The sequence below is a fragment of the Diabrotica virgifera genome, chromosome 7 (assembly GCF_917563875.1).
Source record: "Diabrotica virgifera virgifera chromosome 7, PGI_DIABVI_V3a".
Classification (NCBI taxonomy): Eukaryota; Metazoa; Arthropoda; class Insecta; order Coleoptera; family Chrysomelidae; genus Diabrotica; species Diabrotica virgifera.
The window spans coordinates 129,536,600-129,608,688 of NC_065449.1; the positions used below are offsets into that span (position 1 = coordinate 129,536,600).

At 36.2% G+C, this 72,089-nt stretch overlaps 3 protein-coding genes across 3 annotated transcripts; 2 read left to right on the forward strand and 1 right to left on the reverse strand.

The window, feature by feature from the left end:
• Positions 1-3,133: 3,133 nt before the first annotated feature.
• Positions 3,134-27,180, reverse strand: LOC126888133 (uncharacterized transporter slc-17.2-like). The gene is made up of 3 exons (XM_050656142.1): positions 26,900-27,180; positions 24,519-24,760; positions 3,134-3,238 (listed from the first exon to the last, which is right to left on the reverse strand). The coding sequence occupies exons 1-3, from the start codon at positions 27,132-27,134 to the stop codon at positions 3,149-3,151; spliced, it is 567 nt and encodes a 188-aa protein (XP_050512099.1). The 5' UTR covers positions 27,135-27,180; the 3' UTR covers positions 3,134-3,148.
• An 8,236-nt stretch (positions 27,181-35,416) lies between these two features.
• On the forward strand, positions 35,417-39,139 carry LOC126888603 (uncharacterized). Its single transcript, XM_050656959.1, has 4 exons — positions 35,417-35,554; positions 36,020-36,563; positions 37,332-38,182; positions 38,261-39,139. Exons 1-4 carry the CDS (start codon positions 35,417-35,419, stop codon positions 39,137-39,139), a joined length of 2,412 nt encoding a protein of 803 aa, XP_050512916.1.
• A 14,145-nt stretch (positions 39,140-53,284) lies between these two features.
• LOC126888604 (uncharacterized) lies at positions 53,285-54,547 on the forward strand. Its single transcript, XM_050656960.1, has one exon. The coding sequence runs from the start codon at positions 53,285-53,287 to the stop codon at positions 54,545-54,547; it is 1,263 nt and encodes a 420-aa protein (XP_050512917.1).
• The last annotated feature ends 17,542 nt before the right edge of the window (positions 54,548-72,089 follow it).

Genomic DNA, 72,089 nt, shown 5'->3' on the forward strand with positions numbered 1-72,089 from the left:
GAATTTACCTCCGCCCGCTCAAACAGACTTTGGCCTTACATAAACCAGAAGACGTATCAGATTGTTTTGTGTTTGATTTAATGTCATGCAAATCAGAAAATGAAATTTTAGATAGATATGTTGATTGTTTAGTTGAAACTTATGTAGACGAAATTACCACATTCTCCCCATATTTGTGGACAGAGGCAAATTCTTCTGTTATTCGTATCACGAACGCTTGCGAATCTTTTCATTCGCATTTTAATGTATCGTTTTATAATACGCATCCATCCATCTAATATAATCTTCTTAGAATAAATTAGAGAATTTCAGATATATATGTACGTATGTTAAAATTTAAAGTTTGCATATTGCAAAACCTATCAAAGATAATAGGCTATTGATTATATTCAAAATAAGATAGCTAAAAGGAACTACAACGTTAACGGGGTTTTATTATTTCATATAGTCAATGGACATCTATATATGAAAAAACCGCGGAGTGCTACCATTTAAAGTGGTGCGTTTTTGAGAAATGGGTGAATTAGTCTCTGGGCACAGGTTACATTAGGGTGAGTTCTATGCACTTTTGGTACAAACATATCTACATAAAAATTGTTCCTGGTTAAATTTCGTATCTAAATATCACTATTTAAAGTCAATGATACTTTTTTTACAAAAATATATTCAAAAGAAAAAGCACAAAATAACCCATAAGAAAGAAATTTTGTTTTTTGTCCCATAACTTTTGTCCACGAGGATATAAGTATAGACTTTGCTTTACAGAAAAAAATCTACATATTTTTTCTTTAAAATGTTGTTTAGTAGAGGTAATTAGGATTTATAGTTTTCGAGATATGATTTTTCAAATTTCGCCCCTCACAGCAATTTTGGGCAATTTTCCTTGTTATTTCGCAAATATTGTTCTGTAACTTTTTTCTACGTAACTTTAGGTATATGCAATGGTACACGTAATAGGAATAGAAATCAATTACCTTTAAGATGGTCTACTGTATAATGTTGTACGACTTTTTTTTAAAGAGATTATGGTTTTTAAATGTTTTATACTTTTAACGATTTTTTATAATATAATATAAAAATAAAATAATATTATTATATAATATTATATTATATATTATATATTATATATTATATTATAATACCTAATATAAAAAACATATCTATTATTTTTTACGATTATTTTTGAAATTTCTCATAACTTTTTTCTTCTAGATTTAGGTATATATTATATTATATAAAAAAAAGCTTATTTTGTTTACTTTAAAAAGGTGTATTACAAAAAATTCTAGGATTATTTTTGAATAAGATAATATTTTTCAAAATGTATTAAGTACTTGCAACGATTTTTGATTTTAGGTTTATTTTTTAAATTTCTCATTATACCTTTTTTTTTCTTGTACATGAATATACTATATATTGCTCAATAAAGATGGCTTACTTTCTGTTCTTTAAAATGGTGTATCATCTATATTTAAATAATGGAAGCCGAGTGATTCGTTGGTATTTTTTACCTGTATTATTTAAAATTATTTCATTTACAAAAATTACAAAAACATTAGTCTTAGAAAACATCACTTTAGTTAAAATTATTTAAACGTTGACATTTAAAAATTTTTTAGAATCAAAGTCCATCTCTTCGTTAGCATTAGATTCAATATCTTCCTCTGACACCTCAGTTATCTTAGAGTTCCCACAATTAGTACCCATGCACATGCACCCTTTGCAGAATATTGAACAACTAATTCCTATCTTCCTACAACCGCAGTTTTTTGTACATTCTTTGGTACATTTACATGCTATTTTTTCAAGCAAAGCTTGTGGTGCCGGAGCTTCAAGTCAAGTCAAGTCCGAGTCAAGTGGATCCAAAGTATTACCTATAAAAAATAAGATTCAATCATAACACACAATCACATAAAAAAATTACAATGAGAAATTTAAAAAATAATCCTAAAATCAAAAATCGTTGCAAGTACTTATTACATTTTGAAAAAGCATATCTTATTCAAAAATAATCCTAGAATTTTTTATAATACACCATTTTAAAGAAACCAAAATAAGCTTTCTTTTTATTATATAATATATACCTAAATGTAGAAAAAAAAGTTATAATGGAAAATTTAAAAAATAATCGTAAAAAATATAAAAACTCGTTAAAAGTATAAAATCTTGAAAAAGATAACCTCTTTAAAAGAAGTCGTACAACATTATACAGTAGAACATTTTAAAGGTAATTGATTTCTATTCCTCTTACGTGGACCATTGAATATGCCTAAAGTTACGTATAAAAAAGTTACAGAACAATATTTGCGAAATAACAAGGAAAATTGCCCAAAATTGCTGTGAGTGGCGAAATTTGAAAAATCATATTTCGAAAACTATAAATCCTAATGACCTCTACCAAACATCATTTTAAAGAGAAAATATGTAAGTTTTTTTTCTGTGAAGCAATGTCTATACCCGTGGACAAAAGTTATGGGACAAGAAACAAAATTTCTTTCTTTTGGGTTTCTTTGTGCTTTTTCTTTTGAATATATTTTTGTAAAAAAAAGTATCTTTGACTTTAAAAAGTTATATTTAGATAGGAAATTTAACCAGGAACAATTTTTATGTAGACGTGTTTGTACCAAAAGTGCATAGAACTCACCCTAATGTAACCTGTGCCCAGGGACTAATTCACCCATTTCTCAAAAACGCACCCCTTTAAATGGTAGCACTCCAGCGATTTTTTCATATATAGAGATTCATTGACCATATGAAATAATAAAACCCCGTTAACGTTGTAGTTCCTTTCTATAGTACATAATCAATAGCCTATAAAGAAGTTAAACTGAAATTAAAAAATAAATGTATTAAAGATATCAGTCTAATCGAAGGAAATGGATTTTGTAAAGTGTGTCTCTTAGTATAATAATAGTAAATATTAAATAATAATTTATACATTTTGAATATTATCTATATTAAAAACTATTACTATAATGTAAGGAATTTAATATCTTTTATTCGGATTTCGGATACTTTCATAAAAATCATTCTTAAATTACATCTACATTTTTATTTTATTACCTGAGTGAGTTGGTGAGGAAATACCTACCGGATTAATAGAAACCCTTAAATTTGGTGAGGAAAATACCTGTCGGATTATATGGTTTTACTGGTTGGTGAGGAATTTACCTCCGCCCTTTCTCATGCGGCTTACTCTCCTGACTTGGCCCCCTCCGATTATTAAGTGTTCCCAAATCTGAAGAAATGACTCGTAAATAAAAAAATCAGCTGAGATAATTGAAGAAAAAAATAACTATTTTTCAGAGCTTCCAGAATCGTATTATGCGCACGGCATCGACATAAAAAATTTATTTGTAAAACCGTTAAAATCGCTGTATTGAACATATTGAATAAAATTAAAGAATTTTCATGAAAACATGTTTTTCATGAAAATATGTCTACTTTTATAGGACGCACTTCAGCAGTTCATAAAAAAAGCTTACAGACTTTCTAATGCTGTTTGCTAAATAGCAAAAATAACAAAAATTTTATTACTCATGAAGAAGATCAAGCAGCTAAATTTAAAGTAAAATCATTAGATGGCATATAAATAGATATGGAATAGAAGTTGATATCCACTTCTGAACCCACCTCAGAAGAAGTGGACGAAATAGAGTAATTGGGAGTCCTTCAAAGGTCACCTGAGCACTCAGAACCTAGTACCAGTACATGCAGCTGCGATAATATTAAAGAGAAATCCGACAAAAGAATTGAGAGGGAACTCTGGACCAAATATCAAAAACCAGTGTAACCTAATACTTCCAGCTTCATATTAATAATGGAAAATCACCGAAAGACAAATATGTAATGTAAAGAATTAATATCTCAATATTCCGGTCTACTAAACAATAACGACTGGCAAAACATTAAAGTCTTTATTCAAGTCGTATATTCAAAAAATAAGACAAGTAGAGTAATAAATGGATAATTAAAAATTGCGAGAAACACTGCAAGAAAATTATTTAATAGACCCGAAGACAAAACAAAAATTAATGTGCTAAATAAAAGTATTGATTCGTTACTGCAGAACTAGAACTGTTATATGGAGCTATACTAGTCTGGATCGGTGTAAATTAAATGAGAAAGAAAATAATATAATAAACACACTTTAAGAGCAGATAGAGAAAATATATGGATTATCAGAAGGTTCAAACGGCAGAATTATCAACGATAAACAAGAAAAAGTCAACGAGATAATGATTCTGGACCAACTGTTTTATTATAATTAGGGGTACGGAATTTTCGTTTTTACGAAATAGATGCGAATTTCGGCGAAATTTTGAACATAAATGCGATAAATGTGAAATAAGGAGTTTTTGTTTATTTCCGCGAAATACCTGCAGGTGCCCAACTCGCCCGTAAATAAGTAGGTAGTTACGTAGTAAATAAGGTATGGAAAGATTTTACGGAAAGTTTTCTATTGTACATAATTTTTGAAAGGTTGTTTATTTTTCTAACACGTGTTGAAACAGAAGGAACTTTCATTGTTCATCATTAAATAGATAAAGATAAGATAAGGAATTGATATTTTTCAATGTTGATTCTTTGAGAAATATAAACAATCCGACTGTTGTTATCTGCATTTCGGTCTTTTGTATTGGTAAAAATCTAAGTAGGAATAAAAGTCGGCTAATTCTTATTTTCTAAACATATAAATTAGTCAAACAGGACAATCAGTGCTCATTCCGTCAATTTTTACTAAGAACATGGTCTATCAAAAAAGTTTTCATAGTAACATAAAGTTACTTAAAGTATCCCCTAGAATGGGACGCCCTAAAACAATTTTGAGTGATCGAGTCAAAGAATTTGCAACAGATGACCTATATCTGTGTGACACAAGACACAATTGCTACACAGTGCAGTTTTCCGTCTTTTGCTAAAGCAGCATTACAGAGCATTTGGAGTCCAACGAACAGCGTAGACGCAGAACGATTCTTCAGCATATATAATATTGTAGTGACAGATCGAAGAACAGCTCTTAAAGAGTCGAATGTCGAAATTACAACGATGTTAGCTTTTAATTAATGTTTTCTGTTGTTTTACTCGTAGTTAAAAATAAATGCGAAATTTTGTAATTATAAAAAAAGAAAATGCGAAATTCATGTTTTTTATTTGCGAAAATTCCGTACCCCTAATTATAATTAGTTATAAAATAGCTTAAATGGGGAAAAGCTGTAAGCTTAGACCAAAAACCAGTAGGGGGCATCCAATTAATTGAGGAAAAAAATTAAATGTATAACAATATTCACTTCATTTACTGAAAAGGCATTGCCCCGCAAGAATGGTTGAAATCACAATTAATAGCCCTACAAAAAGACAAGCGCTTAAAAGTGATAAGACCATTGAACAATAAGCTTGTAAGCTACCTTTTAAACACATTTTCAAAAATAATCCGTAACACAAGGATTGTTAGGAAATTCTTTTATAGACTTCAGGCAACAAATTCTACTGATCATGTTTAAAAAACGTACGGAATGTACTAAATAAAAAAATATATTTATCATTTAAAAATATATACCCTTATACTATAACATAATTTTAACGTTGAATATATAATGCTTTCCTGTGGAGTATACAAAGGATGGTCCTGCTTTTCCCGCACGCTGCCTTGTTTAGTCTTCTTTGTCGTTTAATTCGTTAAATTATATCCTCTTATGTCACGGCTTCAGGAAGCAGTGGATATATGCAGTGAACGGGAGGCCTATGTCGAACAGTGAACGAAGGGGGCCTTTTCGCGTTTATCATGTAGAGAAGTCACCTGTCAAAAACTGGACGTATGTAATCGTATTCAATTTGTTAAATACTGTCACATAATATGTCATACACCTCTGTGCGTTAATCCATTTTATTTCTACAATTTTAAGGTGCTATTACATGCCGCCATTTTGATTTGTCTACAGTCGCATTCTGCCCGTCAAATCCCATCGTTTGAGGCGCTGTACGTCACGATTGGATCAATTGTAGCGAAGCTGCATGACTAAGGCCCTTTTAACATGTTGCTGTATTTGATTTTTCTGTGCCATTTTATATTATTTGTCAAATACTATTATTTGAGGTGCTGTACATCACGATTGGACCAATAGGACCGTAGATACAAGACTAAGGCCCTTTTGACATGCTGCTGTATTTGATTTTTCTATGTCATTGTATTCTATTTGACAAATCCAGTTATTTGAGGTGCTGTACTCCACGATTGGACCAATAGGAGCGAAGATACGTAAATAAGGCCCTTTTGGCATGTTGCTGTATTTGATTATTCTGTGTCATTGTATTCTGTTCGTTAAACCCTATCATTTGAGGTGCTGTATGTCACGATTGGACCAATAGGACCGAAGATACATAACAAAGGCTCTTTTGACTTGTTGCTGTATTTGACTTGTTTGTGTCAAATTTGATTCTATTGGTCAAGTCCTATTATTTAAGATGCCGTACGTCACGATTGGACTAATAGGACCGAAGATACGCTCATAAGGTCCTTTTGACATGCTGTTGTATTTGATTTTTCTGTCATTGTATTCTGTTTGTCAAATCCTATCATTTGAGGTGCTATACATCACGATTGGACTAACAGGACCGAAGATACATAACTAAGGCCCTTTTGACATGCTGCTGTGTTTGATTTTTCTGTGTCATTGTCTTCTATGATGCCTAAGGCATGTCTATGATATGCCTTATTTTTAAACAAAACAAGTAATTGGACTTCGTAAGTCCTAGGTTTTCACCCAAAGTAATCGAAAGTAGAACTGGAAGACGATATTTGAATTTTACGTGTAACTTTGCGTGGATTGATAAACGAATTTACTAATTTTGAGTCATTTTTACTAAACTTTGACATTTGTCACCTCATTTGTAATTCTACCCGGTATAATGGCGGAGGAGTTATATTGGCGGTCGTACGGACCGACAGAAAGATTGCCTAGGTCAAATATCTCACCTTTAGTACCATCCTTGGATTATAAGCTTTCATTTGACACCTCATTTATCATTATAGCTGGTATAATGATGGAGGAGTTATATTCGCGGTCGACGGACAGACCGCCTAGGTCAAATATACTTTAGTACCATCCTTGGATTATCAGCTTTCAGTTGACACCTCATTTGTCATTCTACCCGGTATAATGACGGAGAAGTTATATTCGCGGTCGTACGGACCGACGGAAAGACATCCTAGGTCAAATATCTCACCTTTAGTACCACCCTTGGATCATAAGCTTTCATTTGACACCTCATTTATCATTCAAGCTGGTATATTGATGGAGGAGTTATATTCGCGGTCGTACGGACCGACGGAAAGACAGCCTAGGTCAAATATCTCACCTTTAGTACCATCCTTGGATTATAAGCTTTCATTTGACACCTCATTTGTCATTCTACCTGGTATAATGATGGAGGAGTTATATTCGCGGTCGGACAGACCGACGGACAGACCGCCAAGGTCAAATATCTCACCTTTAGTACCATCCTTGGATTATCAGCTTTCATTTGACACCTCATTTGTCATTATACCTTGTATAATGACGGAAGAGTTATATTCCCGGTCGTACGGACCGACGGAAAGACAGCCTGGGTCAAATATCTCACCTTTAGTACCATCCTTGGATTATCAGCTTTCATTTGACACCTCATTTGACACCTCATTTGTCATTCTACCTGGTATAATGACGGAGAAGTTATACTCGCGGTCGTACGGACCGACGGAAAGACAGCCTAGGTCAAATATCTCACCTTTAGTACCATCCTTGGATTATAAGCTTTTATTAGACACCTCATTTATCATTCAAGCTGGTATAATAATGGAGGAGTTATATTCGCGGTCGGAGGGACCGACGCACAGACCACCTAAGTCAAATATGTCACCTTTAGTACCATCCTTGGATTATAATCTTTCATTTTACACCTCATTTGTCATTCTACCTGGTATAATGACGGAGGAGTTATATTCGCGGTCGTACGGACCGACGGAAAGACAGCCTAGGTCAAATATCTCACCTTTAGTACCATCCTTGGATTATAAGCTTTCATTTGACACCTAATTTGTCATTCTACCTGGTACAATGATGGAGGAGTTATATTCGCGGTCGGACAGACCGACGGACAGACCGCCAAGGTCAAATATCTCACCTTTAGTACCATCCTTGGATTATCAGCTTTCAGTTGACACCTCATTTATCATTCTAGCTGGTATATTGACGGAGGAGTTGTGATTACAGACAGACGGACGGACAGACGAACGTGGATAATACAAAGTTTTCACATTTTTTCAAAATTGGGTGAAAACAACATGATGCCAGAATGATTTGTTGATGAAAATAATATATACATTCTCAAATTGCCTATTTTTCGGTGTGGATAATATTGTATTCAACAGTGATGCCAAATTTCTGAAACTGATTGCAAACCAGATCTATACATTTTGCAATCAGACAAAGGTGGGTGTACGGTTGCCATGGATTCTTGTACAGGATTCTTCCACGTACACCAAATTAAACACTGATCCAACGGTGAAAATACAAACCAAATACAACAATATTATTAAGAACCTGAAATCCATAGGTGAGATAGACGCTAATGCTGCAAAACAACTAATGATCTACAACTCGATGTTTCCAAAGTTATACTGTCTACCAAAAATTCACAAAAGCAATGTTCCTCTTCGCCCTATCATCAGCTCAATTAACTCCACTACATACAACATCTCGAAATACTTGGCAAACATTCTAACTGCCACTTTTGAATATCAAACTAATTATAATGTGAAAGATACATTTACGTTTGTAGAACTAATTAAGAATGTTACAATTCCTCAAACCTATGTACTTATATCCTTAGATGCGGTATCGCTTTTCACGAATATTCCTCTCAACTTGATTATTGAAATTTTAGAGCAAAATTGGCACTTAAAAGCATAGAAAATTTCAATACTAATGAGCTAAAAAATTGGGACTCCTACGTCGAACGTATGGATTTTTTCTTCACGGCCAATAATATTACCGATCCAGAGAAGCAAAGAGCCACATTTCTGAGTCTGTGTGGGGCAAATACTTATGAAATTATAAGGTCTTTGGTTGCACCAGCAAAAGTTAGTGATTCGAGCTACGAAGAGATCACTGCAGAGTTGAAAAAACATTTTGCGCCAAAAACGTCTGAAATTGTATGCAGATTCAAGTTTTATAGGCGAAATCAGCAAACTGGTGAAACAATTTCTGTGTATCTAAAAGAATTGCAAAAATTGGCAGAGCCATGTGGTTTCGGAACTGCCCTGGACACAATGCTACGAGATAGATTAGTCTGTGGGATTCTTGATGAGACCTTACAGCAAAAGTTGCTCGCCACAGAAAAGTTAAAACTTAAAGACGCGCAAGACATGTGCCTGACACACGAAGTGGCTGTTCAAAGTTTGCAGGTGTTACGGGAGAGTGAGTTGAACACAGAGGTGAACGCAGTAAGTTTTCGTAGAAATCAGCCAGGACAATCAAAACAAAAATCAGCTGATCGCGAACGGAAAAAGTGTTTTCGGTGCGAAAAGGAACATTCTCCTGAACATTGTGAACACATTAAATCAACCTGTACATTTTGCAGGAAAATTGGACACATTGAAATAGCTTGTTTTGGTAAGAAGAAAGACCAAAATCAAAGACGCAAAGTGCATCAGACTACCGAGGAATCGACATCAAATACTCAAAGTGTTTGTTATCAAAGTAGCGACTATAAATTTTCGTTATTTAACGTGACGTCTGATAGCATTACCGGTAAATATTTAGTAGACGTGCTACTCAATGACAAAAATGTGAAAATGGAGGTTGATTCGGGCGCAAGTTTCTCAGTGATTAGCAAATCGACCTACCATAAAATATTTAGTGAAAACCGACCTAAATTAAATCAATCCAGTGTTATTCTACGCGATTATCAAAATACAGTGATACCCATACTGGGTGAGTGTCTAGTGGATGTGAAAATAGGTCAACGATCAGCCAAGCTTCCCCTTATAGTCACGGAAGAAAACCGCGCCAGTCTTCTGGGTAGAAACTGGTTTGAGAGGTTAGGATTAACCATAGCAGGGGTAAGTCAGATTTATTCCATTATTAATTATCCAGAAGAATACCCAGATGTATTTAACACGGATTTGGGATCTTACCGGGGTCACCTAGTAAGTTTTTCGTTAGACAAAAATGTAAGGCCAATTATGCTAAAAGCACGTAAGGTTCCCTTTGCACTAAAAGACAAGATTGAAGCTGAATTGGACAAGCTTATAGCGCAGGGTGTTTTAGAGCCGATTACACACCCAAAATGGTGCACCCCAATTGTGACCGTTTGCAAAGAAAACGGAGAGGTTCGGATCTGCGGCGATTACAAATCTACATTGAACTTAGCGCTAAATCCAGAACCTTATTCAGTGCCAGCGGTACAGAACATTTTATCCACTCTCGCGGGCGGTAAAGTGTTTGCAAAACTGGACATGGCGCAAGCTTATCTGCAGTTAAGTGTCAACCGCGAAGCTGCGGAGGCACAGACAATTATTACGCATAAGGGAGCTTTTAAATGCAATCGTTTACAGTTCAGTATATCCGTGGCTCCACAAATTTTTCAAAAATTCATAGACACTAGATTAACGGGTATTTTGGGTGTAATACCGTATTACGATGACATTTTAATAGTAGGTACCTCAGAAATAGATTTAGACTCAAAAGTGCGCGCAGTATTATCGCGTTTCCAGGAAGACGGGGCTGCATTTACGTAAGGAAAAGTGTGTTTTTCGAACAAAGACAATAGAGTTTCTCGGGTTTCAAATTAGTGAAGACGGTTTACGTCCCACTAAAGACAAAATCGCGGCCATCACCAATGCGCCTGCTCCGACTAATAAAACCGAATTACAAGCTTTTCTTGGACTTTTAAATTTTTATCATGCTTTCCTAAAAGACAAGGCAACTATTGCAAATCCGGTACATGCACTGCTCCGAAAGGACGTTCCTTGACAGTGGCGTTTCAAAGAACAAAAAGCTTTGAATTATTAAAAGACATTTTGGCAAAAGAACCGGTGTTGGGACATTACAGTGAACGGAAGGATTTATTTTTGACGTGTGATGCTAGCCCTTACGGGGTAGGTTGTGTGCTTAGCCAGCGCGATGATGAGGGACGCGAATATCCAGTGGCGTACCATGGTCGTACTCTATCGTCTGCGGAACGAAACTTCGCCCAAATCGACAAAGAAGCACTGGCCATAATATCGGGAGTTAAAAAATTCCATGAATATGTATATGGGAGGAGAATAAGCATAAAAACGGACCATAAACCATTGCTGGGTATTTTTAATCCAAAAAAAGGTGTCCCAGAGATACTGTCACCCAGAATGTTTAGATGGGCCCTTATGTTATCTGCGTATGATTACGAATTATCCTACATACCTGGTGCAAAAATTCAGAATGCAGATGCTCTTAGCAGGTTGCCACAAAAGGTAAATGCGCCAGAACCGCCAAACTCAGATGACGTTTTGATGCTCGAGAACATCCCAGAAAAACTAATCTGTGCCAAAGACATCGCTAATGAAACTAAGAAAGACCCAGTGTTATCTAAAGTTTTGCAGTGGGCATGGAAAGGCTGGCCTGAGGAGAAAATTAAATTTTCAGACGAATATACTCCTTATCTACAACGTAAACACGAAATTAGCTGTTATCAAGACTGCCTGTTAAAGGGTACGAGGGTAATAGTTCCACTTGGAGGGAGGAAAACAATACTGAATTTGCTACACTCAGCACACCCTGGAATCGTAAAAATGAAGTCACTGGCACGCTCATATGTTTGGTGGCCAAATCTCGACAAGCAAATTGAACACCTAGTAAATACATGCAGCGAGTTCCAGGAGTCTAGAAATATGAAAAAAAAGGCTCCAATCCATCCGTGGGAGTGGGCCAGAGCTCCATGGACAAGGATACACCTCGATTTTGCCGGTCCATTTAAAGGGAAAATGTTTCTGATAATCATAGACTCATATTCAAAGTGGTTGGAGGTAAAAATCGTTCCAAATACCTCTAGTGCTGTGACTATAGACATTTTACGCGGTTTATTTGCCACTCATGGCATCCCAGATGTTGTCGTATCGGATAACGGAACTAGTTTTACGTCGGCTGAGTTCCAAGATTTTTTAAAGAAAAACCTTATTAGAGAAGCATTGGTTGCACCGTACCATCCAAGTAGTAATGGCCAAGCGGAGCGCATGGTACAAAATGTAAAAAATGCACTTAAGAAAATGACAGATAGCAATGAACAAACCAACATACAAGTAGCATTGCACAGATATCTCCTTACTCAGCACATTACAACCCATTGTGCGACAGGGAGATGCCCATCCGAAATATTAATGGGGCGGAAGTTAGGCTCACTTTTTGATCGTCTACAGCCTGATTTTAGGAAAGAGATGCTATCCAAACAAGAGATCAAATATCCTAAGGAAGCAGGGCCCAGAGTTTTTCACGAAAACGAGACTGTATTTGCAAGGTCATTTACTCCTGGTCAAAAGTGGCTTCCTTCCAAAATAATTGAAACCACCGGGCCATTAAGCTACAAAGTTCAAACACCTGATGGTAAAATTTTACGTCGTCATTCTGACCAAATAAGAACTCGTATATGTGACCAGGAAACCACAGACGAAGTTACACCGTCAACCTCGATGGAAACGGGAATACGCGAAACTCCGCAACAGCTTTTCCCGCATCCTAACGATTTGGTAGATCCAGAACCAGAACTTGGAGAGCAGGTCTCTGAAGTCAAGAAGCCACCCGCTCGAATAAGAAAACCTCCAAAGTATTTAAAGGACTATGATGAGTAAATTCATCTAGGAGGGAGGAGTGTAATGTATCCAGCTTTCGGACTATCAACTGCGTCGGGCGCGCGCAACGAAGAATTATTTACACGCATGCGCGAACTACTTTCATAGGAGCATGTCGTCCTCATGAATGGTTGTTTACATGCAATTAGTTATATTTACGTAATATGTACCTACGTTTAAATAAATGGGTAGTAATTCCAAATTACTGTTGTATTAATTAGATATTATGTCAACCCAGGCTTGTACTTTAAAGTATTCTAATAAACGGGTATCACCTAAATAACATCAGGTATGCAGATGACACCATAGTATTTGCGGACAACCTAGAAGACCTACAAGTCCTCATGAACAAAATCACGTATTACTGTCAACAAAATGGACTCAATATAAACGTAAAGAAGACAAAACTTATAATCATTAGCAAAAAAAAAAGTAACAGAAGGTCAGCTCTACATCAACCAAACCCCTGTAGAAAGAGTGAGGCACTATAATAAATGAGGAATGGACCAACAACCAAGAGATAAGAGCGCGCATCGGAAAGGCTAGATCAACCTTCAACCGCATGGGGGCCTTTTTCAAGAGCCACAACCTTTCTCTTGGTATAAAAGTAAGAATGCTGAGATGCTACGTCTTCTCTGTCCTTTGGCTATATCGGAGAATTTTTAAAATCCCATGGACTCATCGGGTCACAAATGAGGAGGTCCTTAGAAGAATGGGGAAGAACCGAGAAGTACTAACCACCATAAAATCTCGAAAGTTGGAATACTTTGGACACATTATGCGAAATGAATCCAGATATGCAATCCTACAAGCCATCCTGCAGGAAAAAATATTTGGAAAGCGAGGTCCAGAAAGACGAAGAACATCCTGGTTAAAGAACCTCAGAACCTGGTTCAACACAACATATGTGCAGCTTTTCCGCGTTGCTGCAGATAAAGTGAAGATTACCATGATGATCGCCAACATTCGTCACGGATAGGCATATCAAGAAGAAGAAGTTAAAATGATGATAAGCTGGTTCTCGTCTTATGTGGAGAACAAGAGACATCCACAAAGTAAATTTTTTGCATCCTGTTCTACACAATTACCTACCCATAAATACAAATAATTTTCAATTTATTTGCTCTACCATCTACTTCTCATTTTTTTTGTTGAAGTGTTTATTTAAACTTTCTTTTGTTTATGACTATACGGGGTGTCCAGAAACTCTCCTGGCAAACGAATACCAGAGATTCCTCAGATAATTTTAAGATAATTTAACCCAATTCACCTAGTCCAAAAATGCTTTCTAAGGGAGCTAGAGCTCTTTAAAGATGGCGCCTTGCAATAAGTTTTATTAAATACTTATTTAAACGTACCCGTTTTCGTTTTTCTAAATAGTTTTTTTGAAAATTTTTTTCAAATTCAAAAAACGAAAGATTTTCAAATCGATTTTGCTAGAAAACGGTGTATTATACTGACGTAAAACAACAGTGCCTTTTACTACTAGAATACCTCACAATTTCATAATCCAGTGTCAAATATACTTAAAAGTTAGACAAAAAGTTATGCGATAAAATAACCGTAGCCCTACCCGAAACGGACTCCTATGACCGATACTAACAATTCGCAATTGATGGAATCGATTTATCTCTGGAAGATAAATAGGAGTACTAGTATTCGTTTTTCTAACCAGAAGCGTTCTAGAGGTATTTCGAGCCACCGTCTTCAAAGAGCTCTAGCTCCCTTAGGCAAGGCGCCAATTGTGGTGGAATGTCCGTGGCATGTGGCGTGGTACTGACTAGAGATGGTCCGACCCGCTATTTTGATATAGCAGTTGCTTTTTCAGCATTATTCAACGTTTTCATGTTGATATAAGAAAAACAAAATCATATTTGTTTGTTTTGTTTCAAAAAGCAGTTTTGTTGGTATTTTAAGTGAACATATAAATAATAATTGTTGCTAAAAGAATACATCTAAGTACGGACATTTTTTGAAATGACAAAAAATATAACAAAATACATGGTGGTTATAATATTTATATGGTCGTAGTATTTATTTAAATTTACTGTTTTAACTGGGAATAAGCCACAATATTAGTTAGAAATTGTATTGGAAATATTTGAATTTGGGGGTGAAATTAAACTTATACTTCGGAAATTGTTCCAAATGAAATATATAGCAATGCTCTGCACACTTTTAATTGGTATCAAGTAAAATAGTACTGAAAAGTACGTGAGTAGTGTACGACATACAGTTTTCCAAAGTTTGTTTTCTCTTCAGGTGACAGCCATATCTTTGATTTTTTTTTAAATAGGAAAGTACATCATATGACACCTCATTTAAACGCCTTTGAAATACTGATTACAAAAATATATAATACTTTAATCCTTTTTGAGAGCGTAGGCGTAAAATTTCGGTACAATTATTTTTAAATGCATTCGTTTTTTTCGAATTCTCAGAAAACTAATAAGTATTTTTGAAAAATTTAAACGCAGAATACAAGACTACAGTATTACCGAGGATACAAAAGTCTCTCAGAACTTCTATAATGTTTATTTTAATAAGTTACAGGGGCGAAAAAAAAAAGAGAAAATTGAGTGTGATTTTTAATTTTAAATATATCATTCTAAAGAAACTTTTTGTTTATTCTAAGGGACTTTTATCCCTCGGTAATAATGTAATATTTCATTCTGTGTTTAAATTTTTCAAAAATACTTGTTAGTTTTCTCAGGATTCGAAAAGATGATTGCATTTAAAAAGAATTCAACCGAAATTTTGTGCCCACGCTCTCAAAAAAGATTTGATTCAATAAAATTGTGTTTTGACTAGGAAATTTTTGGGGTAGTTCTGCTTTCTTTCATTATATATAGATTTTGGGCTGCTGAATCCGAATATGAGGTTTGCGGACAAAATTTCTTGCCGGAACATTGAAAAAATCGCAAAAAAAGCGAAAATTTTTAGCTTTTTTCCGCTTTTTTGCTCAAATCTCGAAAACGATTAACTTTTAGTAAATGGTCTGTCAACAGAAATTAAAGTACTTAAAATTATCTACAAATATCACTAGGTATTTACTTTTTTTTCAGACGAACCGTTCGGTCTAAAGTGCAAGTTGAAAATTGCCAATTTTTAACGGTCTCGGCAAAACCCACTTTTTGCATTCCAAAACTTTATTTTTTATTAGAATGCTGTCATTTGATAAATTTCTCCTAATTTTCTGTACAAATAATAAATGTTAGTTCATAGGTATAGTATGTCTCTTGTGACAGCTTTCATGAGTCCATTCTGTCCTAAGAGACCGGGAATGTCTCTGCTTTTTCCTTAGAGCCACAAAGGATCAGGCACAGATGGAGTCACAGTTTCAGTTTGTGTGAACATTTCCTTCGGATCTGTTATCTTGATTTCTGATAAACCTTGAGGTTTTGTCCTTTTAAAATGAATTATTTGAACAGCTCCCTGACTTCCATAAACCTCAGGCGCGGTTTTCTTTTTTATCCGAGGAATGGATTGCTTAGGAGCTACTGCATGTTTTGGCATGTACGTTAAAATCAGCGTTATCGTACACCTGCTGTGTAAAGCACGGCATATCATCTTTCTGCGGATCGCCTGCGAATGCTGACACTTCCAGGCGAACAGCTTCTGTATATGTAGGATGAACAAAACCCCAAAGAGGAAACTACATCAACCTATTTTATGGAGCCGTACTTTTTGTAGAGAAAACGGCCAACCCTGCAAGGAATGGTGAGACTAACTATCTGGGCCTTACTGCCGCTACAAGACTTTGAGCAAGCGTGTTGCTTATCTGGAAGTGTCATCAATCGCAGGCGATCCGCAGAAAATTGACCAGCCGTGCTTTACACAACAGGTGTACGAAAACGCTGATTTTAACCCTTTCTATGCCAGGCCTTAATTTGCATGTTGGTCTCTCAATCCCAAAGGTTTTTTCATGCTTAGAGTCCCATTGCCTTATATATACGTCGAATATAAATAAACAAATAAATGACCAAAACATGTTTTTTAATGAGTTTTTTTAACCAACGTTTAAACGTTTTCTTTTCAAAAGTATACTCATCAGAGAGCAAAACCATCTTGAAAAAATATAACTAACTTAAAAAAATAATGTAATGTAAATTGACATTAAAAGTTTTCTTTTGTGTGGTACTCCTCAAAACATGACACTACGCAAAGGCCGACTCCGCATCTTGCACACATGTATCTGGATTCGCTTCTTTGTTTCTGGTCTTTTCTGTGGCTACAAACGCTTCACCTTCTAGCAGCTACCTATAAGCGTTGCCACCAGTACTACAATATAGCATATATCTAAAATATGTGAACAAATATATATGGCAATGGGTCCGCCTGACCCGTCTTAGGTGCCAACATTTTGAGCTTTGGGAACAATAATCTAACATTTTCGGACATATTTCTACGGCATTGGGACACCAATGAGTCTCAAATTTTATAAGCAACGCATATTTTCGGCTTTGGTAAATTGAGACCATAACGCCTTGAACGTATATATACGGCGGCTGGGAATACAGACCCACTTTTTCAAAAGCATATATGCAGCGTTGGGACAGAAAGGATTAACGTACATACAATCGACGGATACCACACTTTTTACGTCATGGATGGCATTTATTGTATTGCACCAAAACATGCAATAGGTTCTAACCAATCCATTCCTCGGCTAAAAACTAAACCCGCACCTGAGGTTTATGGAAGTCAGAGAGCTGTTCAACTAATACATTTTGAAAGGAAAAAACCTCAAGGCTTATCGCAAATCAAGATCCGAAGGGAATGTTCACACCAACTGAAACTGTGACTCCATTTGTGCCTGATCTTCTGTGGCTCTAAGGGAAAAGCAGAGTCATTCTCGGTATTTTAGGATGGAATGGATTCATGGAAGCTGTAAGAAGAGACATACCATATTCATATTATGAACTAACATTTATTATTTGTACAGAAAACTAAGAGAAATTTATCAAATGACAGCATTCTAATAAAAAATAAAGTTTTGGAATGTAAAAAGTGGGTTTTGCCAAGACCGTTAAAAATTGGCAATTTTCAACTTGCACTTTAGACCGAACGGTTCGTCTGAAATAAAAAGTAAATAGTGATGTTTGTAGATAATTTTAAGTACTTTAATTTCTGTTAACAGGCCATTTACTTAAAATTAATAGTTTTCGAGATTTGAGCAAAAAAGCGGAAAAAGCTGAAATTTTTCGATTTTTCGCGATTTTTTTAATGTTCCGGCAAGAAATTTTGTCCGCAAACCTCATATTCGGATTCAGCAGCCCAAAATCCATATATAATGAAAGAAATCAGAACTACCCCAAAACTTTCCCACTAGGGAGCTCGTAGAGTACAAATTCACTGAATCAATTATAGTATTATACATTATTGTAATCAGTATTTCAAAGGCTTTTAAATGAGGTATCATATGATGTACTCTCCCATTTAAAAAATCAAAGTCATGGCTGTCACCTGAAGAGGGATCGCGCAATAATTCTTGAATTCATTTTAAATTAAATATATCACATAATTTTTGCGGAAGTGGATTATACAACAAAACAAATTAATATTCAATGTAAATAAATAAAAACTTTAGAAATAGAAAACAAGAATCAAGTTATAATCTTAAGTTAAAGTAAAAAACAAAAACAGTAATAAATATAATAAAACAAATACTTATAATAAAGAATAAAAACAAATATGAAGTGCCAACACAGCAACAACTCATATACTTATATATTATCATAGACAGAGTGTCATTCAGAATGAAGTAACGACACCATCTTTTTTCTTTGGATCAGTGCTGTCTTACTCTTACGCATAGTAAAGCTGCGACAATAGTCCTCCCCTTCCGTGCCTATACTCACACTTATGCCCGTATTTATAAACGAGTCTCAAGACCTCGTCGAGTCTTGAGACCGACCTTGAATAAAAGTTGTATTTAGTTTACACACAAATTTTATTCAAGGTCGGTCTCGAGACCCGACGAGGTCTCGAGACTCGACTATAAATACGGGCCTTTCTCATCTTAGTTTCTCCATACAATTTGCTAAAAAGAGATACCGTAAACCATTCGAAGATATCTTTTCGTCAGGAAGCGCAGAGTGTGGCTCACTCTATGTTAATATATACCTCTATGCAACAACTATCAAATAAATGTTACCAATTTATGCTAAAATGTCACCTTCGTTCGATTACAGTTACAGTATGCTCCGAACAAATGTGCTTCATAAAAACTCTTTATAATCCATTTATACAAATTAAATGAAACATATTATTGTGTATTTCTTTAAGTTAACATTAATAGAAATCTTCAAATATTATTTCTACGCGTATATAATAAAATATGTCTAGTGGCTGTAATTCCCGTGTACTCGGCAAAATTTTTTGCCGATTCTAAAAAAGAACACACCTACCGCCTAAATATTTCGTGTTGGTATCATGTGACGTCAAGGGCTATGACGCGGATGATATACAACGGTAAGTATATTAGACGAAGTATAAGTGGGTGGGCACTGTATAGAAATTTGTAGAAAAGTGAAATAATTTTACAACCAATAAAGGACCCCGCAACACTCCTTATGGAAAAGTGGTCCCGATCAAATTTAACGAAAGTTTGGTCAATGATACTTCTCGATGTGTAGATTGTAGATTAAAAAAGTCTATGGGACCTGGGTCTGAATAACTACTATTCTCGAGCTACAGCCTTCTGAAGTTATTGGATTCGAGTGCTCGGTTTACGTTAAGTGGTTCACGATCAAGTGAACGAAAATATTTATTATTGGAAGAAGACAGACTCATTTTCTTCATGCATACTTGCGTCTTGTATACGAATTCGTGGTCAAAAATAGTTGCATCGTATTTTAGTCTTCAGAAAACCTCCGAAAAGTCCTCAGAAAACTAAAGAAGTGCGATATAAAATCTGCTCCTAGAGCGATATAACAATTATCATGTTTTCATGAATGCTTCATAGTTATGCAATACCAGCAAAGCTGCAGTTCCTTCTTATCTTTAGAATATTACTGAACAGTGGCGGATCTAGGGGGAATGGGGAAATTTCTCATGTAACACGGTCTAGGAGTAAATAAAAAGTTGTCGAAACATAAAAAATACATTAGCTGACATGAAACTTGTCCTGCATATCAAATATAAGACAAGTAGAGAGCATGCACTTGATCTCAATACGAAAAAACAAAGTTCCTGGTAGTCAGAAACCGCTAAATATTAATTACAACTGTCTATGGAAAAATCGGGTTTAAGTCATCTTTGACTATCTGTACGTTAAGATTTTGCTGATTTCGGTTAGATGCATGATACGTCGTGTTAACTAACAATCAGGATGCTTAACATTGGGTTGATATCTTGCAAAGCCTAAAAACTATAACAAACTAGTTATATGAGCGTAAGTACCCACAGTTCTCGCACCAGATTAACAGGTACAGTTACCCGCTAATCGGTTCTTCTGCAGGCTCATCTTCATCAACCGTGTAGGAAAGAATATTTGGTGTTTTTAGCTTGACGAAACCTAGAAAATATTCGAACCCTTATGAATCCTGGTTCATCCATATTCTCATCAATTTGAAACTCTTCGTCATTGTCTCTAATTATTTTATCTAGTATGTAAGACGGTGCCAGTTTAATTTGATATATCTTAATCGTAAGGTCTTTTAGGTATTCTAAGTCGAAAACAGGAAAGTTGGCAAATCATGATTAGGAAGTCTTCCCCATTGGCCATTTCTTCTAATCAGATTATCAGTCTCAACTCTAGCTTGTGCAACATTGGGAATTAATAACCTCTGTAATAATTGTTGAGCAACTTCAGCTGTAGCACCTTTCATTGTATTTTTTATTTATATTATCATATATTGTGTATTAAAAAGTTCATCATCACTGGCTCTAGAACCCCTGGTGGACCTCGGTCTGTTCAAGAATCAGCTTCCATTCATTCCTATCCTTTGCCATGGTTTTTCAATTTCGTACTCCCCTTCGACACCCTTAACTCGTCTTCCACCTTGTCCTTAAATCGTACTCTGGACCTACGTCTTTTTCTCATACCATCCGGTCTTTGGTTATAAATGTGTTTTGACGGCAGAATCTCGTACATTGTCTTTAAATGAAGCTTTTTTTTACAAATATAATCATTTAAGTGAAATACGTATAAATATAACAAAACTGATAAATTGAGGTAAAAATAAAATAAAAATCTGTGGCTAACGGACTCGCATCCCAGCCATTTTTTTCACACACACACACACACACACACACAACAATTTTTTCTTTAATTCTGGAGCATGTTATGGATGGAATTACCCATTCCCCCTAGATCCGCCACTGTTCAATAGTATTCTAAAGATAAAGCGGAACTACAGCTTTAATGGTATTGCATAAATGTGAAGCATTCATGAAAATATTATAATTCTTATATCGCTCTAGTAACACATTTTATATCGCACTTCTTTAGTTTTCTGAGGACTTTTCGGAGGCTTTCTGAAGACTAAAATACGATGCATCTATTTTTGACCACGAATTCATATACAATACGCAAGTATGCATGAAGAAAATGAAACTGTCTTATTCTAATAACAAATATTTTCGTTCGATTGACCGTGAATTAGCGCACTTAACGTAAACCGAGCACTCGAATCCAATAACTTCAGAAGGCTGTAGCTCGAGAATAGTAGTTATTCAGGCCCAGGTCCCATGGACTTTTTTAATCTACACATCGAGAAGTATCATTGATAAAACTTTCGTTATATAGAACTTAGGATATTATAGGTAAAAATTTATTCGCTGACTTGAAAAGTATTATATAAAAAGCGGTATTATTTTATTAAAAGATATTTCAACAAAAGGATAAATTTATTAAGGGAGTAGGCGCAAAATCTTGGTCCAATGTTTTAAATGCATTCATTTTTTTTGAATTCTGAGAAAACTAATAAGTATTTTGAAAAATTTAAACGCATAATGAAAGATTACATTATTACCGAGGTCCGAAAGTCCCTGAAAACTATAATATTTATAATTATAAGTTACAGGCGTGAAAAAAAGATAAAATTTATTGTGGTTTTTAATTTCAAGTAATTCATTCAAACTAAACTTTTTGTTTATTTTAAGAGACTTTCGGAACTCGGTAATAATGTATTCTTTCATTCTGCGTTTAAATTTTTCAAAAATATTTATTAGTTTTCTCAGGATTCGAAAAAAATGAATGCATTTAAATAGCATCGGACCAAGATTTTGCGCCTACCCCTTTAAAAAGTAAATACTTCCTATTGCAACTGTAAAACCGGAACTCCGAGGTCAAATTTCAAATATATCACATGTACTATTTCTGTGTCTATAATATGGCACTTCCAGTTAGAACTTTTTAACCGGAAATGATATAAAAACCAAAAGTATACATTTTTTCTCGTCTTGATAAGGCACGTCGAGTAATATATCGCTTATACTACTCCGGCGACTTTAAAACAGTACTTCCGGTTTCATATTCTAAAACCGGAAGTCCTAGATCAAATTTCTCGTTTTTAGTACCCATAGTAACCGTATAAATAATAAAAATATAAATATTACAACCACATATTTGTTCTCATCTCACTAACGCACGTCGAATAATATATCTTATACTATTTCAGTGACTTTTCAACGGTACTTCCTATTGCAACTCTAAAACCGGAACTCCGAGGTCAAATTTCAAATATATCACATGTACTATTTCTGTGTCTATAATATGGCACTTCCGGTTAGAACTTTTTAACCAGAAATGATATAAAAACCAAAAGTGTACATTTGTTCCCAACTTGCTAAGGCACGTCGAATAATATATCGCTTATACTACTCCGGCGACTTTAAAACAGTACTTCCTGTTTCATTGTTAAAACCGGAAATCCTAGGTCAAATTTTTCACCTTTGGTATCATCCTTGGATTATACGTTTTCATTCGACACCTCATTTGTCATTCTACCTGGTATAATGACGTAGGAGTTGAGTTTACGCACTGACGGACGGATAGACGGATGGGTATAATTCGACGTTCACATTTTTTCAAAACTGGGTGAAAACAAAACTTTCGAAAACCGTATGTCCTACACTACTCACGTACTTTTCAGTACTATTCTACTTAATGTCTATTAGGAAAGTGCAATAATGCATTGCTATATATTTCATTTGGAACGATTTCCGAAGTAAAGGTTTAATTTCACCTCCAAATCATAATCCTTTCCAATTGAATTTCTAACTAATATTGTGGCTTATTCCCAGTTAAAATAGTAAATTTAAATAAATACTATGACCATATAAATATTACAACCACCATGTATTTTGTTATATTTTTTTTGTCATTTAAAAAATGTCCGTACTTAGATGTATTATTTTAGCGACAATTATTATTTATATGTTCACATTAAATACCAACAAAAATGCTTTTTGAGACAAAACAAACAAATATGATTTTGCTTTTCTTATATCATCATGAAAACGTTGAATAATGCTGAAAAAGCAACTACTTCTATATTAAAATAGCTGGTCGGACCATCTCTTATAGTCAATACCACGCCACGGGCCACGGACATTCCACCTCAATGGGCGCCTTGCCTAAGGAAGCATTTTCGGACTACATAGTTGAATTGGGTTAAATTGTCTTAAAATTATCTGAGGAATCTCCGGCCTTCGTTTGTCAGGAGAGTTTCTGGACTCCCTGTATAATTGAGGGGGTCAAACGTAAAAAGGTTTAATTGCAGTTTTCATAGTTCTGAGATAATAAGCTTCAAAGTTGTTTGAGTTTTATAAATTCTAGAAGTCATTAAACTAAAATATGTCTAGTGTACAGTGTTTTATAAAATGATAAAAATATAAGGGTATATTAATTACTCTTACTATATATTTTTTTCAATTATTAAAAAAAATGTACTTGAATCGGTACATAGTGTTGATAAATGTTACTGGTAAAACGGTTCAAGTGCAGATTTTAACTATTACTAATCATTTTTATCCCAGCTGTTATCCACAGTGTAACTACAACTGGCACGTTGCATAATACTTTTGCATAAATTATCTTCAAAATTCAGTACAAATCTAATATTTATTTACTTGAAATTAATCCTGTATTAACATAAGGTTTTTACAGAATACTAAAAATAGTTTTGTGGTAAAATGATTCAAGTGCACTTAAACCCGTTTACTACGGCTTGTTTTTACAGAATAGTAAACATAGTTTTGTGGTAAAACGGTTCAAGTGCGCTTAAACCCGTTTACTACCAATGCAAAATGCAATTGTTTTCATAAAATTAAATGTAATGGAGATAGATGGCGACTGTAAGGCGAAATATGATTGAATCCTTTTACCACCAAGTTATAATGCCATTTAAGTACCTAAGCGAATTTATACTTCAAACATATTTTTAGAAAAGTGCACTTAAACCCTTTTACTTTTAACCTCCTCAATTATAAATTACTTCTTAAGTACTTGACTCCAGTTTTAAATTTTATTTCTCTGATTTTTATATTACTTTATTTGTTGTACGTTATACTTCCTATTACATTTCAACTGCCTGTCATGTAATTTTTCTTGTTTTTATTTTAAAACAAATCGAAATAATATTTCGACCCATATTATGGTAGAAAATATTTTACAAACATGTATTTATTATAAATATATACTTACATGTTTCTGAATAAATGCCCCTGTAATCGCAGGTACTAAGAATCCAGTGGTACCTCCTATACAACTAATAATTCCGAAAATAGAACCTGCAAAGTTGGGTGCTAGATCTTGAGGATTCTGTAAATTAGTTAACACAGCTGCTCCATTAATAGCCATGCTGAATGTTAGTAAAATTATTAACGGCACCCAATTGCAACCCATAAAAATGACACATATCATCAATATCCCAGGTATAATATGAGCTAAAAATAAAAGCAATGGTTTAGTGACGTCGGTAAAAAATTGTGTATTTTTTAAAATGGAATAACCCTTTTATGAGTAAATGGGTATGGTGTATACTAAGTTAAGAAGAGCTATGGTCTGTTTTTAAATCAAGAAGAGTAATTAAAATTTACCGTGCCGTAATGTTTGTTTGTAATTGGTCCAACCTCAGGCAAGTTTACTCCACTGTTATAAAATTTTGACACTATACAGGGTGTTTCATTAATAATTGTCCATATAGTAACTGGAGAAACCTTAACACAAAATACGAAAATTTAACCTAAAACACTTAAATAAAATGTGGTTCCTTACTCAGTTACAGGGTGTTTTATCTAAAAATTTAAAAACTATTTTTGCTCATAATTTTAAAACTATTCGACGTATCCTTTTCATACTTAGCAGAAAGTGCGACTACTATCCTACTAAATTATTATTAACAAACGTTTCTAGCTACTACCAGAGGCGTACGACAGGGGATAGTGAGTGGTTGACCCTTCTCAAATTCTACGCCACTGGAGTAATTACTATTTTAGTGCAATTTTTATATTCTCCAATACTTTCTACGTAAATAATATAGTCTTCATTGGTAACGATAGAGTCATTAGTTTTCGAGATATTTGAAGTTAAATATGAAACGGCACAGTTATTTTGATTAATTTATGATATTATTTATATGATTAAAATTTAAAAATTATTTGTACCCAGTACTTTAAAACTATTTGGCGTATCCTTATCATACTTGGCAGAAAGTGTAGGTACTGTACACCCTACTAAATTAAGATAAATAAACGTTTCTAGCTACTACCAGAGGCGTACGACAGGGAATAGTGGCTGGTTGACCTTTCCCAAATTCTACGCCACTGACGGAATTGCTATTTTAGTGTAATTTTTTGATTTTCCAATACTTTTTATGTAAATAATATTCTCTTCATTCGTCACGATAAAATGATTAGTTTTCGAGATATTTGAAATTAAAAATGAAGCGATACAATACATTAATCAAAATAACCGTATCGTTTAATTTTTTATTTCAAAGATCTCGAAAACTAATGACTTTATCGTTACGAATGAAGAGTATATTATTTTCATAGAAAGTATTGGAGACTCCAAAAATTGAACTAAAATAGCAATTTCGCCAGTGGCGTAAATTTGGAAAGGGTCAACCATTCACTTTCCCCCGACGTACGCCTCTGGTAATATCCAGAAACGTTTGTTTAACATAATTTAGTAGTTTGTACAGTACCTATACTTCCTGCCAAGTATGAAAAGGATACGTCGAATAGTTAAAAAATTCTGAGCAAAAATAGTTTTTAAATTTTTAGATAAAACACCCTGTAACTCAGTAAGGAACCACATTTTATTTAAGTGTTGTAGGTTAAATCTTCGTATTTTGTGCTAAGGTTTCTCCAGTTACTATATGGACAAATATTAATGAAACACCCAATGGCATTTATGAAATTTTGACACTACTGGCATTTCATAGGTTAATTAAGTTATATCGGCGATTTTTTGTGTTTTCTGCGTTATTTGTTTAATTTTTAGATTTTTAGTCTACTTTTATATAAAACAGTTGTTTTTAGAACTGTTTAGCGATTAGTATAATATAATATGTACCTATGGATTACCGTCGAAGGCCGATATGATCAACCAAAAAAGAAGATGTATTTGGTGATTTTTCTAGTGACTTTCTTGAGTGTGAATCTGTCTTTATACTCCTCCTGGTTTAAAAACAAACCATCGTATAAGCGAATTGGGATTAACTGATGAAATAGAGTTGTCAACGATACGGTAGAAATAAGAAGTATCCTAAGGCTACGGCTCCACGGGCGGGAAATTGACGCTAGCAGTAGCCGTAAAATGAACTTAAGGTTCCACGGATCGGAATAGGAATAGCCGAACTGAACCGACTACGCACAAGTCCTGTAGTCGGTACAGTTCGGCTATTCCTATTCCGTTCCGCGGAACCTTAAATTCGTTTTACGGCTACTGCTAGCGTCAATTTCTCGCCCGTGGAGCCGTAGCCTAACTAAAGAAGACTATCGCCTATTACGATCGGTAATGATAGTTTGTGGTGATGAAGATAATCTTATGGTTAATGATCATTCCAAAAATCAACTTACACGCTAGAATAAATGATTTTCTTATAGCTTTTGGAGACATTACTTTATTCTTCTTTAAGTAATCTCCAATCGACCCATACGCAGTACCAAAGATCATTCTCATTAGATGAGGTAAAGCTCCTAATGCTCCTGCCTCTTTAAGACTAAAACCAACAACTTCTGCCATGAATTTGGGTACGCTCTGCAGTTGTAAATAGAGTCCCCACAAATTTCCGAAATGTAAAATATTTAACATCCAAAAAGGAAAACTCAGGAAAATCTGTTTGTATGGAGGTGCATGCTAAAAATAAAAAAACACTTGTATATAAATAGGTAAACGTGTATATTTATATTTATATAAGTAATGAATTATGTGGTACATGCTGCACTGATCCAGCCAATCAGCCATCTTACACTTTTGGCTAAGAAACGCAAAAGCGTCCAATACTCCATAAATAGGAAAGGCAATAGATAGAGAGAAAGAGATGTGGTACATGCAGGCACAAACTATAAAATACAAATTGTAATATTTCTTTTTCCTCCCAAGTTTTCAACAGATTACTAGATTCTTAATAGACTAGGAGCCGGTATAGGTGAAATTTGCTAACCATTTTAGGCACGATAAGAGCCTATAACTTAAATAGTAGAACCTAAAAGAAAGCGTATGAACACTGTGCCGTCACTTTTAGTGGCACATGCGTCGACAGAGGTGCATCAAACTTTCTACTTATCGACGAGCTAAATAAATTAAAAGGCACATACCCTCCCTCACTACCAGAAGTAATTTTATTTCATTTTTTCAAGTTCTATGTGCTTCAAAAATAAAACTCAGCGTAATTTTAACCCACCACCCCCTTTCCCCTTCACCCAGTGCCGTGGTAGCGCCTGTGTGCAAAACATTTAATGGCGCCCAAAATAAACAATTATTTATTGTAACCAAAAAAAAAAAATAACTAAAAATTGTTCCACATGCAACATGGAAATAAATTAAGTCAAAATAATTAAATAAAAATAAATCTTTGGCGTAATACCATTTAAAAACATAAAAAACTAAAAATATAGGTAGATAAACATGAAATACTAATTTTATAAAAAATTAACTTTTCGCGCCTTCAGTTCGAAATAGTTATTTTCCTAACAAGTGCAGAAAGTCATACTTTTCCGTACGCAGTAAAACGCGTGCGGAAAAGTAAAACGCGTGCGGAAAAGTAACACGCGTGCGGAAAAGTGAAACTTTCTAAACTAAAACGCGTGCGCGAAAGTAGACATTTTTACACGCTCGTAGAAAAAATATTTTTATAAGAGATATGGTGAATATTAATTTAATACTGACTCTATAAAGATGGTAGATAATTATTGTCAACCGCTCTTGACTGATGGTCGATCTTAAATAATTTTTTATAAGTTTCAGTTTAGAAAAAGATCGATCAGCAGTGGCATCAGATATGGGCAGAGTGAGCAGAATGCGAAGAGCTATTGTTAAATTTGGGTAAACTGCAGCAAATTCGTTTAAAAATATAAATTTTGAAATTTTACAAACATCATTATTTAAATTCTTTTAACAATGGCAGACTCTGTATAATTTCTTCAAACAAATCGTCTCCCTCTATACCTAGATGATCATTAAATCTCATTTTTTTTACAAATTTCTACACATCAGTTTTAATTGTGAGTTTTGTGTACTGTCGTACAAATTATATAAAAATTTCAAAGAATCAATATGATTTTCCAATATGGAAAATCTTTTATGGAAAATCAATTACTAAAATTAATGCTTGGTCGAGAACACAATAAAATAAATGAACTTTGTATGACATTTTAGGATGCAAAATCGTTTCGTTTTTATGTTCGTAATCGAACTGTCTTTTTTTTTCCATTGCAATTTTTAATGTGAATATATTATCCATAGTGGAGCGTCCGGCCCTAAATCCCGCTTGTTCTTCGGGTTGTTTGTCTTTAATATCATTTTCTATCAGGTTTCGTAGTACTTTTGAGTATAGTCGGCCTATAGTCGCAATCACTGCGATTCCTCAAGTTTTAAGGACCCGTCTTTGTGCCTTTCTTGTGTATTGGAGAGATATACGATTGTCTCCATTCTTCTGGAACTTCTTCTCAGTTTAAGCATCTTTCGAATAATTTTCGGATCATTTCGAACAGTTTTGATGATCCATACTTAATCAACTCTGGATGTATTCCGCCTGGGCCTGGAGATTTTCTTAATTTCATTCCCTTAACTGCTTCTTTCACTTGTTCTATTGATATTTCTATTCTTCCTTCTACTTCCACTTGTTCATTTGTCTGTTTAAACCTTTATCTTCTCTCTGTTAATAAGTTCTCAAAACGCTCTACCCATGTGTTCTCAATGTTTCCATGCAATGGAAAAACGAGTGCAGAGAAATAGAGAAACCCATATAGCTTTAATAGATTTGGAAAAAGCATATGACAATGTACCGATCTCCCAACTGTGGATAGAAATGGCTAACTTGAAAATAAACCCAATTCTTATTAACGCCACTCAAAAATACTACGAACAAAACTTTGCAAGAATTAAAATGGGACAAGAAATCACCTCTCCTTTTCAAACAACAAAGGGACTAAGACAAGGCTGCTGTCTGTCACCCACCTTATTTAAAATCTATTTGGACAGATCCTTAGTGAAATGGGTAAAAAATGTAGAAACATGGGAATAACGGTGGGAGAAAACACGCTATATACACTTTTCTTTGCAGATGACCAGGTGGTAATTGCCGAAGACAGCGACGATCTTAGCTATATGGTAAGAAAACTGCAAGAAGAATATGAGGTGGCAGGTCTAAACATGAATATGACAAAATGTGAATATCTCTCAGTGGGAACAGATGAAATATGTGACCTAGTCTTGGAAGACGACAAAATCAAAGGCGTGCAATCCTGCAAATATTTGGGGGTCATTTTCAACAAGAAGGGCAATAGCGCAGATGAAATCAGGGAAAGAATAAACAAGGGCAGAGCAGCGACCCGTGCCTTAAACTCTCTTCTCTGGCAAAAAACAATTCGATGAGAAACCAAAAAACACATTTACGGAAGTATAGTCCAAAGTATTACACTTTACGGTTCGGAAGTATGGGACGTCACCAAAGCTAATAGAAACAAACTTATGACGACAGAAATGAATTATCTGAGACGAAGCTGCGGTAGATCAAAACTGGAGAGAGTTAGAAACGAACAGATAAGAAACGAAATGAGAATGGAGCGAAATATCAATGATGACATAGAAAGAAAACAATTAATCTGGTTCGGACATGTTAAAAGAATGCCAGAGTACAGATGGCCTAGAAGAGTACTGGAATGGATCCCTCCTGAAAGAAGAAAGAGAGGACGGCCATGGAGAAGTTGGCGCAACGATATTGATGAAGCAATGACGGCAAGAGACTTAGAAGAGGCAACTGCATATGACAGAAAAAGATGGAAATTGGGGGCAGGGAAGCAGCGACAGCCGTAATCAAACCGTTATATATATTGTTGTAGAATAGTTTTTTTATAAAGAAATTAAAAAAAAATTAATTTATGTCAACGACCATGAAATGATAGTTTTTCATCACCCTGTATATGACCAAATTTGTTAAGAATTTAATTTTGCTATTAAACACGTGTTTCGGAAAAATTAAAACGATTAGTGATAATTATTCGACGAAATGGACGGGGCATTAACAAAACATTTCGGTGATTAGAAAGTGGAGAGAGCGTTGACGGGACAATAACGTTTTTAAGATCCTTCCGGGAAGGTATTTTAATGTGGTATACAAACTGTATTATTTTTAGTTGTAAAAGTAGAAAGTAGAAAATAACTAATTATGATTTTCCTTGAAATTTGACAAATTGGAAAAGTTATGTGGAAGAATATTGGGTTTCTTAAGAAATAAATGGTTTGAGAGAGGTTGTTGTTTATTGGACGGAAAATATCGGGAGAAGGGATAAGGAATGTGAGAGTATGGATTTGAGAGAAAAATAAGGTCACTGTGTAATTGACATCTGAAGAAGGCAGTCGAGTTTTAAAAGTGTATAATCAGTGTAGAGTGGGTGATCAGCCTTTACGAGCAGAGTCAAGTTGAAACCAAATCGTCGACCGGTTGAAGAGTTAATTTTTCTGGTCCGAGGGAGATTCCTTTGTTTTGTCTAGAACGAGTAGCTGATTATTATCCGTTTGTGCACAAGATATTCGAGCAAGTCCTGTGTGTTTTTCTTGGAAGCAGTTTTGACGAGGGAGACTTTTTCGCAACAACCAGAGAGTACGTGTTGAGAGAATCAAAGACAGCGCAATCCAGAAAACGAGGGAGTGAAGAATAAAAGGTTAGTCAAATCATTTGTCTGAATGGAGAAAAGTTATTTATATCAAGACCATATTTGTTTACTTGTTTATTGAACAATTTTTTTTGTAACGCAGTTACTCATTTCAAATTTGAGAAATCAATTCAAAAGAAGAAAAGTAAAATTCCTTCAATTTAGTATGAGTAAATAAGAAATTAATTAAATAAATAATTTTGTCAGAACAAGGAGATATCAGAGTTAGAAGTTTAATTTATTAAGTTAGAGATTGTTGCAACAAAGTTAAATTTTAATATTTTGAACCATATGTACACAGCATTTGATAAAAACAGTAGATTACATCTACAGTGCTAGTCAAAAGTCCGTACCCCCCCTCGTATCTTTTGAACGGTTAAACCTATAATAGTGAAATTTTGAGGGAGGAAATAAACGGACTTAAGCTTCTTAACTAGTCATGACAGGTGACGTAATAGTGACAGATGACGTTACAGAGCCACTGTGACCGATAATTTTAAATGGGACCTTATGGCAAGTGATACCTCGTTTGAAAGGTATTGAAAATACCTATTCAGTCATACTAATTTTTTTGAGTTTAAGCTAATTTTGATGAATAAATGAAATAAATATAAAATTGTAGTTCCGCATTTAATTAATAAAAATTCAAAATTCCGCCTATGATTACTTGTCAAACAGGTTGACGTTGACGTAAAAACTACTAGAGAATTAAAAAACGTCAACTTTTTTGACAAAAAAACCATAGGCGGACATTTGAATTTTTATTAATTAAATTCAAAACTACAATATTACATTTATTTAATTTATTCACCAAAATCAAAATTAACTTAAACCCAAAAAAATTAGTGTGACTTAATAGGTATTTTAATTACCTTTCAAACGAGGTATCACTTGCCATAAGGTCCCATTTAAAATTATCGGTCACAGCGGATCTGTAACGTCATCTGTCACTATTACGTCACCTGTCATAACTAGTTAAGAAGCTTACGTCCGTTTATTTCCTCCCTCCAAATTTCAGTATTATGGGTATAGCCGTTTAAAAGATACGAGGGGGGTACGGACTTTTGACTAGCACTGTATATGAATTTGAGTATTGTCAATTTCCCTGTCTTTACATAGGCAATAAATAAAATAATTGGATAATCAATCAAATTAAGAATTTGCTAATTAATCGAAATAAATAGAAAAGGTAGAGAGTAGATGATCTAAACGGGTGTCACTACAGATATAGGGAATTCTGTGTGTTAGAGAGAGAGGTATGTGATGTCACAGCTGATATAGGAAAGTATGTGTGTTAGAGAGAGAAACATGGTATCTCTGCTGCTATTGGTCCGATTTAAACGTACGACGGCTCGTTGGAATGGGCGGGAGATAACGAATACAAAAAAACATGGCGGCATAGTGTCAAAAGGGCGCTTTCCGATGTGACGACGTCCGATGGGGCGCGTTCCGATGTGACGGCGTTCTAGCGCTGGTCGATCGGTGCGCGATACCAGATGTGCGATCGGTACCTTAATTTTTCGCGGAACGCGAAGCAGATGCGCGGTCGGTACCTTAAGTTTTTCGCGGATCTCGTAGATACGAAGCGCGCGGTAATTTTGGAATTTAAATAAAACAACAACATAATGCAATTTTTTTATTAAAAGAACTATCACTAAAAAGGAACACAGCGGCGCAGCGGTGCGCGATACCAGATGTGCGATCGGTACCTTAATTTTTCGCGGAACGCGAAGCAGATGCGCGGTCGGTACCGTAAGTTTTTCGCGGAAGGATCTCGTAGATACGAAGCGCGCGGCTGGTAATTGTGGAATTTAAATAAAATAAAAAAACATAATGCAATTTTTTTATTAAAAGAACTAAAAAGGAACACAGCACGTCAACGCGTCACGTAAAAACGTCACATCAAAACGTCACGTAGTCTTGTGAAATGTCGCGTAGGCCTTATTGTCACGTAAAATCATCACGTCAAAACACGTCAACGCGTCACGTAAAACGTCACATCAAAACGTCACGTGGGCTTGTGAAATGTCGCGTAGGCCTTATTGTCACGTGAAAGCGTCAGGTAAAACGTTACATCAAACCGTCACGTGGGCTCGTGAAATGTCGCGTAGGCCTTATTGTCATGGGGAGCTCAGTCGCAAGAACTTATTGTCACAGCGCGACGTGAGGTAGTAACATCATGTCTTTGAATGAGTATAGACGTAAATTAGCAGAATTTAGAGAAAAACTGACACAGTTAAGAAGTCAGGTTTTATTTTATGAGGATAAAAATAAGGTTATAAAACAAATAGAGAACCTAACACTGGGAAGCAGCATAGACTGGACACCTAAGGAATTTAGCCAGCAGCTGCGACAAGAATATTCAAGTGCTGCGGATTACTTATTTAGGGAAACTCCAACAAGGCGAATTCATCCAATTACTATTAATGATGTTATCGACGCCGGCGCCAACAACGATGAACAAAGAAAGCATGAAAAGTGAAATAGATAATGTTTTTGCAATGACTTGTGTAATATTAGCTTCAGTGTTTATTTTAATTATAAAGATTATATTTAAAATTGTTAAGAGAAAATTTGAATCATCATGTAATATAAGACTTGAACAATAAATAAGGCGTTTAAATAAAAAACCCATAACTCTAAAAAATATTTAGTTGAAAATAATGAAAATAAATGTTAGCAGATAATTTACATATCGCATAGGAAATAGCGGTTGAGGGTCTAATCGCATTACTATGCAATTTTCGTTATCATACCCACATTTTGTTATTGAGTTATATTTCTTATCATGTGCATAGAAAATGTTGGAATTTTTAAAACCAATGACAAAGATAAAACTGAATATAATTTTGCACACGCACACTTTCTACAACACGTCATAGGGTGGGGCACGCAACCTTATAAATTTCAAAATCCACCTCAGGACGGTCTATTCCATAGTCTATTCCTTACTGTTAGTGCTCGTTGTGGTTCAACTAGTTTTGCAAGGTAAGTGTTCTCTTAATTATTTTTTGTTAAATATTTTTTATTTTTCTTGTTTGATTTTGAATAAAACTTAATGTTTTCTGCTCTGCTATTTATAAAATCTCTTCATTCCAGCTGAGATTTATTATTTCAACATTAAATAATTATCTAATTGTCGACATTTTGAATGACATTTATTTTTTATTTTCTCGTAATTATTCGTTGTTAAAATCTTTTCGGTTTTTCAAGTTTTTGGTTAGCTATTTATAAAATTCCTTCATTCCAGATGAGATTTATTATTTTAGCACCTGATTGTCTACAAGACCTCATGTCAGCATGACAATTATTTTTTATTTTCTCGTAATTATTATTTGTTAAATCTGTTCGGTTTTTTCAAGTTTTTGGTCAGCTATTTATAAAATTCCTTCATTTCAGATGAGATTTATTATTTTAGCACCTGATTGTCTACAAAAAAGACATGCTAGCATAACAATTATTTTTTTATTTTCTCGTAATTATTCGTTGTTAAATCTGTTCGGTTTTTTGGTCAGCTATTTATAAAATTCCTTTATTCCAGATGAGATTTATTATTTTAGCACCTGATTGTCTACAAGACCTCATGCCAGCATGACAATTATTCTTTTTTATTTTCTCGTAATTATTCTTTGTTAAATCTGTTCTGTTTTTCTTTGATTTTTTTAATTAATGTTTTCTACTCTGCTATTTATCCCTTTATTCCAGATGAGAGTTATTATTTCGACATCTGATTGTCTACAAACAAAAAAGACTTACTGTTAGCATGCTGAATGTCAATTATTCGTCATTCTTCGTAATTATTCTTTGTTAAATCTTTTCGGGTTTTGATTTTGAATACAACTCAATGTTTTTTGCTTGGTTATTTATATCACTCCTTCATTTCAGATGGATTTATCAAAAATTAATGCCTCATCTGTCGTAGCGAGGAAACCCGTGAAGAAACTCAAAGAATTACCGATCGACATTCCAGTACCCATTACGGGAGCCAAAATTGTGAAGACAAAGTTTGGGCAAGCTGTTCTGTTAGATTTGGGGGAAGAGGTGGTGTTTCTACCGCCTAGAGTCACAGATACCTACAGCCCCGTCATTGAGGAGTTTTCGAGCGGGAAGTATTCGATAGTTTATCACGGCCTGGTGGACTGCGGCCAACAGTACCAGCCCATGACATCATTTAAAATTATCTAAGCGAAAATACTGAGAGAAAGAGAGGTAAGCAATATGGATATTGTTAAACAATGTAAAAATTTACTGTTATTCATCAAAAGAATCAGAAAGATAGTTTTTGATAAATTCACAGCTAAAGACAAAGAAATTTGGGTGAAACGCTTAACGAAACAAATCAAAACTTGTAATAAAGTAATAAAAAAACGCACTTTGCCTATAGGTACAATTAGAAAACTGCAAACGCATGTAGGACATTTTAAACATTTTAAACAGATTATTTTCAATAGACATGTCGGTATGGGGCTAGACAACAAACTAAAACATAGAGTTAAATGGGAAAATGTAGTTTCCGCGTTTAAAAGTCGAATTAAAACTGGAGTTATAGTTAATTTATGGCATAAGGACTTAGCACATTTCCTAAATGATTGTTATATTATTTTTAAAAATAAAATCAGAAAAATTTTAAAAGCAGATAAAGTTGTTAAAGTTAATGTTTGTTTTTGTGGAGAATTTATTAAAAAATCGGGGGAGGAGGAAATTGTAAATTTTAAATATTTTAATACAAAAAATGCTGTACTAGACGTATCTACCGATACAGAGCGGTGGTTTTTTGAGAATGTTAAAGATAAAATAAATCTTAAATTATCCGAGTTTCAGGAAAGGGACTCCGGTTTTGCATTAAATAGAATTGTATCTTTAGAAGTAAATATTAATCGATATGAAATTGGAAATGGTTCCTCGTATATTAAACTTCCTGAGAGTATTCAAAAAAAGCGTGCTTGTATTAATGTAAAAAATTCTGATCAAGCATGTTTTTATTGGGCAATAGTTAGTGCCCTCTATCCAGCTAAAGCACATAAAGAACTCCCATCCTCATACCCATGGTACAGTACAGTACTAAAAACAGAAGACCTAGAGGCACCAATGCCGTTACATCAAATTTCAAAATTTGAAAAATTAAATAATATATCAGTCAATGTATTTGCTTTAGAATTAATAGAAAATAATGAAAAGTCATTTTTCACAGTATATCCAGCTAGATTAACTAAAACAGTCGTTGCCAAACATGTAAATCTTCTTTTAATTCAGAATCACTATTTTCCTAAATTAAACGATTATGAAGCACCTCCAGTGGATAATGATAATTCAGAAATTAAGTACCACTACTGCCACATTACGGATATGTCTAAATTAGTTGCTGGTCAATTAAATAAAAGAAAGGCCAAATTATTTCTTTGCAATAGATGCTTAAATTATTTTTCAACTGAAGGGAAATTGTCGGAACATGAAAAAATGTGTGCAGATATGAATAATTGTAAAATGTCTTTTCCTAAATATGATGCTGTTAGTTTTAAAAATTATACTTATAAACAAACAACGCCATTTGTCATATATGCAGATTTTGAGTGCATGTTAGAAAAAGTTACAGACCTCCAAACATCCTGTTGTACTAAAAAATATCAAAAACATATTCCGTATAGTGCTGGATACTATGTAAAATGTAGCTATGATGAAAAGTTGTCTTTTTTTAAGAGTTATAGAGGCATTGACTGCATGGAGTGGTTTGCTAATGAATTACCAAATTTAGCTCAAAGTATTCATTCGAAAATTAAGAAAATTATACCAATGCAGGAAAACCCGAGTACCAGTAAAGCCACAAGGTGTCACATATGCGAAAAATGTTTTTCTCCTACAAATATCATTGTTAAAGACCACAACCATTTTACGGGGGAGTTCAGAAATTTCGCCCACCAAGCCTGTAATTTAAATTTCAAAAAATTGTTTGTCGTCCCAGTTATTTTTCACAATATGAGTGGCTACGACAGTCATTTTATAATTTCAGAGTTAAGCAAAAAAGGAGATATTAGTCTACTTCCAGTCAATAAAGAAAAATACATTTCATTTACACTTAACGATGCTGTTACTAATATAAAATTTCGATGATTTATTGATTCATTAAGATTTTTAGGAGCCTCTTTAGATGAATTGGTCTCAACATTAAATAAAAATGACTTTAAAATTTGCAAGCGAGAATTTAGCAGGTTAAGTGACGATGAATTTAAATTAATAACTAAAAAAGGGGTATTTTGCTATGATTTTATTGATTCTTGGGAAAAATTAAACATTACCGATTTACCTCCAATAGAGGCATTTTATAATAAGCTAAACGATACGAATCTTACAGATGAGAAGTATGCTCATGCTAAAATAGTTTGGGATACCTTTAACATTGAAAATTTAGGTCAATATTCAGATTTGTACTTAAAAACCGATATTGTGCTTTTAGCAGATGTTTTTGAAACTTTCCGCAAAAAATGTTTTATAACTTATGGGTTAGATCCAGCCTGGTACTACACAATGCCCGGTTATTCTTGGGATTGTATGTTGAAATACGTGGGGTGTAACCTCGAGTTATTGCGTGACGTTGACATGATACTATTTATGGAGAAAGCAATTCGTGGAGGAATTTCAGTATGTAGCGGTAGAATGTCGGAGGCCAATAATAAGTACATGTCTAATTATGACCCCGCACAGCCCTCAAAATACTTAATGTATTTTGATGTCAATAATTTATATGGGTGGGCTATGGGAGAACCCTTACCCTACGGAGGGTTCGAATGGATGGATGCCAAAGACATTGATGTTATGTCTGTACCTGATGACTCTCCCGTAGGGTACATGTTACAAGTTGACTTGGACTATCCTCGCCAATTACATGATCTGCACTCAGATTTTCCATTCGCTGCCGAACACCGCAAAGCTTTGGGTTCAAATCATACTAAACTAATGACAACACTTTATAATAAAAAAGAATATATCGTTCATTATAGAAATTTAAAACAAATGCTGGCTAATGGGTTAGTTTTAAAAAAGATTCATAAAATTTTGAAATTTAAGCAGTCTGCGTGGCTGCGACCCTACATAGAATTAAATACTCGACTTAGAGCTGCAGCTACGAACGATTTTGGAAGAAATTTATACAAATTGGCCAATAATAGTGTATTTGGAAAGACTATGGAGAATATAAGGAAACATAGAATAGTAAAACTAGTCAGATCATGGAATGGGCGATATGGTGCTAAAAATTTAATTTCTAGTGCCAGGTTTCATAGCAGAAAGATATTTAATGAAAATTTAGTAGCTATAGAACTGATTAAATCAGATCTAGTTTTTAATAAACCCTTATACATTGGCATGACTGTTTTAGATATATCAAAATTATGTATGTACCAATTTCATTACGACTATATGCTTCCAAAATTGGGCGCAGATAAATGTAATTTAATGTATATGGATACCGATAGCTTTATTTATGAACTGTACTGTCATGATGCATATGAGGAAGTAATAAAACAAGATCTATCAAAATTTGATACATCCGATTACGCTGTAGATAATATCTATAATATTCCTCGCGTAAATAAAAAAGTTTTAGGAGTAATGAAAGATGAAAATAAAGGAGAAATTATGACAAAATTTGTGGGATTACGATCAAAAATGTATACTTTTAAAGTTCAATCTGGTCGAATCACTAAAAAAGCAAAAGGGACTAAATATAATATAGTAAAAAATGTTATAAAATTCGATGATTATGTAAACTGTTTAAATGATTTTAAGGAACAAACTGCTACTCAACACTCCATTCGGTCATATAGCCATAACGTCTATAGTATAGAACAAACAAAAATTGCGCTAAGTCCTTATGACGATAAAAGATATTTAATTCCAAATAGTTTTAGAACCCTACCATTGGGACATTACAGTATTTTAGAATAGATTTTTTTTTGTAGATGAATGTTCCATCATTGACCGACCTGTCTATCAAAAAAATCTGTGAAACAACAGTATCAGCATCATATTTCATCGAGCAGTCCCCCTTGCCGTGGACATTAACAAAAATAATATTAAAAAAATTTCCTTTATATAAATGGGAAACGATGATAAGCAGTGCTAAAAATGATCCTATTCCTTCATATAAAGGAATAGAATTTATTGCTTGCTCTAAACACATACCGTCACATTTAAGAAATGTCGTATTAGGAAAGTCAGATTGGGGGAGTATATTTGAAGATGAACACTCCAGTTATTGTGTATGGGCTAATGGATATTATCTTAAGCAGTATCGCCTAAACGTATGTAAATCATGTTTTTTTGCATTCAAAAATGCACATGAGACCTTAAATAAATTTTTACTGGTGCGTTACGACCATACTCACGAAGTTTATGATGCTGATGATATCGTTGAATGCGTATATCAGCAACCATATTATTGGTGCAATAGTTGCTTTACTCAAGTTTTATTCGATTTAAAAGATTACGAGTCTTGCGTTAATGCATTACATGAAATGCCTAGAAATAACAGGTTTGATGATTCTGAACCAGAAGTCTGAAGTAGGCAGTAATATTGATTCTTTTTTAAGGAACAAACTGCTACTCAACACTCCATTCGGTCATATAGCCATAACGTCTATAGTATAGAACAAACAAAAATTGCGCTAAGTCCTTATGACGATAAAAGATATTTAATTCCAAATAGTTTTAGAACCCTACCATTGGGACATTACAGTATTTTAGAATAGATTTTTATTGCAGAAGAACGTTGAAATGTCTCACAGATGTGTTACACCAGACCTATGGACCCCCGCTAATCTGCAACAAATAGCAGCCAATAAAATTTATTGGGATGTAGTTGATGCTAATACAAAGACATTTACGCTTCCAAGTGGAGAGCAACATCCTCTCCCTCAAGATGTGATTGGTATTGAACGATGGTACAGCAAGCAAGGATGTACCGCGAATTTTAAGATTCCCAAGCAAATACGATTCAGTTTAAACGTAAATTGTATAAGAGAATTAAAACTACAAATTGTGAAGAACTGTGAAAAAGTGATGTCATGCGGGTGTCGAAGATGCGGGGCTCCCTATGGATTCCCCCAATTTACAAAAAATAGCGAATACAATCCTAAGTAAATTGTCTAAGAGAATTAAAACTACAAATTGCAAATATATAAAAATTGATTTTTGAGACGAATTATGTTCATAAGCTACTATCTCTCTTTTGTACTAAACGCATAACAATATCCACGTGCTATCTCTTTCTTGTATATATATTGTAAAATAGTTTGTAATATATATATATTATGGTAAAATAAAAACTCTAAATTGGTATTTTTTTTTTATTTATTCAAATCATTAATTACCCTAATTTTATAAAAATAAATGAACTCCCTAAGAGCATTGTTTGTCATATCATCTGACATTATAGAACAAAAAGCATACAATATTTGCAAGGGGTTTAAACTATCTGCAGCATTTTCACAAAAATCTAAAACATTATAATAATATTCACAAAAGTTCAAATTTTCTAACAACTGCATACGAGGCGATAGCACACTAGTGTTAAGTTCAACAATTTGCTTCACTTCTTCTTCATCCATATAGTACTCCACACCATGCTTCTTAACAATAATGAATTTACAATCATCGTAAACTATCGGGGTAACAGTGCAGTATTCTTCGCATGGAAAAGTTGGGTGCATGAGGTCATCAGTTGATTGGAAAAAATCAATTAGTTGTTGTGTAATGATTGAAATAAAGGAATACCATTCGTATGCGCTGAGTGATATTCTGGTTGGTTTATATTGCTGAGATAAAATCACTGCAGGCGAAAATGATCTTGCAGGGCTTATACCACATTGTACTTCATAGCCCGATAACGTGTATTTTGTTGCAAGCAGGTAGAAAACTTCTGATTTGGCGGCAGCCTCATAATTTTCCAAAGCTCTATCTAATTCTTGATTATAGTCTTCGTTGCTAGGCATATCGATGCTAAATTCACAACCACCTGAGGAATACCCACTATCTTGAGAGCCACCTGAAGAATACCCACTATCTTGAGAGCTCATGTTCACTTGTACTGACATTGATACTGAAGCATGAGTTCTTTTATATTCCCCTACTCCTTGTGGTAAAAACAACCTCTTTGCAAAAAATGTATTGCTACGCGGCGGATTAAAAGATAGATCCTCCTAAACTACGTCATTAACGTTAATCCAGCTGTTATGTTTGCTGTCCATACCGAGCCATTTCACATACATCTTATTGCCTTTTCGTCTAAGTACTTTTTCAACCAAGTAAATGTCAGGGTTTAATGTTTTCTGTAATTCTTCTTCGTAAAACCCCCCGCTAATCGGTATACCGTGCATGTCTTCAAGCAAATACGTTATAGGATTTGTTATCTTAACTTTTACAATTTTAAATAATTCCGTCGTCCAATTGGGCGTGTAGGCCTTTTCAAATAAATGTTTTGTCTTTGAGACACGCACAATGTCACCAATTTTATATTTTCTTGGACCAGCAATTTTTAAATGACTATAACTCTTGTTTAAAATAGCTTTTTCGTTGGATTTGTTGACCTGAGATGGTGTGTATCCCGTTTTACTGTGCCTTGTATTGTTGTATTCCTCGGTAATTACAGGTAGAGCTTCTAACCATTTGTATGATCCATGTAAACTGAAATACTTGTACAACTTTGCTTTTAACGTTCTAATGACTCTTTCACAAATGGCGGCTTTTTTAATCGTGTAGGTGCTGTAATGATTAATTTCGTGTTTTTTCATTAAATTTTGAAATTTTCTGTTATAAAATTCTGTTCCCTGATCGGATTGGAGGTTCTTCGGAAGTCGTCGAGTATGGGCGAGAATATCCGAAAATGCTTGAGTAATTTCCTCGCCAGTCTTGGTCTTTAGAGGGCATGTCCAAACATATTTTGAAAAACAATCAATTACGACTAGTATTAGTCTAAAATTTTTATTTTGGTGTGCGTAAGGACGCATTTCGGCCAAATCCATTTGCCACAAGTCATCGATTCCTTTGATTATTGTTCGTCGACGAGGATAGATTTTTCGTGCTGGTTTATGCAATTCGTTCACCACCTGTTCCTTTTCTGTAGACATTTTCTTATTAACGACCAGCATCTACATCTACAACATGTGTGCGCAATAGATCAATATTACGTACTATATCCTGTAATGTTTGCTCCACTTGTTTTAACCTCTGTTCCATCTTCATATCGTGCATCGTATGGTTTGCAAGTGTTTCTGCAGCTTCTTTTATGCTTTTATCCGCATCCTTTTTTAGTGTATTCACATCATCTTTGATTATTTTTTTCAATTTTTGCTCGAGAAGTGGAACTGTGGTTTTATGAAGCTCTTCTCTTACTTGATTTAGTTCGATCGCTAAATGTGGAACTGTGGTTTTATGAATTTCTTTTTGTACTTCGTTTAGTCCGACGGCTAAATCCTGTATATCATTAGTTTTTTGTTGCAACAACTTATTTATATTGTTCTCCGTATCCTTTTTTAGTGTATTCATAGCATCTGCGATTATTTTTTGTAGCTTTTGCTCGAGCAGTGGAACTTCTTTTCTTACTTCGTTTAGTCCGATTGTTAAATCTTTTATATTAATGGATTTTTGATCTAATATCGCATCATGGGCTTTAATTATTGGAAAGTATACGCTACGCATCTCATTTATTAGATTATCAACGTATTTTTTCGTTGCAGCATCACTATATTCTGATGGGTCCTTAACATTACAAATTTTCACATTTTCGGCATTAATGTTTCCGGCAGGAGTATGTGGAAATGTAACTCGTACTGCCTTTTGGGTGATACTGTTACGAGAGTGATGACCGAATTTGTCGACACTCATAATGGAAATGATGCCATCATTCTCAGTTACTCTATTATATTGGCTTCTTTTAGTTCATTGATGATAGCCACGATTTCGTTGTCGTGAGATGTGTTGCCGGCGTCTTTCGAAGCCACCAAGAGTTTAAGACGATCAACTAACTCATTGACGTCATCCCAATAAATATACTCTAAGGGTGCAGCGTTGTATGTTAAACGAGAGTCATCCAACCCCGTTCCTTTGACCGTAGATGAAGATGCTGACCGAGCTGTTTTCGTTCTGTGGTCGAGTTCTTTTTGTGATCGAGTTGCATGCTTTTTCATTGTTGCATCAGATGGTTTGAATAGAGGTTTAATAATAGAATGATATTTTTCTCCGCTGGAACCTTTAAGGCGTCCTAAGGTATCCAGATGAATCTCTGTGTTAATCAGCAGTGTTTTATACTTTTGTAAATCCTCATCATTATACTGTTCTGGGTTTGGGTTGGCATAAAATAAAAGGTGATATAGGCCTGGCGTACCACTTAACCTACGTTCTTCAAAATCCCGTTCTCGAATTATTACTATGTCTCCATTGTCTTTGTCAAAGTTTATTCGACGTTTTCCCAATATCCAGCCACTAATACTATCGTAAAATGGACCATAGTTTTTATCGATTTTATCGTCTTTTATCAAATATTCTTTTATGTACTTGTGACTTATTGGAGGATAGTGGTCGATATATTCGTCTGTGGCGTCCATCGGAATCTCGTTAGAACCGGAGATTGGCTCTTGAATGTTTTCATCAGGTGCCTCGGGTGCATCAAGAAATACATCCTCATCCTCCTCCTTTTTCACCTCTTCTTTTTTAACATGTCCAAACTTGTTAGTGATAGTATGATGTAACGTTTTTGATGATTGAGCAATATCCTTGAAAGGCTTCGAGATTGGTTTAAAAAGTTTATTTAGTGACTCATCTTGCTCTGTTCTACCTAACTTCAATGCCAAATATTTTTTGCGAATTGATCTAGCCAATTCGGTAACTTTCTTCTTGCGAAGGGCAATGGCGACCGTATCATCTGGCATTTTGCTGGCGACTAAACAAACACCTTACAATTTTATATATTTATCAAATCCTTTGCGATATCGTCCATTGTTGAGAGCAAAATCTTTCATAATTACCACAGTACCATACCTATCTCTCCAACATTCTGAACACATTTTTTTAAATTCATCAAATGACATGTCTGGCGATACGTGTTCATCAAATATATGTTTCAAATTTATCTCGTCTTGCTTGAACAGCACAATCATGTTACAATTGTCTCTTATTAGCTGCTTAGGTATTTTTGAATATGTTTGGCATAAGTAAGCCGCATCGATATCTTTATGTCTGCACATGGAATAATACTCACGAATCTTGTGTTGGCCATCACATGCGACATCGTCAAATAAAAACACAGAGTTTGGTTGAGCTTTGTTGGGATCAATAATTTCTTCATTGTCTTTAAATGGAAAATACCCTACACCTTTGACTTGCGCTAATGCATCTCGCAATAGTTGGTATTTCGGTTGAAAGAGGGATTTTGAATAAACATAGACATTTTTAAACTTGACGCCATTTGGACTAAATAAAAGTGATAGCATGGCGTTAGTTTTTCCACATCCACTTGGACCACAAATAATGGCTCTGAATGAGTTTGGTAATAATTTTCCATGTTTACTGTTGGTTGCTTTCTGTACAATATCTAGATTATCAATTGGTAACGTCTGCTCTTGTTGAATGACTCTCATCGTGTGTTAAACATAGTAAAAATATGAACAATATATTACCAATGTCACCAAATGCATGACCATCAGTCCAATGTTGGTGTTCAAAGGGGAAGGTCTTTTGAACTCTCTAATTAATAAACTTCCAGTTGAGCTTCATATTCCTGGTTATCAGTATTGTGGACCTGGAACAAAACTAAAAAAACGTCTTGCACGCGGAGATCCGGGAATTAATCCTTTAGACGCAGCTTGTAAACAACACGATATCGCTTATTCGCATCATACATCTCTCGAAGAACGTCACAAGGCCGATAAAGAATTGGAAGATAGGGCTTGGGAGCGATTCAAGTCTAAGGACGCTAGCTTTGGCGAAAAAAGTGCTGCTTTACTTGTAACCGGTGGAATGAAAACGAAAAGAAAGTTGGGAATGGGATGTCCTCGTCGTCGTGGAAGAAAGGGACGTTATTCTTTCAATCGGGATGTGGTACCTAAAATTGCAAAGTCCATGAAGAGAGGAGCATCGTTAAGAGATACTGCTTTGACAGCTGTACGAATAGCAAAATCGGTAATTAAAAAACTTGGTGGACGAAAAACAGTTGATCTTCCACGAGTGTTGCCACTAAAATCTGGAGGTTTCCTACCCCTCATACCCCTATTTGCAGGTCTTTCTGCATTGGGGGCTTTAGCCGGTGGTGCAGCAGGGGTGGCGAAGACTGTGGTTGACGCAAAGAACGCCCAAAAGAAATTGGAAGAGGATATGCGCCATAATAAGGCGATGGAACACATCGGCTCAGGTCTGTACTTGCGTAAGAAACCAAGAGGCGGATTCGGTTTGTATCTGAAAAAAAACTTCCAATAAAGCTACCCAATCGTCCGCTGTACGACTTAGAGATTTCGCATTACGCGAAAACACTTAAAATCCCACATTTTCGAGGTGTTTTCATGAATGACACTCTGCCTAGACACGGTCCTCGAAAACGTGAATGCGCAATAGTTAATCTAGATGCATCATCACACAGCGGAACACATTGGGTAGCATATAGAAAGATAAACAACGACGTAGAGTATTTCGATTCATTTGGTAATTTGAAGCCGACCAAAGAACTTGTTAAATATCTAGGTACACATACAAAAATTTTCTATAATAACCATCAGTATCAAACCTACAATCAAATCATTTGTGGACATTTATGCCTAAAGTTTTTATATAATGGAGCATATTAAAGGCATGGAACTGCTTCTGGACCATATGTTTCACAAAAAACGTTTTGAAGGATTCAGTGAAGAAGAACTAAAATTAATACCGCTAGATTATATTATACGAACTGTAGAACCTATAGAATTGTTATATATATGGCATAAATTGCCTGGGGAATATCGACAAGAATTTAACCTGCAGATACTACTTCCCTGCTTCGTGCATTACAACAGACCTGATTGGAGGACTCATTGTGATGGCCCACCCGGTTCTCAAGCATCTTGTCATTTATGTAAACTTGCTTTAGAACAAATAAAAAAAATTTGAATAAATTTGTTTTTTTACTGTATATAAACCTATTAATCTCTTGACCTGAATCAGTCATCATGTCGCAGTTGTTGAGAGTAAACAGCACGAATAACATATTCTCGTTTCAACCTCCCACACCGATCGTATTAGATCCGAAAAAAGATTACGAAATAGCTCTTCGATTTTTCCATTCTTACAACAGTATACCAAACATCGAAAATTGCAAGTTTTATTACTACGATGTCAATAACCGAGTGCAACATTTTGATTTCCCCGATGGATGTTATGAAATTATCGATATTGAGGAATACATACAAAAGAAATTGGGGGCTGCCAATACATCTAAACCTAACATGATATTTAGTCTAAAACCTAACCACAATACGTTGCAGTGCGAAATCTTCAGTCAATTTAAAATTTCATTTCAACCAAATGACAGTCTTGGTACAATATTAGGGTTTTCTCCCGTAATACTAAATCCTAGACAGACACATTCTTCAGATCTACCTGTTAGGATTATTAAAGTATCTAGCATACGCTTTCCCTCTCTGGGACTGTAATTTTTTCCTCGACGCCGGTGAGAGGGCCGAGTAAGTGGTCTTGGTCCCTGAAATTGTGAGGGGAGCACGACCAGTGAAACCAAACACGGTCCCAGCGTCCAGCGACTGTGCACCGGGTGGTCGCCGGACACCGCCGCTGGACGCTAAAAGGTGCCGCAACTGGGGCGAGCAGTTGCGGCACCTTCGCCTTCAGCACTTATACATTTCCTTCCAACTTCCTTGCGGCTACCCTTACCCATAAATTTAATCTCGCCCACCCCCAAGAGTTTCTGGCCGGGGCCCGGTGGAGGGACCCCACGCACTGGGCAGGGGGTCCTCCGTCGGGCTCCGATCACAAACCTCTTTTCGAGGACATTCTCGACATACCCATCGTGAGTAGCCGCCATGTCTTACCCCACCTAAGCACCTTTCCCACCGCAAATCCTTTCCAAATCCCGCGCTACAGGGGAGGCAGCAGTAACGCGGAAATTCCAAGTAGCCTGTGAATACAGACTGCTACTGCGTCCGGAGGCAACCGTGATAAAAAGCCTAGAGGAGTAAACCTCAATAAAATAATCCCCATTATCACGGTGGAAGGCATCGTGCCAAAGGTATGAAAGATGTGAGGGTTAGAGCATCACAAACGATCCCTTCGGGATACCTGGCGACCTCCCGAAGTAACTTAGCCTTAGCGCGGCAAGGGCGCACGGCCCCGCTGGACTGTTGTTCGGCCCGACTCGTGGGAATTAGAATGGAAGTAAAAAATAATGACAATACAGTTGCGGTGGAAGGAGAATTTTTCTCAATTTTCTCCCGATCTATGAGGACCGACAGAACCCCTGAAAAGGCGGCAAGAAAGAGCAAGAGTGAGGCGGAAAAAATAAGTAAGAGTGAGGGGGCTAATAGTTCTTCTGAAGTGCCGGAGGTCCACACGGACCTAGAACAGAAAGGGACGCCGGTAACTACCAGCAAAAGAAAGAGAGAGGCGGGCATAGGGCCAGGACAAACCCCAGAACGACTAGAGAGTGTCAAAAAGATGAGAACAGAGTTGCAAAAGCTAAAGGAGACGATCACTGAGGTGCTGAGGTTGACTAAGGTCAATCCCAACACCAAAGTTGAAATCAAGACTGAGGTGGCGGGCTTAGATTGGCAGCTCACCAGGCTGGAGCGGTCTTTTAAGGAAATGGAAGGAGAGGTAGCAGAGATGTGTGGAAACAAAAAAAAGAAATCTAAGGAGTCTTCCGTCTGTACAACAAGCGAGGGAACACAGACGTTTGCATCGATGGCTCCAACGAGTATCGATATTGGAATTCAGACCAACCTGGAGGAAGAGTTTTCGGAGGAACAACGAGTGGCAAGGATTGAGAAGAGTATGAACGAGGGAGCGAATGCGAGTGCGGAAGATATAATGGCGGTGATTAGCGAGGATTGGCCGGAGGCTTTGTTCAGGAGGACGATCCGGAAAGAAGGAAGTCCCTTTTCATCTGGGAGCGACGTGGCCGTGGCCATAACGAGTGACGCTGGAGATGCGAGGGTGATTGAGAAGCTCAAGGAGCTTTATCCAGAGCTGCCAAGCTCCCCTGTTTCCGGTAACGAGACCGCAGGCGTGGGGACGGTATATGTAAGGGTCCAGCACGACAACGAGGAGGGTGAGCGAGTGTCTACTGAAAGGCGCGCGCACAAACTCATCCTCGGCAAGGGTGAGGAACCGGACGCTGTCAAGTTCCTGTCAGCGATGAGATTGTTGACGGAAAAAATGGAGAAGGATGAAAGGAGCAGTGTAAATGTGTGGGCCCCGACAGCCTTGGGGATGGAGGTAGCCCGCAAGCTGTCGGAGTTGGCAGTGAGAGGCAGGAGCTTGACGGTGACCCTGTTCGGAGAGAAAGAGAGTGAGAGAAGACCCGCTGTCAAAAACGGGGTAGTTGTGCTAAGCAAGGCCAAGGATAAATCCTTTGCTGATATGGTGCGAGGGCTTCGCACGGGACTGGGAGAGAGGAAAGATGTAGTGGTAAAGCGAATGAGGAAAACAAAAAATGAGGGCATGGTTTTGGAATTGGACGGTGGAAGAGAGATGGCTGAGGAGGTCAGGAGGATCGTCTCCGCGGGCAACACCTGTGTTACCAAAGCGGTGGCGAAGGGTGGAGTGCCAAAAAAGATGATCTCCCTGATCGACATGGACTTGATAACCACGGAGGAAGACGTAATGAACGCGATAGAGGACTTTGCAGGGAGAAAGTGCGAATGTGAGGTGAAGGATATTCGACCGTCACACGGTGGCAAAATTGCCAGGGTAGAGGTAGAACTTTGCGTAGCAGAGAGACTGATTCGGAGGGAGAGACTGAGGGTGGGAATAATATCCTGTCTAGTAAAGGAAAGGGTTTTTATCGCGAGATGCCACAGATGCCAGGCATTTGGGCACATAAGAGCGGAGTGTAAGGCAGAGAGTGAGCATAAGGGTTGTTGGAGATGCGGAGAAGAGGGTCACATAGCCACACAATGCAATGAGAGTAAATTGTGGTGCGCGAACTGTAACGTAGAAGGTCATAGAGGTCAGAGTAGAGAGTGCCCGAAGTTCAGGCGTTTGGTTGACGAGGCCAGGCGTAGGTCTGCGAACGCAGTGCGGTAGATGTGAGCTCTTTGTCTGAAATGGCGAATAAAAATCGTTATCCTGAGTTGAGGGTTCTCCAGACCAACGTGGGTACGGCAAGATTGGCACACGATCTAGCCATTGCTTCCGCCGCTGAGGGAATGTTTGACATTCTCGTGGCGTCGGAACCAAACCCTACATTGGTCAGGAATCGTGGCTGGTATGTGGACGACTCGGGTCGCGTCGCTGTATGGATCCGGAATTCAAAGTTAAGAGTGAGAGAGATCGAAGCCCATATGGGCTTCCTGTGCGTAAGGCTGGAGAGAGTGAGTCTCGTTTGCTGCTATATCTCTCCAAATATACCAGTGAATGAGTTCGAATGGAAAATGAATGAAATAATGGAGGAGGTGAGGAAAGAGAGTAGTAACGGATGTGTAGTGCTCGGCGACTTTAACGCGAAATCCGCGGCTTGGGGTTCGCCGATCACCGACACCAGAGGGCAAGTGATGATGGAGTATGTGGGTGCTCTTGACCTGGTTGTGCTAAATACAGGCCTGGAGCCTACGTTTGTGAGAGGTGAGTCTGGAACATATATCGACGTCACCTGCGCTACGCAGGCGACAGCGCGATGCGTGAAAGATTGGGCTGTGTTACCGGACTACACTGGGACCAACCACAGGTTTATCGGCTTCGCGATAGGCGGGGCAGGAATTCCCACAAGAAGGTCCTCCGCGCGCGAGACGGGTATTCAAGGAAGCCGTCAGATAAACTGGGACGTATATGAAGAGAGAGTGCAGTGGGAGGTGCAATGCGTCCGGGACCAACCACCTACGGTGGAATGTCTTGAACGAGCTATGAAAGCCGCGCTGAGTGATAGTAGAACGAGCAATGTGCACGCCAGCAGAATGCCTTACTGGTGGAATGATGAAATTGCAATACTGAGAAGAGAGTGCATCACGCTACGCCGGCAAATGACAAGAGCGAGGAGTAGAAGACAGGAAGAAGTAGCGAGAGATAAAGAGAGAGAGTATAAAGCTCGGAAGAAGGATTTGAATAGAACGATCCGAGCCGAGAAGAAGAGGCACTGGAGTGATCTGTGTAGCAAATTGGATGAGTACCTCTGGGGGGACGGGTATAAAATCGTAATGAAGCATTTTAAAGCGTATCGTCCGTACGACATGCCGCTGGACGAGAAACTTAAGATTGTCGGGGAGTTATTCCCGCCCGGAATTTGGCATGGCGTGCGGAGGGACGTGAATGCGCAGCGGGGTGTACCCTTCTCCCCTGAGGAGCTCGCTGAGGCGGCGGAGTCCCTCAAGTCGCGCAAGGCTCCCGGTCTAGACGGAATACCGCCAGAGGCGATTAAGTGTCTGGAGCGATTGGAGCCTGCGTGGCTTTTGGGCCACATAAATGCCCTGCTTGAGGCACAGGTGTTTCCCGAGTCTTGGAAGATCTCTAGGCTCGTACTCCTGCCGAAAGGTGCCGGAAAGTATCGGCCTATTTGTCTTCTTTCCAGTATAAACAAGCTGTACGAGAGGATGTTGCGTAAGAGAATCGAAGGGGTGATAGAGAGATCCGGGGGATTGTCCCCAAGGCAGTACGGATTTTGTAAGGGTAAGAGCACGGTAGATGCGGTGATGGAGGTGTTTCGGGCTGTTGAGGGGAGGGGAGATCGCAACAGGTGGGCGGTTCTGCTCCTCTTCGACGTTCGGAACGCTTTTAATTCATTACAGTGGTCCTCTGTGCTGGGTCCTCTGGCGGCGAGGAACTGTCCCGCATATTTGATGAATATCGTGTCGGACTATCTGTCCGAAAGGAAAATTATGGTAGAGAGAGGCGTGGTTGTAGACGTTACGGCTGGGGTGCCCCAGGGGTCCGTCCTTGGCCCGTTGCTATGGAACTTGGCATACGACGGTGTCATTCACTGCGAGTTCGGAGAGGGGGTAACCCCCTTTGCATTCGCGGATGATCTCGCGGTGCTGGCAGTAGCGCGGGATAGGGAGGAACTCCTGTTCCGGGTATGGCATGCAAGTGTGTTGATTCAGGACTGGATGAATGACCATGGTTTGAGTCTCGCGGCGGAGAAGACGGAGGCGGTAATCCTTAAAGGCCCGAGAAAGAGAGATGGAATGGTGTTTGACTGTGCGGGCGTGCGGATCACTCCTAAGAAGTACGTCAAGTACTTGGGAGTGGTCTTACATACGAATGGTGGTTGGGGAGAGCACGTCCGGGAGGTGACCCGGAAGGCAGCGGAAAGAGCGGCTGCGCTGGGGAGGATAATGCCTAACATCGGGGGACCTAAATCCGAAAGGAGGAGGGTTCTACACGGTATTGTTCAATCTGTCATCCTCTACGCGGCACCAGTCTGGAGTGCCGCTGTGGAAATACAGGCATACAAGAGGCTTTTGGTACGCGCGGACAGAACTAGTTTGCTGCGGGTGGCAAGTGCTTACAGGACTGTGTCTGCTGCTGCCCTGTGGGTGATCACCGGCTGTGTTCCCTTACATGTGTTGGTGAGTGAGAGAGATAGAATGTTCCAGCAGAGAAATAGAGAACTACAAGGGGAGAACGTTAGAAGTGAGGAGAGGGCCACATCTATTGAGATGTGGCAGGCCGAGTGGGATGTAACGGAGCATGTGGCGCAGTGGACGAAGTCACTGATACCGAATCTGCGAGGCTGGCTGGACTGCGGGCACAGGCGCCTAGACTATTATCTGACGCAGGTGCTCACAGGACATGGGAGCTTCCGTAGCTACTTACACAGATTCAAAAAGACCGAATCGGACAATTGCTTGTACTGTGGGACTTCGGACACTGTGTCACATACCCTTCTGGAGTGTGTCAGATGGGCAAGGGAAAGGAATGAGTTGGAAAGAGTGTTTGCGTCTGTGAGAGAGATGGTAGAGAAAATGGTGATTGATGAGCGATGGTGGGACAAAATCCACAATTATGTGAGAAAGGTTTTGTCGATAAAAGAGAAGGAAGCGCGGGAGCTAGACGCAGTTCTGGCAGGTATCGAGGAGGCAGAGCTGGGCCCGCATAGGTAGTAAGAATAAGAGGTTGACAGCATATGATTGAAGGACGTAGTGGTCGGATGAGTGCGAGAGACGGAAGCTAATGCGTGATGACGAGTGATTGAGAATCGGGTAAAAGAAGGACATCAGGGAGAAGTCATGCCTTAACGGGCGATTCCAACCTGATGCCCTAGTATGAGAGGGGTGGGGTTTAGCTGGTCCCGGCCACATCGGAGTTACGGAGGGCAGGGAGGTCCGATTTAGGGCCAAACTGGTCGACGTGACACTGATGAGGTTTCAGCTCAGGAACCCAGCACTGTCGGAAATGTTTACCTCCGTCGTCTGTTTGCAGATTCCCCACCTAGTGATGAAAAAAAAAAAAAAAAAAAAAGCATACGCTTTGAATGCAACATTAGTACCGGAGCCTTTGACGGTAACAGACCTGCTCACACGCTCTACGAATTTGTCATACAATCAAATCCTGGGTACGCAATTGACGAAACCCCTCACAATTTGTTGTATTTACCTGTTGTGCCACAGCGTGAAATTACCAATATCACTGTGTTGGCTGTCGATCAAGAAGGACGACCTGTGAACTTTAGAGGAGAAGAGAGCACATTGGTGCTGGAACTTAGATCAAAAAGCAGATGGGATTAGTAATAGAACAATCTACCCAGAGAACGCCATTAGTTGTGCAACCATCTCAGCAGCAATATCTTAAACAATCTACCTACAGAACACCATTAGTTGTGCAACCATCTAAGCAGCAACATCTTACGTCCGCAAACAAATTGTTTTTACAAACGTTGGGTTTTAAACTGAAAAAATGACTACAATGTATGGAAAGAGAGCGCGTTCAAACAACATCACAATGCCTCCAATATTTGATATTTATCGTAAGCCAATATTTGATGAATCGATTCGAAAGGCTGAATACCGAACTTATGCACCATTCATCAAATCATTCAACTGCAATGATATTGTCGAATTTAGCATTAATCAAGTTGACTCGTTTTTTGCAATGAGCGAAACCTTGTTATGCATTAAAGGATCACTCGAAATAACTGGAAATGGTGGCGTCAAACTAGCAAATAATGTGGGTGCCTTCCTTTTCGATTCGTGTATGTACAGCGAAAGCGCAAGGGAGATGGAAACAGTGCGGGATCCTGGCATCGTAAGTGCTGTACGTGCCATGACATGTTATACGCAAGAAGATTCTAATTATATGGTTATGGCTGGATGGAATTACCCTAAGGATCCAATTCTAAACGCTGCAGATCATTCATTCAGCATACAGATGCCTCTTAAGCATGTTTTCAACATTTTTAATGATTATCCATTGATTACGTGTGGTCGTCAAACAATAAGACTAGTTCGAGCTCGAAATGATAACGATTGCATAGTTATTACAGAAAAACAAAACGCTGACAAAACTACAACTGTTACAACCGCTAAGATTAACATTACCAATATTGAGCTTAGAGTGAAGCACATATTCCCCAATGATGATATTAAATTGGAACTCATGAAATCTATTCAACAAGATCAACCTATAGTTATTCCGTTTAGAAAGTGGGAATTACATGAATTACCTGCTATTACGAGAGGTGCCAGGCGTGAAGTTTGGGCTGTTAAAACTAGCACATCAGTTGAAAGACCTCGTTATGTTATTGTTTTCTTTCAAACCAACAAACGCGACAAGATTACAGCTGATCCTACTTTATTTGACAATGTCAACATCCAAAGTATTAGATTATCGTTAAATGGAGAATACTGGCCAAACGAGAGAATGCAATTGGATTTTAGCAAAACCGATTACAATGAAGCCTATTTTAACTATACCGAATTTTATCCTAGCTACATACATTCCCAACAAAAACGACCTCTACTCGATTTCTCAGCTTTTAAGAATCGTGCATTGTTCGTTATCGATTGTTCGAAACAAGAAGAAAGCATGAAAGCATCCACCGTTGACGTAAAACTCGATATTGAAGCGAATAACGGTTTTCCCGACAATACCAAGGCCTATTGTATTATTATTCACGACTGTGTAATGGAGTACTTCCCTCTCACCGAAATTGTAAAAAGTCTAAATTAGATGCATGAGGTGTCAGTAGTACACGAGCAATCATCATGAGAATAGCATTCGTAGATATTCAGGGATTCGTTGTGGATGGGTGGTTTGTTCCTAAAGAACTTTCCATTGAAATAGGTTATAAACGAAGTCATTACATCTTTTTGCCTCCGAAACCATTCAATGCGCTAAGTAATGTGGATAAGAAGACCGCATCATACGTGGAGAAGAATCTGCTAGGCATCCGGTACTCTGATGGAGAAGTTGAACTATCTGAAATAAATAAGATACTGCAAACCGAGTTGTTATATACAGCTGACTGTATCTACGTTCGAGGGAAACAAAAAGCAGAATATTTGGATAAGAAACGCCACGTTTTTGGAATTTTTCCTCATATTATTGATGTTTGCAAGTTCGATGGTACGCCTCGTGCTGCTGGAAATCTTGGTTTTACTGCAAACCCCCCATGTCATGCCGCTGGATTATTTTCATGTGCAGAAACAAATGTGAATCGCCTGCGTGACTGGTTTGTCAATAAAATAATGCCAATGTAATTTTTCTGTGTACAAAATAAATATTTTTTAAAGTTATGGGTTTTTTATTTAAACGCCTTATTTATTGATCAAGTCTTATATTACATGATGATTCAAATTTTCTCTTAACAATTTTAAATATAATCTTTATAATTAAAATAAACACTGAAGCTAATATTATACAAGTCATTGCAAAAACATTATCTATTTCACTTTTCATGCTTTCTTTGTTCATCGTTGTTGGCGCCGGCGTCGATAACATCATTAATAGTAATTGGATGAATTCGCCTTGTTGGAGTTTCCCTAAATAAGTAATCCGCAGCACTTGAATATTCTTGTCGCAGCTGCTGGCTAAATTCCTTAGGTGTCCAGTCTATGCTGCTTCCCAGTGTTAGGTTCTCTATTTGTTTTATAACCTTATTTTTATCCTCATAAAATAAAACCTGACTTCTTAACTGTGTCAGTTTTTCTCTAAATTCTGCTAATTTACGTCTATACTCATTCAAAGACATGATGTTACTACCTCACGTCGCGCTGTGACAATAAGTTCTTGCGACTGAGCTCCCCATGACAATAAGGCCTACGCGACATTTCACGAGCCCACGTGACGTTTTGACGTGACGTTTTTACGTGCTTTGACGTGACGTTTTACGTGACGTGCTTTGACGTGACGTTTTACGTGACGTGCTTTGACGTGACGTTTTCACGTGCTTTGACGTGACGTTTTACGTGACGTGCTTTGACGTGACGTTTTCACGTGACATTTCACAAGCCTACGTGACGTTTTGATGTGACGTTTTTACGTGACGCGTTGACGTGCTGTGTTCCTTTTAAGTTCTTTTAATAAAAAATTGCATTATGTTTTTTTATTTTATTTAAATTCCACAATTACCAGCCGCGCGCTTCGTATCTACGAGATCGCGAAAAACTTAAGGTATCGACCGCGCATCTGCTTCGCGTTCCGCGAAAAATTAAGGTACCGATCGCACATCTGGTATCGCGCACCGATCGACCAGCGCTAGAACGCCGTCACATCGGAACGCGCCCCATCGGACGTCGTCACATCGGAAAGCGCCCTTTTGACACTATGCCGCCATGTTTTTTTGTATTCGTTATCTCCCGCCCATTCCAACGAGCCGTCGTACGTTTAAATCGGACCAATAGCAGCAGAGATACCATGTTTCTCTCTCTAACACACATACTTTCCTATATCAGCTGTGACATCACATACCTCTCTCTCTAACACACAGAATTCCCTATATCTGTAGTGACACCCGTTTAGATCATCTACTGTAGAGCATAACAAATGGCGTCCCAACTGATGGTGCATTAAGAGAGTATTTCTGGTTGCAACTTTGAAAGGGAAGACAGACGAAAAGCAGGTGATTGAAAATCTATATTGAGTGGTCAAAATTGATATATTTGAATTACGACATATAAATTTCCTTTAGGTACAATTTTAATGATTGATTTTATTTATTTGATATTTGCATTTGATGAATTTTTGAAATATTCATATTACATTGGGTAAGAGAAAATTTTCGTGTCTGCAACAGATAGGGTATTTTCGAATTTCGTAGCAGGCGGGGATAAATTTTAACTACATGTCGATCTCCAGAAGCAAAAGCAAAGAAAACAAAAAACAAGAAGAACATTTGGAACAAGAAGAACATTCAGATCAAGAAGACAGTTTAGACACAACAATCATGGAAACAAAAAAAAAGGAATTGTCAGATATAGAAAAATGATTACAACTGATGCAACTCCAGTCACAAAAAATGGATAAAAATCAGGAAGAAACATCAAAGAAAATGGATAAAATAGATAAAAATCAGGAATAAACACAACAAAAAATGGATGACAATCAACAGGAAACAAAACAAGCAATAGAAGAGAACAATAAGAAAATAGAGGAAAGCATAGAAAAGTATGAAAAGGAAATAAAAGGATGTTTGACAACAATGAAAAACGAGATAGAACAACAAGAAATGAAAATTAAAGATCACATGAAAGAACAAGAAATGAGAATGAAAGATCACATGAAAGAACAAGAAATGAAAATTCAAAATAAAATGGAGGAGTTAACGAATTGCCAGAAAAAGGAACTAGAAAATTTGGAAAACAAGTTGGAAAACGCGATTCAAGCAGACATAGAAGAAGTGGAGAGAAAGATCCAAGAAAACGAAAGAAAAATTGCGGAAATCAATACTCAACAAAATGTCGGAGAAAGAAGAGAAATGGTTATACATAGCACAGATGACGTGAAAATACGATTTGGCGGGGATGTAAAAAGATTACACCCAGTGCCCTTCATAAATAGCCTGAAAAAGAAAGTACAACACATTGGAAATTTTGAAACAGCTAAAGAAATGATAAGAAACCATCTTAAGTATGAGGCAGGTCTATGGTTTGACAGTAAGGAGGAAGAATTTGACAGTTGGCAACAGTTTGAACATAAATTTTTAAACTATTTCTGGGGAAAAGTCCAACAAATGGAAATCAACAAAGAATTACAAAATGGGAAATATAATGATTGGATGGGTATCTCAGAAAAAACATACGCATTACAAATATACAATAATGCAAAACATCTACAATACAATTATTCGTCAGAGCAATTAGTCGAGCTGATTGCAAGACATTTCGAAGAAACGCTAGAAGATCATATCACGTTGCAAAATTACAAAGACATAGATAGTTTGTGCCAATTCCTACAAATAGGAGAATCACGTCTAAGAGAAAGAAAATCAAGAAGGTCGCAAGAAGATTACAGACCCCGAGAAACACAGGATTACAGGGATAGAAGACAAAACAATAGGAGGGACTATACAAAACGAGATTTTAATCCCAGGAGGGAAAACGAAAATAGAGACAACGGAAGAGGAAATTATGAACAAAGAAATAGGCAGTGGAATGAGGACAGAAATCGAGATAACCAGAATAGAAACACCACACTCACAAATCAAGAAAACAGAAATAATGGTAGACAAAATGAACAGGGATATCGAGAAAACCGAAACAGATCCGACAGACCAAGAGAAAATAGAAGAGAGGTAAATAATACCCAGGCAGAAGAATATGACGATGAGAGACACTACTACGAAAATACAAACAACGAGGAGCAAACGGCGTCTTTTCACGAAGGCGCTCACTAGAAACAAAGAAACAAACAGGAATTTTTTTACACCCGAAGGAATTTATAAAACTGGCAGGAAACAATGAAAAAAGAAATGGAATAAAATTAAAATTTGTGAATGGCTTTATCAACGAGAAACCAATTAAAATTATGATAGATACTGGCTCAGAATTAACACTAGTCAACAGAAAATTAATAGAAGAAGTTAATTTAACCAATTTAATTTACAAAATACCTAGGGTGAACTTAGTGGGCGCAAATAAAAGGAAATTGGCAACGATAAATGAAGGCATACGAATAAGGATACGATTGGATAAGAGATTTTATGCACTACAATGTGTAATAATGCCAAATATGTTGCATGACATGAACGTAGGAGTGGGCGAAATTCACAAAGGAAAAAGAAGAAGAACCGGAAAATTTGAAAAAGGACAAGGAACATGAGAAACGGAAAATGGACAATTCAGAAAAAGAACAAACAGTGGAGATGAATGTGGCGACGAAACAAGGACAAAGGAGAAAGAGAAGAAGAGGGCAAAGGAAGATAAAAGAAAATGAAACTTGGGACTCATCAAAAGAAGAGTTGAGACCCGAAGAAGAAAATTTGAGAGTAACAAAAGCAAAGAAAACCTGTGATTCCTCTGTAGAAGAGTCGAGCCCAGAAGAAGAAGAAGAAAAAATGAAAGGGACAAAAGAAAATGAAACTTCGGACTCCTCAAAAGAAGAGTTGAGACCCGAAGAAGAAAATTTGAGAGTAACAAATGCAAAGGAAACCTGTGATTCCTCTGAAGAAGAGTCGAGCCCAGAAGAAGAAGAAGAAAAAATGAAAGGGACAAAAGAAAATGAAACTTGGGACTCCTCAAAAGAAGAGTTGAGATCCGAAGAAGAAAATTTGAGAGTAACAAAAGCAAAGGAAACCTGTGATTCCTCTGAAGAAGAGTCGAGCCCAGAAGAAGAAGAAGAAAAAATGAAAGTGACAAGAGAAAATGAAACATGGAATTCCTCAAAAGAAGAGTCGAACCCAGAAGAAGAAGAAGAAATGAGATTAACAAAAGAAAGAGAAGAAAAGGAGATGCATTTGAATTTAAAACACTATGAAAAATTCAGAAATGGAGAGCATCAAGTTGCCCAAAAACAGGCGCATGATGTTTGGAAGAAAAAGAGAATGAAGGAAATAGAAGAAGAAAGTCAAAAGATCAGAAAAATATGTAATTGTTACGATGTGTACAAATATCATGAGTAAAGGAAGGAAGGGTACATAGTAAATAGTTTAAGGTAGGAAATAGGACATAAAGTAGGATAATGAAATAGGTATACCGGAAAATTGTTTTGCCTCGAGAAAATCGGTTGCATATGCAAAGAATTTTATCGAATTCAAAAGGCGGGGATTTTGTTGTAGAATAGTTTTTTTATAAAGAAATTAAAAAAAAATTTAATTTATGTCAATGACCATGAAATGATAGTTTTTCATCACCCTGTATATGACCAAATTTGTTTAGAATTTAATTTTGCTATTAAACACGTGTTTCGCAAAAATTAAAACGATTAGTGATAATTATTCGACGAAATGGACGGGGCATTAACAAAACATTTCGGTGATTAGAAAGTGGAGAGAGCGTTGACGGGACAATAACGTTTTTAAGATCCTTCCGGGAAGGAAGGAAGGGTTTTATGAGGAAACAGTAGCGATTAGCAGGTAGCGAAAACGCGTTCCAAAATTGCGGCTGTAATCTTGAATATTTTTTCGAGATATTTGGCACACGTATTCGTAATATAATAAAGAATGGCGGTACAGACCCCAATTTGAAAAATATATTAATATGTGGAAATTACTCTGTAATTAAGTACAATATTAAAAAAACGAGCCTATACCGCAATTAAGAAGAACAAGAAAATAAACTTTTTTATCCGATGCCTAGATTTTGTGTCATTTTGGAAATACTAAAATTTTTTATTCCATTAGTAGTTCCAAAATGACACAAGATCTAGGCATCGGATAAAAAAGTTTATTTAAAGAAAGTGTATTTTTTTTTCTTCTTAATGGCGGTACGGGCTCGTTTTTTTAATATTGTATTTAATTATAGAGTAATTTCCAGATACTAATATATTTCCCAAATTGGGCTCTGTACCGCCATTCTTTATTATATTACGAATACGTGTGCCAAATACGTCGAAAAAATATTCAAAATTACAGCCGCAATCTTGGAAGGCGTTTTGGCTACCTGTTGATCGCTACTGTATCACCTTAAGCTTTTAATAAGATTTTTAAAATTAATTTAGATTATTTAATAGATATACTCACCGGCACGAAATACGGGCACCCCAAAAAATGGGTCATTTTGATGGCTCGTATCTTCTAAACCTATTGTCCGATTTAAGTATTTTTTTAATATATTATAGCCCTATTCTTTAACAATATCGCTGTAATAATATTATTTCTAGACATGTAAGTTATCATTATATACCGAATACCAGGCGTACCAATCAAACTGGGTTTTTTTCTCAATTTTCACAACAACCTGTGGAATATTCTAGCCTTTATACAATATTGAAATTAAAACCCAGCTATAACCCCAGGTTTTCTTAACATTCTGTTTTTTTATTCATTCGCTTATGTTGGATAATAAAAAAGTTAGTTACTTTAACAACTAGCCATGTTCTTTATCGATACATGGTGTTTCTAAATAAATGCGACAAACTTTAAGGGGTAATTCTGCATGAAAAAATATTGATTGCAAAAATAAAATTTTTTGTCAAACAATCATTATTTTTTCATGCAGAATTACCCCTTAAAGTCAGTCGCACTTATTTAGAAACACCCTGTATTGATAAAGAACATGGCCAGTTGTTAAAGTCCATAACTTCCTTATTATCCAACGTAAGCGAATAAATAAAAAAAAACAGAATGTTAAGAAAACCTGGGGCTATAGTTGGGTTTTAATTTCAATATTTTATAAAGGCTAGAATATTCCACAGGGTGTTGTGAAAATTGAGAAAAAAACCCAGTTTGATGGGTACACTTGGTATACAATAAAATTTACATGCCTATCAATAATATTATTATAGCGATATTGTTAAAGAATAAGGCTATAACATATTAAAAAATTACTTAAATCGGACAACAGGTTTAGGAGATACGAGACATCAAAAATTACCAATTTTTTGGTTGCCCGTTTTTCGTGCCTGTGAGTGTAGATTGAATTAGAAGTTCATTGTAAAAAAGGAAGTAAACAAAAACACGAGAAAAATTTATTTCTATAAATAAATAGGTAAGTAAATATTATAGACTAAAATAAGTACAGATAATATATATTTATAGAGATATAATTAGCTTCATTTAGGCTAACTTTAAAAGTAAAGCAGATTTAAAAGAAAGCTATTATTAATGCTAACACAAAAGTATGAAATTATTCATGTTTCATACACAAAATACTAAGTACGATTAGGACCGCGAATCTACAACAAATAAATGTCTGGAAACCGTTACACAGGGTTGCCAAAAAACGGAAGTCGCATCGAGCGGTGTGGTATACGGAAGACGCTACGCGTTGTGTATATAACCTGTATAATAGTACGGGAGCGACACTAGCGCTGGTGATATACCGTCGAACTAAAATCTGATCTTATGAGTATGTTAGATACGATATGACTTCCAGAGAAATTTTTAATATAAGCCTTCTAATACCATCTAGTAGCCAAATTCGTAAAAATATAGGCAAAACGTTGTGACTTCCGAAATCGGAAGTCATAACGGTATATATGAAGTGACAACGTATTACGAGTATATACTTTGGAAGTCACATGGATACATGTATCAATATATATATATATATATATATATATATATATATATATATATATATATATATATATATATATATATATATATATATATATATATATATATATATACTGCCCTACTAAGCGAATAGGGGGTATCTGCAATTTTTATTTTTCGGATACTCATTTATATATTGTCTCATATGTGAATGAGTTCAAAGATTCTATATATTTTTCTATTACTGTATGGTCCAATTCATTATGAGGTATATAGTTTCACAGTTTCTATGTGGGTTTGGAGCATATATGAAGGTGTATTTAATGACTAAACAGTAGTACCTCATTTTTTTATAAAATGTAGATACCCCCTTTTCGCTTAGTAGGGCAGTATAGTGGTTTGAAGTTTCAGCAATTCGGTCATGTGAAATAAAATTCTATTTGTTATTTCTCAATATTTCGTCACACTTTTGTGACTTCTTCAGGAGAAAACTGTAAATTTATTAAGATTAGAAATTAACAAAAGCTAAATATTTAGTTACTTACAACTATAAGAGTATTAATTTAGATTTTTTTGAACATATCGTAACGGACATTGACTTAATTTTGATTTTGACATTTATTATTTCGGAGTTATGGTAACTGTAATAAATTTTATTTTCATAGAATATTGTCTGATATTTAAAATTCTTTTTTTAATAATGAATAGGTCAAAGTAAACCAAAGAAAATATTAACGGAATTTTAAGGTGGAAAAGTATGATTAATAGTAGAAAAATTTTAGAAAGGGACTAGAGTATATTAAATTGATCTATAAAATGTAAGTGATGGTACATAGTGAGTTAGTATAAGGCTGATATTTTTAGAAATTAAATAAAAATTAAGATGGATTAATTATTAGATGAATAATTGAGTAATTTGTTTGAATTTTTACACTTTTTGAAAATATTTTAAAGGTTATTTATTATTTAGAATGTTACAGTAGATATTACTCAAATGGTTAGTATCAGTCTTATAATTAATAGATTCTGGAGTTTTGATAATATGTACCATCTCAAGGAAGAGTCGTTTTTTATAATTGTCAACTTGTTCCAAGATTTTTACATTGTTAAAGTCAAATTTATGTCCCGTCTTTAAATGGTGTTCTACCAAGGCACAACAGTTTTTTCTGATATTACAGTCACTTTTATGTTGAGTGACACGTTGCTTAAGCCACTGTTTACTTTGACCTATATAACAACCTTGACATTCAATGCAATTTATTTTGTAAATTATGTTGGCTCATTAATCCGTTTGGAGTATTAGCTTTAGTTTTCGAGAACAACTTTGAATTTAGAAGTGGACTGTACTTGACTAATTTGATGTTTGGAAATGGTTTAAAAAGTGGGACAATTTGGTCTGTTAAATTTTTTACGTAAGGTATTTTTTGTAAATAACTGGTTGAGGATTATTTATCAAAGCTTATTGTTATTGTAAACCTCAACCAGTTATTTACAAAAAAAATACCTTACGTAAAAAATTTAACAGACCAAATTGTCCCACTTTTTAAACCATTTCCAAACATCAAATTAGTCAAGTACAATCCACTTCTAAATTCAAAGTTGTTCTCGAAAACTAAAGCTAATACTCCAAACGGATTGATCCAAATGTCCCTTACGATATGTTCAAAAAAATCTAAATTAATACTCTTATAGTTGTAAGTAACTAAATATTTAGCTTTTGTTAATTTCTAATCTTAATAAATTTACAGTTTTCTCCTGAAGAAGTCACAAAAGTGTGACGAAATATTGAAGAAATAACAAATAGAATTTTATTTCACATGACCGAATTGCTGAAACTTCAAACCACTATAACACAGTACGGTCGAAAATATTTGTACAAAAATATATATATATATATATATATATATATATATATATATATATATATATATATATATATATATATATACATCCTACTATCAATTTGGCATCGTCTTGCAAGGTGGCATCTGTATATCGATGCCACTTTACACTACCTTAATAACTTTTTTTCTGCACTTGTTACCAGAAGTCTGATCAACTCGGTAGTTAGAGATTTGATTTCTTGATGTTACTTTAATATATCAGCTTTCTTTGTTTATCCCTTACTAAGTTATATAAGTTTATTCCATAAAATGTTTGAGTCCAAAATGATGGTACAGTGAAAATATTATATACATTTAGTTCAGTGTTTTACCGTTTTGTCGCTGCCGCTATATACATGAAAACGTATATCCCACTTTCATTATCAATCATTTTGGCATCAGAAATTTGGCATCACTGTTGAATATAATATTATCCACACCGAATAATAGGCAATTTGAGAATGTATATATTATTTTCATCAACAAATCATTCTGGCATCATATTGTTTTCATCCAATTTTGAAAAAATGTGAAAACTTTGTATTATTCACGTCCGTCTGTCCGTCCGTCTGTCTGTAATCACAACTCCTCCGTCAACATAACAGCTAGAATGACAAATGAGGTGTCAACTGAAAGCTGATAATTCAAGAATGGTACTAAAGGTGAGATATTTGACCCAGGCTGTCCTTCCGTCGGTCCGTACGACCGGGAATATAACTCCTCCGTCATTATACCAGGTAGAATGACAAATGAGGTGTCAAATGAAAGCTTATGATCCAAGGATGGTACTAAAGGTGAGATATTTGACCTAGGCTGTCTTTCCGTCGGTCCGTACGACCGCGAATATAACTTCTTTGTCATTATACCAGGTAGAATGACAAATGAGGTGTCAAATGAAAGCTGATAATCCAAGGATGGTACTAAAGGTGAGATATTTGACCTAGACGGTCTGTCCGTCGGTCCGTACGACCGGGAATATAACTCCTCCGTCATTATACCAGGTAGAATGACAAATGAGGTGTCAAATGAAAGCTGATAATCCAAGGATGGTACTAAAGGTGAGATATTTGACCTTGGCGGTCTGTCCGACCGCGAATATAACTCCTCGATGATTATACCAGGTAGAATGACAAATGAGGTGTCAAATGAAAGCTTATAATCCAAGGATGGTACTAAAGGTGAGATATTTGACCTAGGCTGTCTTTCCGTCGGTCCGTACGACCGCGAATATAACTCCTTCGTCATTATACCAGGTAGAATGACAAATACGGTGTCAAATGAAAGCTTATAATCCAAGGATGGTACTAAAGTTGACATATTTGACTTAGGCGGTCTGTGCGTCGGTCCCTCCGACCGCGAATATAACTCCTCCAATATTATACCAGCTTGAATGATAAATGAGGTGTCAAATAAAAGCTTATAATCCAAGAATGGTACTAAAGGTGAGATATTTGACCTAGGCTGTCTTTCCGTCGGTCCGTACGACCGCGAATATAACTCCTCCGTCATTATACCAGGTAGAATGACAAATGAGGTGGCAAATGAAAGCTTATAATCCAAGGATGGTACTAAAGTTGGCATATTTGACTTAGGCGGTCTGTGCGTCGGCCCCTCCGACCGCGAATATAACTCCTCCATTATTATACCAGCTTGAATGATAAATGAGGTGTCAAATAAAGGATAATAATCCAAGGATGGTACTAAAGGTGAGATATTTGACCTAGGCTGTCTTTCCGTCGGTCCGTACGACCGCGAATATAACTTCTCCGTCATTATACCAGGTAGAATGACAAATGAGGTGTCAAATGAAAGCTGATAATCCAACGATGGTACTAAAGGTGAGATATTTGACCTAGACTGTCTTTCCGTCGGTTCGTACGACCGCGAATATAACTCCTCCATCATTATACCAGCTTGAATGATAAATGAGGTGTCAAATGAAAGCTTATGATCCAAGGATGGTACTAAAGGTGAGATATTTGACATAGGCTGTCTGTCCGTCCGACCGCGAATATAACTTCTCCGTCATTATACCAGGTAGAATGACAAATGAGGTGTCAAATGAAAGCTGATAATCCAAGGATGGTACTAAAGGTGAGATATTTGACCTTGGCGGTCTGTCCGTCGGTCTGTCCGACCGCGAATATAACTCCTCGATCATTATACCAGGTAGAATGACAAATGAGGTGTCAAATGAAAGCTTATAATCCAAGGATGATACTAAAGGTGAGAAATTTGACATAGGCTGTCTGTCCGTCCGACCGCGAATATAACTTCTCCGTCATTATACCAGGTAGAATGACAAATGAGGTGTCAAATGAAAGCTGATAATCCAAGGATGGTACTAAAGGTGAGATATTTTACCTAGGCTGTCTTTCCGTCGGTCCGTACGACCGCGAATATAACTTCTTTGTCATTATACCAGGTAGAATGACACATGAGGTGTCAAATGAAAGCTGATACTCCAAGGATGGTAATAAGGGTGAGATATTTGACCTTGGCTGTCTGTCCGTCGGTCTGTCCGACCGCGAATATACCTCCTCGATCATTATACCAGGTAGAATGACAAATTAGGTGTCAAATAAAAGCTTATAATCCAAGGATGGTACTAACGGTGACATATTTGACTTAGGCGGTCTGTGCGTCGGCCCCTCCGACCGCGAATATAACTCCTCCATTATTATACCAGCTTGAATGATAAATGAGGTGTCAAATAAAATATTATAATCCAACGATGGTACTAAAGGTGAGATATTTGACCCAGGCTGTCCTTCCGTCGGTCCGTACGACCGGGAATATAACTCCTCCGTCATTATACCAGGTAGAATGACAAATGAGGTGTCAAATGAAAGCTGATAATCCAAGGATGGTACTAAAGGTGAGATATTTGACCTTGGCGGTCTGTCCGTCGGTCTGTCCGACCGCGAATATAACTCCTCGATCATTATACCAGGTAGAATGACAAATGAGGTGTCAAATGAAAGCTTATAATCCAAGGATGGTACTAAAGGTGAGATATTTGACCTAGGCTGTCTTTCCGTCGGTTTGTACGACCGCAAATATAACTCCTCCATCATTATACCAGCTAGAAGGATAAATGGGGTGTCAAATGAAAGCTTATAATCCAAGGATGGTACTAAAGGTGAGATATTTGACCTAGGCAATCTTTCTGTCGGTTCGTACCACCGCCAATATAACTCCTCCGCCATTATACCGGGTAGAATTACAAATGAGGTGACAAATGTCAAAGTTTAGTAAAAATGACTCAAAATTAGTAAATTCGTATATGAATCCACGCAAAGTTACACGTAAAATTCAAATATCGTCTTCCAGTTCTACTTTCGATTACTTTGGGTGAAAACCTAGGACTTACGAAGTCCAATTACTTGTTTTGTTTAAAAATAAGGCATATCATAGACATGCCTTATGCATCATAGAAGACAATGACACAGAAAAATCAAAACACAGCAGCATGTCAAAAAGGCCTTAGTTATGTATCTTCGGTCCTGTTAGTCCAATCGTGATGTATAGCACCTCAAATGATAGGATTTGGCAAACAGAATACAATGACATAGAAAAATCAAATACAACAGCATGTCAAAAGGGCCTTAGTAGCGTATCTTCGGTCCTATTAGTCCAATCGTGACGTACAGCATCTTAAATAATAGGACTTGACCAATAGAATCAAATTTGACACAAACAAATCAAATACAGCAACAAGTCAAAAGGGCCTTTGTTATGTATCTTCGGTCCTATTGGTCCAATCGTGACATACAGCAACTCAAATGATAGGGTTTAACGAACAGAATACAATGACACAGAATAATCAAATACAGCAACATGCCAAAAGGGCCTTATTTACGTATCTTCGCTCCTATTGGTCCAATCGTGGAGTACAACACCTCAAATAACTGGATTTGTCAAATAGAATACAATGACATAGAAAAATCAAATACAGCAGCATGTCAAAAGGGCCTTAGTCTTGTATCTACGGTCCTATTGGTCCAATCGTGATGTACAGCACCTCAAATAATAGTATTTGACAAATAATATAAAATGGCACAGAAAAATCAAATACAGCAACATGTTAAAAGGGCCTTAGTCATGCAGCTTCGCTACAATTGATCCAATCGTGACGTACAGCGCCTCAAACGATGGGATTTAACGGGCAGAATGCGACTGTAGACAAATCAAAATGGCGGCATGTAATAGCACCTTAATGTAGAAATAAAATGGATTAACGCACGGAGGTGTATGACATATTATGTGAAAGTATTTAACAAATTGAATACGATTACATACGTCCAGTTTTTGACAAGTGACTTCTCTACATGATAAACGCGAAAAGGCTCCGTTCGTTCACTGTTCGACATAGGCCTCCCGTTCACTGCATATATCCACTGCTTCCTGAAGCCGTGACATAAGAGGATAGAATTTAACGAATTAAACAACAAAGAAGACTAAATAAGGCAGCGTGCGGGAAAAACAGGACCATCCTTTGTATACTCCACAGGAAAGCATTATATATTTAACGTTAGAACTATGTTATAGTATAAGGGTATTTATTTTTAAATGATAAATATATTTTTTTATTTAGTACATTCCGTACGTATTTTAAACATGATCAGGAGAATTTGTTGCCTGAAGTCTATAAAAGAATTTCCTAACAATCCTTGTGTTATGGATTATTGTTGAGAATGTGTTTAAAAGGTAGCTTACATGTTTATTGTTCAATGGTCTTATCACTTTTAAGCGCTTGTCTTTTTGTAGGTCTATTAATTGTGATTTCAACCATTCTTGCGGGACAATGCCTTTTCAGTAAATGAAGTGAATATTGTTATACATTTAATTTTTTCCTCAATTAATTGGATGCCCCCTACTGGTGTTTGGTCTAAGCTTACAGCTTTTCCCCATTGAAGCTATTTTATAACTAATTATAATTAGGGGTACGGAATTTTCGCAAATAAAAAACATGAATTTCGCATTTACTTTTTTTATAATTACAAAATTTCGCATTTATTTTTAACTACGAGTAAAACAACAGAAAACATTAATTAAAAGCTAACATCGTTGTAATTTCGACATTCGACTCTTTAAGAGCTGGTCCTCGATCTGTCACTACAATATTATATGTGCTGAAGAATCGTTCTGCGTCTACGCTGTTCGTTGGACTCCAAATGCTCTGTAATGCTGCTTTAGCAAATGACGGAAAACTGCACTGTGTAGCAATTGTGTCTTGTGTCACACAGATATAGGTCATCTGTTGCAAATTCTTTGACTCGATCACTCAAAATTGTTTTAGGGCGTCCCATTTTAGGGGATACTTTAAGTAACTTTATGTTACTATGAAAACTTTTTTGATAGACCATGTTCTTAATAAAAATTGACGGAATGAGGACTGATTGTCCTGTTTGACTAATTTATATGTTTACAAAATAAAAATTAGCCGACCTTTATTCCTACTTAGATTTTTACCAATACAAAAGACCGAAATGCAGATAACAACAGTCGGATTATTTATATTTCTCAAAGAATCAACATTGAAAAATATCAATTCCTTATCTTATCTTTATCTATTTAATGATGAACAATGAAAGTTCCTTCTGTTTCAACACGTGTTAAAAAAATAAACAACCTTTCAAAAATTATGTACAATAGATAACTTTCCGTAAAATCTTTCCATGCCTTATTTACTACGTAACTACCTACTTATTTACGGGCGAGTTGGGCACCTGCAGGTATTTCGCGGAAATAAACAAAAACTCCATATTTCACATTTATCGCATTTTTGTTCAAAATTTCGCCGAAATTCGCATCTATTTCGTAAAAACGAAAATTCCGTACCCCTAATTATAATAAAACAGTTGGTCCAGAATCATTATCTCGTTGACTTTTTCTTGTTTATCGTTGATAATTCTGCCGTTTGAACCTTCTGATAATCCATATATTTTCTCTATCTGCTCTTAAAGTGTGTTTATTATATTATTTTCTTTCTCATTTAATTTACACCGATCCAGACTAGTATAGCTCCATATAACAGTTCTAGTTCTGCAGTAACGAATCAATACTTTTATTTAGTACATTAATTTTTGTTTTGTCTTCGGGTCTATTAAATAATTTTCTTGCACTGTTTCTCGCAATTTTTAATTATCCATTTATTACTCTACTTGTCTTATTTTTTGAATATACGACTTGAATAAAGACTTTAATGTTTTGCCAGTCGTTATTGTTTAGTAGACCGGAATATTAAGATAATAATTCTTTACATTACATATTTGTCTTTCGGTGATTTTCTATTATTAATATGAAGCTGGAAGTGTTAGGTTACACTGGTTTTTGATATTTGGTCCAGAGTTCCCTCTCAATTCTTTTGTCGGATTTATGCCGTGTCGCGGATGTCGATGCCGTGCGCATAATGCGATTCTGAAAGCTCTGAAAAATAGTTATTTTTTCTTCAATTATCTCAGCTGATTTTTTTATTTACGAGTCATTTCTTCAGATTTGGGGAACACTTAATAATCGGAGGGGGCCAAGTCAGGAGAGTAAGCCGCATGAGAAAGTAATTCGAACCCCAACTCGAATTTTTGCTACTGTCACAACGCTCTTGTGAGTCGATGTATTGTCTTAGGTCTTGAGAACACTTTAAAGAACACTTTTTTCTTCTGCTTATAGAGTCGTTTTTCATTCATCACATACCGGAACTCACCACATAGATTTTGAAGACCCTGACATCAAAACTGTATTAAATTATATGTGATCTAAATAAGTTATAGAAAAAGTCAGAATAGATAGAGTAGAACACTTATAAAAAAATTGTAACAAGCAATTGGACATCGTAAGTTCTAATTTTTCACCCAAAGTGACCGGAAGTTGAACCGGCAGTCGATATTTGAACTCTTCGTGTAACTTTTTGACAGTTGATATGACGGATGAATTTTATTCACCGACAGACATGGACGAATAGACAGGCATGAAACCGGAAGTATGTATTTGTTCTGGTCTTTCTTAGTCGCGTTGAATAATAGTTTGTACTATTTCGACGAATTTAAAACAGTACTTTCGGTTGCAACTCTGGAACAGGCAGTCCGAGGTCAAACTTCTCACATGTAATATCATATTTTGGTTAAAGGCTTTCATTTGACACCTTATTTGTCATTCTTTCTGTCCTACTAACAGAGGAGTTGTGTTTATTGACGGACAGACATGGATAATTCTAGGTTTTCACATTTAATGATAAAAACAATAATTATATAATTCAGTTAACCTGACTATGTCATTGTGATAATGATTTCTTATCTAAAAGTGACAACGGCAATCATTCCATTCACTCACGGTAAAATATCGCAAAACCTCCAGATTTTAAAGAACCGCTTGGATTGACATGAAATTTGGCACACACGTAGCTAAAATGCCAAAGAAAAAAGTGAGATTATGCCGATATGTTCTCTTGTCCTGGATGTGATTTTCACCCCTTCTTGGGGGTGAAAAAACATACGTTCAAAATAAGTTCGGGAGTGGATAAACTGACTAATTCTAATTCTAAGCAAATTTTGTTCTATAAAAGTTTTAAACGGCTGAAAATGTTATAAGAATTTTTTGCTCTACATTGTGCTTTCTATCTATACCTTTAAGGAACGCACTATTTTCGGGGACACTCTGTATATGATCTGTAAGTTGCATTGGTTAAAAATGCTTATTTTTGAAAGGGATTTTGTTGAAAGGGCTCGAACGAATCACTAGTCACGAGTAAATTAAACAGCCATATCTTAACCAATTTTTGTCTTCCAGAAAATCAAAAAATCCCAAATATTTAAAAAAGCAAAACCTACATTTTTTACTCTTTAAGATATTTGGTATCACTAATAATTTTTAAGTTATTTTGAAAAAAGACTTTTTTTTCAAAATTAAAGATTTAAAATTTACTTTAAGGCCATTCCTTCTAAATCATAACTGTGAATATCCTCTCTCTCAAAAATTTCTTTCTACACGTAAACGTTTACGTGCAGAAAGCCCAGATCAAAAATTCTGTTCAGCTGTTATCGAGCCGATAGACAAACCGGACAACCCCTGGGTGGCAGTTAAGAAGCTAAACAATAAAACGATTAACTTGTGGTCATTCTTTTCTTCAGTGGGATTATGGGTAGGTAATTAGAATGTACATTGTAAATTATTGTAGAAACGTGCAAAGTTATATTTTCGAGAACCATATTAATTTAGATTTCAAATTTTTAAATAA

Excerpts from the sequence above, each read along its gene's own strand:
- LOC126888604 (XM_050656960.1), top strand. The coding sequence starts at position 53,285 with ATGTATGGAAAGAGAGCGCGTTCAAACAACATCACAATGCCTCCAATA.
- LOC126888603 (XM_050656959.1), top strand. The coding sequence starts at position 35,417 with ATGGATATTGTTAAACAATGTAAAAATTTACTGTTATTCATCAAAAGA. Across the intron at positions 36,564-37,331 it reads TATGTCTAAATTAGTTGCTG|GAGCCTCTTTAGATGAATTG; the intron begins GTCAATTAAATA and ends TAAGATTTTTAG. Across the intron at positions 38,183-38,260 it reads ATAATAAAAAAGAATATATC|CAGTCTGCGTGGCTGCGACC; the intron begins GTTCATTATAGA and ends TTGAAATTTAAG.
- LOC126888133 (XM_050656142.1), bottom strand. The coding sequence starts at position 27,134 with ATGTTAAATATTTTACATTTCGGAAATTTGTGGGGACTCTATTTACAA. Across the intron at positions 24,761-26,899 it reads AAAATCATTTATTCTAGCGT|CTCATATTATACCTGGGATA; the intron begins GTAAGTTGATTT and ends TTTTATTTTTAG. Across the intron at positions 3,239-24,518 it reads GGGCATTTATTCAGAAACAT|ATTTGGGAACACTTAATAAT; the intron begins GTAAGTATATAT and ends TCATTTCTTCAG.